Here is a 72,089-nt window from a genome sequence, read left to right as displayed (position 1 = left end):
CGATTTTCGTTGTTTTCTATCTTGAATTCGCCAAGAAGAGCACGAAATCTATAAAATCATGACTTTTTACCTAGATTCAACGGCTGAATTGCAAGAAAACAGCAGAATTCTGCACGAAATCATCAAAATTCTTACAGAAAATCGCATATTTCGATGCAAAACGACGATTTCTCGCCGATTTTCGTTGTTTTCTGGCTTGAATTTGCAAAGAAGAGCACAAAATCTACAAAATCATGACTTTTTACCAAGATTCAACGGCTGAATTGTAAGAAAACAGCAGAATTCTGCACGAAATCATCAAAATTCTTACAGAAAACCGCATATTTCGATGCAAAACGACGATTGCTCGGCGATTTTCGTTGTTTTCTGGCATGAATTTGCAAAGAAGAGCACAAAATCTACAAAATCATGACTTTTTACCAAGATTCAACTGCTGAATTGCAAGAAAACAGCAGAATTCTGCACTAAATCATCAAAATTCTTAGAGAAAACCGCAAATTTCGATGCTAAACGACGATTTCTCGCTGATTTTCGTTGTTTTCTATCTTGAATTCGCAAAGAAGAGCACGAAATCTACAAAATCATGACTTTTTACCAAGATTCAACGGCTGAATTGCAAGTAAACAGCAGAATTCTGCACGAAATCGTCAAAATTCTTAGAGAAAACCGCATATTTCGATGCAAAACGACTATTTCTCGCCGATTTTCGTTGTTTTCTGGCTTGAATTCGCAAAGAAGAGCACGAAATCTACAAAATCATGACTTTTTACCAAGATTCAACGGCTGAATTGCAAGATAACAGCAGAATTCTGCACGAAATCATCAAAATTCTTAGAGAAAACCGCATATTTCGATGCAAAACGACGATTTCTCGCCGGTTTTCATTGTTTTCTGGCTTGAATTCGCAAAGAAGAGTACGAAATCTACAAAATCATGACTTTTTACCAAGATTCAACAGCTGAATTGCAAGAAAACAGCAGAATTCTGCACGAAATCATCAAAATTCTTACAGAAAACCGCATATTTCGATGCAAAACAACGATTTCTTGCCGATTTTCGTTGTTTTCTGGCTTGAATTCGCAAAGAAGAGCACGAAATCTACAAAATCATCACTTTTTACCAAGATTCTACGGCTGAATTGCAAGAAAACAGCAGAATTCTGCACGAAATCATCAAAATTCTTAGAGAAAACTGCATATTTCGATGCAAAACAACGATTTCTCGCCGATTTTCGTTGTTTTCTATCTTGAATTCGCCAAGAAGAGCACGAAATCTACAAAACCATGACTTTTTACCTAGATTCAACAGCTGAATTGCAAGAAAACAGCTGAATTCTGCACGAAATCATCAAAATTCTTTCAGAAAACCGCACATTTCGATGCAAAACAACGATTTCTCGCCGATTTTCGTTGTTTTCTATCTTGAATTCGCCAAGAAGAGCACGAAATCTATAAAATCATGACTTTTTACCTAGATTCAACGGCTGAATTGCAAGAAAACAGCAGAATTCTGCACGAAATCATCAAAATTCTTACAGAAAATCGCATATTTCGATGCAAAACGACGATTTCTCGCCGATTTTCGTTGTTTTCTGGCTTGAATTTGCAAAGAAGAGCACATAATCTACAAAATCATGACTTTTTACCAAGATTCAACGGCTGAATTGCAAGAAAACAGCAGAATTCTGCACGAAATCATCAAAATTCTTACAGAAAACCGCATATTTCGATGCAAAACGACGATTTCTCGGCGATTTTCGTTGTTTTCTGGCATGAATTTGCAAAGAAGAGCACAAAATCTACAAAATCATGACTTTTTACCAAGATTCAACTGCTGAATTGCAAGAAAACAGCAGAATTCTGCACTAAATCATCAAAATTCTTACAGAAAACCGCATATTTCGATGCAAAACGACGATTTCTCGCTGATTTTCGTTGTTTTCTATCTTGAATTCGCAAAGAAGAGCACGAAATCTACAAAATCATGACTTTTTACCAAGATTCAACGGCTGAATTGCAAGTAAACAGCAGAATTCTGCACGAAATCGTCAAAATTCTTAGAGAAAACCGCATATTTCGATGCAAAACGACTATTTCTCGCCGATTTTCGTTGTTTTCTGGCTTGAATTCGCAAAGAAGAGCACGAAATCTACAAAATCATGACTTTTTACCAAGATTCAACGGCTGAATTGCAAGATAACAGCAGAATTCTGCACGAAATCATCAAAATTCTTACAGAAAACCGCATATTTCGATGCAAAACGACGATTTCTCGCCGATTTTCGTTGTTTTCTGGCTTGAATTCGCAAAGAAGAGCACAAAATCTACAAAATCATGACTTTTTACCAAGATTCAACAACTGAATTGCAAGAAAACAGCAGAATTCTGCACGAAATCATCAAAATTCTTAGAGAAAACTGCATATTTCGATGCAAAACAACGAGTTCTCGCCGATTTTCGTTGTTTTCTATCTTGAATTCGCCAAGAAGAGCACGAAATCTACAAAATCATGATTTTTTACCTAGATTCAACAGCTGAATTGCAAGAAAACAGCAGAATTCTGCACGAAATCATCAAAATTCTTACAGAAAACCGCATATTTCGATGCAAAACAACGATTTCTCGCCGATTTTCGTTGTTTTCTATCTTGAATTCGCCAAGAAGAGCACGAAATCTATAAAATCATGACTTTTTACCTAGATTCAACGGCTGAATTGCAAGAAAACAGCAGAATTCTGCACGAAATCATCAAAATTCTTACAGAAAATCGCATATTTCGATGCAAAACGACGATTTCTCGCCGATTTTCGTTGTTTTCTGGCTTGAATTTGCAAAGAAGAGCACAAAATCTACAAAATCATGACTTTTTACCAAGATTCAACGGCTGAATTGCAAGAAAACAGCAGAATTCTGCACGAAATCATCAAAATTCTTACAGAAAACCGCATATTTCGATGCAAAACGACGATTTCTCGGCGATTTTCGTTGTTTTCTGGCTTGAATTCGCAAAGAAGAGCACGAAATCTACAAAATCGTGACTTTTTACCAAGATTCAACGGCTGAATTGCAAGAAAACAGCAAAATTCTGCACGAAATCATCAAAATTCTTACAGAAAACCGCATATTTCGATGCAAAACGACGATTTCTCGCCGATTTTCGTTGTTTTCTGGCTTGAATTCGCAAAGAAGAGCACGAAATCTACAAAATCATCACTTTTTACCAAGATTCTACGGCTGAATTGGAAGAAAACAGCAGAATTCTGCACGAAATCATCAAAATTCTTACATAAAACCGCATATTTCGATGCAAAACGACGATTTCTCGCCGATTTTCGTTATTTTCTGGCTTGAATTCGCAAAGAAGAGCTCGAAATCTACAAAATCATGACTTTTTACCAAGATTCAACGGCTGAATTGCAAGAAAACAGCAGAATTCTGCACGAAATCATCAAAATTCTTACAGAAAACCGCATATTTCGATGCAAAACAACGATTTCTCGCCGATTTTCGTTGTTTTCTGGCTTGAATTCGCAAAGAAGAGCACGAAATCTACAAAATCATCACTTTTTACCAAGATTCTACGGCTGAATTGCAAGAAAACAGCAGAATTCTGCACGAAATCATCAAAATTCTTACAGAAAACCGCATATTTCGATGCAAAACGACGATTTCTCACCGATTTTCGTTGTTTTCTGGCTTGAATTCGCAAAGAAGAGCACAAAATCTACAAAATCATGACTTTTTACCAAGATTCAACAACTGAATTGCAAGAAAACAGCAGAATTCTGCACGAAATCATCAAAATTCTTAGAGAAAACTGCATATTTCGATGCAAAATAACGACTTCTCGCCGATTTTCGTTGTTTTCTATCTTGAATTCGCCAAGAAGAGCACGAAATCTACAAAATCATGACTTTTTACCTAGATTCAACAGCTGAATTGCAAGAAAACAGCAGAATTCTGCACGAAATCATCAAAATTCTTACAGAAAACCGCATATTTCGATGCAAAACAACGATTTCTCGCCGATTTTCGTTGTTTTCTATCTTGAATTCGCCAAGAAGAGCACGAAATCTACAAAATCATCACTTTTTACCAAGATTCTACGGCTGAATTGGAAGAAAACAGCAGAATTCTGCACGAAATCATCAAAATTCTCACAGAAAACCGCATATTTCGATGCAAAACAACGATTTCTCGCCGATTTTCGTTGTTTTTGTAGATTTCGTGCTCTTCTTTGCGAATTCAAGCCAGAAAAAAACGAAAATCGGCGAGAAATCGTCGTTTTGCATCGAAATATGCGGTTTTCTGTAAGAATTTTGATGATTTCGTGCAGAATTCTGCTGTTTTCTGGCAATTCAGCCGTAGAATCTTGATAAAAAGTGATGATTTTGTAGATTTCGTGCTCTTCTTTGCGAATTCAAGCCAAGAAAACCGCAGAATTCTGCACGAAATCATCAAAATTCTTACAGAAAACCGCATTTTTCGACGCAAATCGACGATTTCTCACCGATTTTCGTTGTTTTCTGGCTTGAATTCGCAAAGAAGAGCACGAAATCTACAAAATCATGACTTTTTACCAAGATTCAACGGCTGAATTGCAAGAAAACAGCAGAATTCTGCACCAAATCATCAAAATTCTTACAGAAAACCGCATATTTCGATGCAAAACAACGATTTCTCGCCGATTTTCGTTGTTTTCTGGCTTGAATTCGCAAAGAAGAGCACGAAATATACAAAATCATGACTTTTTACCAAGATTCAACGGCTGAATTGCAAGAAAACAGAAGAATTCTGCACGAAATCATCAAAATTCTTACAGAAAACCGCATATTTCGATGCAAAACGACGATTTCTCGCCGATTTTCGTTGTTTTCTGGCTTGAATTCGCAAAGAGGAGCACGAAATCTACAAAATCATGACTTTTTACTAAGATTCAACGGCTGAATTGCAAGAAAACCGCAGAATTCTGCACGAAATCATCAAAATTCTTACAGAAAACCGCATTTTTCGATGCAAAACAACGATTTCTCGCCGATTTTCGTTGTTTTCTGGCTTGAATTTGCAAAGAAGAGCACGAAATCTACAAAATCATCACTTTTTACCAAGATTCTACGGCTGAATTGCAAGAAAACAGCAGAATTCTGCACGAAATCATCAATATTCTTACAGAAAAACGTATATTTCGATGCAAAACGACGATTTCTCGCCGATTTTCGTTGTTTTCTGGCTTGAATTCGCAAAGAAGAGCACGAAATCTACAAAATCATAACTTTTTACCAGGATTCAACGGCTGAATTGCAAGAAAACAGCAGAATTCTGCACGAAATCATCAAAATTCTTGCAGAAAACCGCATATTTCGATGCAAAACGACGATTTCTCGCCGATTTTCGTTGTTTTCTGGCTTGAATTCGCAAAGAAGAGCACGAAATCTACAAAATCATAACTTTTTACCAAGATTCAACGGCTGAGTTGCAAGAAAACAGCAGAATTCTGCACGAAATCATCAAAATTCTTAGAGAAAACTGCATATTTCGATGCAAAACAACGATTTCTCGCCGATTTTCGTTGTTTTCTATCTTGAATTCGCCAAGAAGAGCACGAAATCTACCAAATCATCACTTTTTACCAAGATTCAACGGCTGAATTGCAAGAAAACAGCAGAATTCTGTACGAAATCATCAAAATTCTTACAGAAAACCGCATATTTCGATGCAAAACGACGATTTCTCGCCGATTTTCGTTGTTTTCTGGCTTGAATTCGCAAAGCGGAGCACGAAATCTACAAAATCATGACTTTTTACCAAGATTCAACAGCTGAATGCAAGAAAACAGCAGAATTCTGCACGAAATCATCAAAATTCTTACAGAAAACCGCATATTTCGATGCAAAACGACGATTTCTCGCCGATTTTCGTTGTTTTCTGGCTTGAATTCGCAAAGAAAAGCACGAAATCTACAAAATCATGACTTTTTACCAAGATTCAACGGCTGAATTGCAAGAAAACAGCAGAATTCTGCACGAAATCATCAAAATTCTTACAGAAACCCGCATTTTTCGATGCAAAACGACGATTTCTCGCCGATTTTCGTTGTTTTCTGGCTTGAATTCGCAAAGAAGAGCACGAAATCTACAAAATCATGACTTTTTACTAAGATTCAACGGCTGAATTGCAAGAAAACAGCAAAATTCTGCACGAAATCATCAAAATTCTTACAGAAAACCCGCATATTTCGATGCAAAACAACGATTTCTTGCCGATTTTCGTTGTTTTCTGGCTTGAATTCGCAAAGAAGAGCACGAAATCTACAAAATCATCACTTTTTGCCAAGATTCTACGGCTGAATTGCAAGAAAACAGCAGAATTCTGCACGAAATCATCAAAATTCTTACAGAAAACCGCATATTTCGATGCAAAACGACGATTTCTCGCCGATTTTCGTTGTTTTCTGGCTTGAATTCGCAAAGAAGAGCACGAAATCTACAAAATCATCACTTTTTACCAAGATTCTACGGCTGAATTGCAAGAAAACAGCAGAATTCTGCAAGAAATCATCAAAATTCTTACAGAAAACCGCATATTTCGATGCAAAACAACGATTTCTCGCCGATTTTCGTTGTTTTCTGGCTTGAATTCGCAAAGAAGAGCACGAAATCTACAAAATCATCACTTTTTACCAAGATTCTACGGCTGAATTGCAAGAAAACAGCAGAATTCTGTACGAAATCATCAAAATTCTTACAGAAAACCGCATATTTCGATGCAAAACAACGATTTCTCGCCGATTTTCGTTGTTTTCTATCTTGAATTCGCCAAGAAGAGCACGAAATCTACCAAATCATCACTTTTTACCAAGATTCAACGGCTGAATTGCAAGAAAACAGCAGAATTCTGTACGAAATCATCAAAATTCTTACAGAAAACCGCATATTTCGATGCAAAACGACGATTTCTCGCCGATTTTCGTTGTTTTCTGGCTTGAATTCGCAAAGAAGAGCACGAAATCTACAAAATCATGACTTTTTACTAAGATTCAACGGCTGAATTGCAAGAAAACAGCAAAATTCTGCACGAAATCATCAAAATTCTTACAGAAAACCGCATATTTCGATGCAAAACAACGATTTCTTGCCGATTTTCGTTGTTTTCTGGCTTGAATTCGCCAAGAAGAGCACGAAATCTACCAAATCATCACTTTTTACCAAGATTCAACGGCTGAATTGCAAGAAAACAGCAGAATTCTGTACGAAATCATCAAAATTCTTACAGAAAACCGCATATTTCGATGCAAAACGACGATTTCTCGCCGATTTTCGTTGTTTTCTGGCTTGAATTCGCCAAGAAGAGCACGAAATCTACCAAATCATCACTTTTTACCAAGATTCAACGGCTGAATTGCAAGAAAACAGCAGAATTCTGTACGAAATCATCAAAATTCTTACAGAAAACCGCATATTTCGATGCAAAACAACGATTTCTCGCCGATTTTCGTTGTTTTCTGGCTTGAATTCGCAAAGAAGAGCACGAAATCTACAAAATCATCACTTTTTACCAAGATTCTACGGCTGAATTGCAAGAAAACAGCAGAATTCTGCAAGAAATCATCAAAATTCTTACAGAAAACCGCATATTTCGATGCAAAACAACGATTTCTCGCCGATTTTCGTTGTTTTCTGGCTTGAATTCGCAAAGAAGAGCACGAAATCTACAAAATCATCACTTTTTACCAAGATTCTACGGCTGAATTGCAAGAAAACAGCAGAATTCTGCAAGAAATCATCAAAATTCTTACAGAAAACCGCATATTTCGATGCAAAACAACGATTTCTCGCCGATTTTCGTTGTTTTCTATCTTGAATTCGCCAAGAAGAGCACGAAATCTACCAAATCATCACTTTTTACCAAGATTCAACGGCTGAATTGCAAGAAAACAGCAGAATTCTGTACGAAATCATCAAAATTCTTACAGAAAACCGCATATTTCGATGCAAAACGACGATTTCTCGCCGATTTTCGTTGTTTTCTGGCTTGAATTCGCAAAGCGGAGCACGAAATCTACAAAATCATGACTTTTTACCAAGATTCAACAGCTGAATGCAAGAAAACAGCAGAATTCTGCACGAAATCATCAAAATTCTTACAGAAAACCGCATATTTCGATGCAAAACGACGATTTCTCGCCGATTTTCGTTGTTTTCTGGCTTGAATTCGCAAAGAAAAGCACGAAATCTACAAAATCATGACTTTTTACCAAGATTCAACGGCTGAATTGCAAGAAAACAGCAGAATTCTGCACGAAATCATCAAAATTCTTACAGAAACCCGCATTTTTCGATGCAAAACGACGATTTCTCGCCGATTTTCGTTGTTTTCTGGCTTGAATTCGCAAAGAAGAGCACGAAATCTACAAAATCATGACTTTTTACTAAGATTCAACGGCTGAATTGCAAGAAAACAGCAAAATTCTGCACGAAATCATCAAAATTCTTACAGAAAACCGCATATTTCGATGCAAAACAACGATTTCTTGCCGATTTTCGTTGTTTTCTGGCTTGAATTCGCAAAGAAGAGCACGAAATCTACAAAATCATCACTTTTTGCCAAGATTCTACGGCTGAATTGCAAGAAAACAGCAGAATTCTGCACGAAATCATCAAAATTCTTACAGAAAACCGCATATTTCGATGCAAAACGACGATTTCTCGCCGATTTTCGTTGTTTTCTGGCTTGAATTCGCAAAGAAGAGCACGAAATCTACAAAATCATCACTTTTTACCAAGATTCTACGGCTGAATTGCAAGAAAACAGCAGAATTCTGCAAGAAATCATCAAAATTCTTACAGAAAACCGCATATTTCGATGCAAAACAACGATTTCTCGCCGATTTTCGTTGTTTTCTGGCTTGAATTCGCAAAGAAGAGCACGAAATCTACAAAATCATCACTTTTTACCAAGATTCTACGGCTGAATTGCAAGAAAACAGCAGAATTCTGCAAGAAATCATCAAAATTCTTACAGAAAACCGAATATTTCGATGCAAAACAACGATTTCTCGCCGATTTTCGTTGTTTTCTGGCTTGAATTCGCAAAGAAGAGCACAAAATCTACAAAATCATCACTTTTTACCAAGATTCTACGGCTGAATTGCAAGAAAACAGCAGAATTCTGCACGAAATCATCAAAATTCTTACAGAAAACCGCATATTTCGATGCAAAACGACGATTTCACGCCGATTTTCGTTGTTTTCTGGCTTGAATTCGCAAAGAAGAGCACGAAATCTACAAAATCATGACTTTTTACCAAGATTCAACGGCTGAATTGCAAGAAAACAGCAAAATTCTGCACGAAATCATCAAAATTCTTAGAGAAAACTGCATATTTCGATGCAAAACAACGATTTCTCGCCGATTTTCGTTGTTTTCTATCTTGAATTCGCCAAGAAGAGCACGAAATCTACAAAATCATGACTTTTTACCAAGATTCAACGGCTGAATTGCAAGAAAACAGCAGAATTCTGCACGAAATCGTCAAAATTCTTAGAGAAAACCGCATATCTCGATGCAAAACGACGATTTCTCGCCGATTTTCGTTGTTTTCTGGCTTGAATTCGCAAAGAAGAGCACGAAATCTACAAAATCATCACTTTTTACCAAGATTCAACGGCTGAATTGCAAGAAAACAGCAGAATTCTGCACGAAATCATCAAAATTCTTAGAGAAAACCGCATATTTCGATGCAAAACGACGATTTCTCGCCGATTTTCGTTGTTTTCTGGCTTGAATTCGCAAAGGAGAGCACGAAATCTACAAAATCATGACTTTTTACCAAGATTCAACGGCTGAATTGCAAGAAAACAGCAGAATTCTGCACGAAATCATCAAAATTCTTACAGAAAACCGCATTTTTCGATGCAAAACGACGATTTCTCGCCGATTTTCGTTGTTTTCTGGCTTGAATTCGCAAAGAAGAGCACGAAATCTACAAAATCATGACTTTTTACCAAGATTCAACGGCTGAATTGCAAGAAAACAGCAAAATTCTGCACGAAATCATCAAAATTCTTACAGAAAACCGCATATATCGATGCAAAACAACGATTTCTTGCCGATTTTCGTTGTTTTCTGGCTTGAATTCGCAAAGAAGAGCACGAAATCTACAAAATCATGACTTTTTACCAAGATTCAACAGCTGAATTGCAAGAAAACAGCAGAATTCTGCACGAAATCATCAAAATTCTCACAGAAAACCGCATTTTTCGATGCAAAACGACGATTTCTCGCCGATTTTCGTTGTTTTCTGGCTTGAATTCGCAAAGAAGAGCACGAAATCTACAAAATCATGACTTTTTACCAAGATTCAACGGCTGAATTGCAAGAAAACAGCAAAATTCTGCACGAAATCATCAAAATTCTTACAGAAAACCGCATATTTCGATGCAAAACAACGATTTCTTGCCGATTTTCGTTGTTTTCTGGCTTGAATTCGCAAAGAAGAGCACGAAATCTACAAAATCATCACTTTTTACCAAGATTCTACGGCTGAGTTGCAAGAAAACAGCAGAATTCTGCACGAAATCATCAAAATTCTTACAGAAAACCGCATATTTCGATGCAAAACGACGATTTCTCGCCGATTTTCGTTGTTTTCTGGCTTGAATTCGCAAAGAAGAGCACGAAATCTACAAAATCATGACTTTTTGCCAAGCTTCAACGGCTGAATTGCAAGATAACAGCAGAATTCTGCACGAAATCATCAAAATTCTTACAGAAAACCGCATTTTTCGATGCAAATCGACGATTTCTCACCGATTTTCGTTGTTTTCTGGCTTGAATTCGCAAAGAAGAGCACGAAATCTACAAAATCATGACTTTTTACCAAGATTCAACGGCTGAATTGCAAGAAAACAGCAGAATTCTGCACAAAATCATCAAAATTCTTACAGAAAACCGCATATTTCGATGCAAAACAACGATTTCTCGCCGATTTTCGTTGTTTTCTGGCTTGAATTCGCAAAGAAGAGCACGAAATCTACAAAATCATGACTTTTTACCAAGATTCAACGGCTGAATTGCAAGAAAACAGAAGAATTCTGCACGAAATCATCAAAATTCTTACAGAAAACCGCATATTTCGATGCAAAACGACGATTTCTCGCCGATTTTCGTTGTTTTCTGGCTTGAATTCGCAAAGAAGAGCACGAAATCTACAAAATCATGACTTTTTACTAAGATTCAACGGCTGAATTGCAAGAAAACCGCAGAATTCTGCACGAAATCATCAAAATTCTTACAGAAAACCGCATTTTTCGATGCAAATCGACGATTTCTCACCGATTTTCGTTGTTTTCTGGCTTGAATTCGCAAAGAAGAGCACGAAATCTACAAAATCATGACTTTTTACCAAGATTCAACCGCTGAATTGCAAGAAAACAGCAGAATTCTGCACGAAATCATCAAAATTCTTACAGAAAACCGCATATTTCGATGCAAAACAACGATTTCTCGCCGATTTTCGTTGTTTTCTGGCTTGAATTCGCAAAGAAGAGCACGAAATCTACAAAATCATCACTTTTTACCAAGATTCTACGGCTGAATTGCAAGAAAACAGCAGAATTCTGCACGAAATCATCAATATTCTTACAGAAAAACGCATATTTCGATGCAAAACGACGATTTCTCGCCGATTTTCGTTGTTTTCTGGCTTGAATTCGCAAAGAAGAGCACGAAATCTACAAAATCATCACTTTTTACCAAGATTCAACGGCTGAATTGCAAGAAAACAGCAGAATTCTGCACGAAATCATCAAAATTCTTAGAGAAAACTGCATATTTCGATGCAAAACAACGATTTCTCGCCGATTTTCGTTGTTTTCTATCTTGAATTCGCCAAGAAGAGCACGAAATCTTCAAAATCATGACATTTTACCAAGATTCAACGGCTGAATTGCAAGAAAACAGCAGAATTCTGCACGAAATCATCAAAATTCTTAGAGAAAACCGCATATTTCGATGCAAAACGACGATTTCTCGCTGATTTTCGTTGTTTTCTATCTTGAATTTGCAAAGAAGAGCACGGAATCTACAAAATCATGATTTTTACCAAGATTCAACGGCTGAATTGCAAGAAAACAGCAGAATTCTGCACGAAATCATCAAAATTCTTACAGAAAACTGCATATTTCGATGCAAAACGACGATTTCTCGCCGATTTTCGTTGTTTTCTGGCTTGAATTCGCAAAGAAGAGCACGAAATCTACAAAATCATGACTTTTTACCAAGATTCAACGGCTGAATTGCAAGAAAACAGCAAAATTCTGCACGAAATCATCAAAATTCTTACAGAAAACCGCATATTTCGATGCAAAACAACGATTTCTTGCCGATTTTCGTTGTTTTCTGGCTTGAATTCGCAAAGAAGAGCACGAAATCTACAAAATCATCACTTTTTACCAAGATTCTACGGCTGAGTTGCAATAAAACAGCAGAATTCTGCACGAAATCATCAAAATTCTTACAGAAAACCGCATATTTCGATGCAAAACGACGATTTCTCGCCGATTTTCGTTGTTTTCTGGCTTGAATTCGCAAAGAAGAGCACGAAATCTACAAAATCATCACTATTTACTAAGATTCTACGGCTGAATTGCAAGAAAACAGCAGAATTCAGCACGAAATCATCAAAATTCTTACAGAAAACCGCATATTTCGATGCAAAACGACGATTTCTCGCCGATTTTCGTTGTTTTCTATCTTGAATTCGCAAAGAAGAGCACGGAATCTACAAAATCATGATTTTTACCAAGATTCAACGGCTGAATTGCAAGAAAATAGCAGAATTCTGCACGAAATCATCAAAATTCTTACAGAAAACCGCATATTTCGATGCAAAACGACGATTTCTCGCCGATTTTCGTTGTTTTCTGGCTTGAATTCGCAAAGAAGAGCACGAAATCTACAAAATCATCACTTTTTACCAAGATTCTACGGCTGAATTGCAAGAAAACAGCAGAATTCTGCACGAAATCATCAAAATTCTTACAGAAAACCGCATATTTCGATGCAAAACGACGATTTCTCGCCGATTTTCGTTGTTTTCTGGCTTGAATTCGCAAAGAAGAGCACGAAATCTACAAAATCATGACTTTTTGCCAAGCTTCAACTGCTGAATTGCAAGATAACAGCAGAATTCTGCACGAAATCATCAAAATTCTTTCAGAAAACCGCATATTTCGATGCAAAACGACGATTTCTCGCCGATTTTCGTTGTTTTCTGGCTTGAATTCGCAAAGAAGAGCACGAAATCTACAAAATCATGACTTTTTACCAAGATTCAACGGCTGAATTGCAAGAAAACAGCAGAATTCTGCACGAAATCATCAAAATTCTTACAGAAAACCGCATATTTCGATGCAAAACGATTATTTCTCGCCGATTTTCGTTGTTTTCTGGTTTGAATTCGCAAAGAAGAGCACGAAATCTACAAAATCATGACTTTTTACCAAGATTCAACGGCTGAATTGCAAGAAAACAGAAGAATTCTGCACGAAATCATCAAAATTCTTACAGAAAACCGCATATTTCGATGCAAAACGACGATTTCTCGCCGATTTTCGTTGTTTTCTGGCTTGAATTCGCAAAGAAGAGCACGAAATCTACAAAATCATGACTTTTTACTAAGATTCAACGGCTGAATTGCAAGAAAACCGCAGAATTCTGCACGAAATCATCAAAATTCTTACAGAAAACCGCATTTTTCGATGCAAATCGACGATTTCTCACCGATTTTCGTTGTTTTCTGGCTTGAATTCGCAAAGAAGAGCACGAAATCTACAAAATCATGACTTTTTACCAAGATTCAACCGCTGAATTGCAAGAAAACAGCAGAATTCTGCACGAAATCATCAAAATTCTTACAGAAAACCGCATATTTCGATGCAAAACAACGATTTCTCGCCGATTTTCGTTGTTTTCTGGCTTGAATTCGCAAAGAAGAGCACGAAATCTACAAAATCATCACTTTTTACCAAGATTCTACGGCTGAATTGCAAGAAAACAGCAGAATTCTGCACGAAATCATCAATATTCTTACAGAAAAACGCATATTTCGATGCAAAACGACGATTTCTCGCCGATTTTCGTTGTTTTCTGGCTTGAATTCGCAAAGAAGAGCACGAAATCTACAAAATCATCACTTTTTACCAAGATTCAACGGCTGAATTGCAAGAAAACAGCAGAATTCTGCACGAAATCATCAAAATTCTTAGAGAAAACTGCATATTTCGATGCAAAACAACGATTTCTCGCCGATTTTCGTTGTTTTCTATCTTGAATTCGCCAAGAAGAGCACGAAATCTTCAAAATCATGACATTTTACCAAGATTCAACGGCTGAATTGCAAGAAAACAGCAGAATTCTGCACGAAATCATCAAAATTCTTAGAGAAAACCGCATATTTCGATGCAAAACGACGATTTCTCGCTGATTTTCGTTGTTTTCTATCTTGAATTTGCAAAGAAGAGCACGGAATCTACAAAATCATGATTTTTACCAAGATTCAACGGCTGAATTGCAAGAAAACAGCAGAATTCTGCACGAAATCATCAAAATTCTTACAGAAAACTGCATATTTCGATGCAAAACGACGATTTCTCGCCGATTTTCGTTGTTTTCTGGCTTGAATTCGCAAAGAAGAGCACGAAATCTACAAAATCATGACTTTTTACCAAGATTCAACGGCTGAATTGCAAGAAAACAGCAAAATTCTGCACGAAATCATCAAAATTCTTACAGAAAACCGCATATTTCGATGCAAAACAACGATTTCTTGCCGATTTTCGTTGTTTTCTGGCTTGAATTCGCAAAGAAGAGCACGAAATCTACAAAATCATCACTTTTTACCAAGATTCTACGGCTGAGTTGCAATAAAACAGCAGAATTCTGCACGAAATCATCAAAATTCTTACAGAAAACCGCATATTTCGATGCAAAACGACGATTTCTCGCCGATTTTCGTTGTTTTCTGGCTTGAATTCGCAAAGAAGAGCACGAAATCTACAAAATCATCACTATTTACTAAGATTCTACGGCTGAATTGCAAGAAAACAGCAGAATTCAGCACGAAATCATCAAAATTCTTACAGAAAACCGCATATTTCGATGCAAAACGACGATTTCTCGCCGATTTTCGTTGTTTTCTATCTTGAATTCGCAAAGAAGAGCACGGAATCTACAAAATCATGATTTTTACCAAGATTCAACGGCTGAATTGCAAGAAAATAGCAGAATTCTGCACGAAATCATCAAAATTCTTACAGAAAACCGCATATTTCGATGCAAAACGACGATTTCTCGCCGATTTTCGTTGTTTTCTGGCTTGAATTCGCAAAGAAGAGCACGAAATCTACAAAATCATCACTTTTTACCAAGATTCTACGGCTGAATTGCAAGAAAACAGCAGAATTCTGCACGAAATCATCAAAATTCTTACAGAAAACCGCATATTTCGATGCAAAACGACGATTTCTCGCCGATTTTCGTTGTTTTCTGGCTTGAATTCGCAAAGAAGAGCACGAAATCTACAAAATCATGACTTTTTGCCAAGCTTCAACTGCTGAATTGCAAGATAACAGCAGAATTCTGCACGAAATCATCAAAATTCTTTCAGAAAACCGCATATTTCGATGCAAAACGACGATTTCTCGCCGATTTTCGTTGTTTTCTGGCTTGAATTCGCAAAGAAGAGCACGAAATCTACAAAATCATGACTTTTTACCAAGATTCAACGGCTGAATTGCAAGAAAACAGCAGAATTCTGCACGAAATCATCAAAATTCTTACAGAAAACCGCATATTTCGATGCAAAACGATTATTTCTCGCCGATTTTCGTTGTTTTCTGGTTTGAATTCGCAAAGAAGAGCACGAAATCTACAAAATCATGACTTTTTACCAAGATTCAACGGCTGAATTGCAAGATAACAGCAGAATTCTGTACGAAATCATCAAAATTCTTACAGAAAACCGCATATTTCGATGCAAAACGACGATTTCTCGCCGATTTTCGTTGTTTTCTGGCTTGAATTCGCAAAGCGGAGCACGAAATCTACAAAATCATGACTTTTTACCAAGATTCAACGGCTGAATGCAAGAAAACAGCAGAATTCTGCACGAAATCATCAAAATTCTTACAGAAAACCGCATATTTCGATGCAAAACGACGATTTCTCGCCGATTTTCGTTGTTTTCTGGCTTGAATTCGCAAAGAAAAGCACGAAATCTACAAAATCATGACTTTTTACCAAGATTCAACGGCTGAATTGCAAGAAAACAGCAGAATTCTGCACGAAATCATCAAAATTCTTACAGAAAACCGCATTTTTCGATGCAAAACGACGATTTCTCGCCGATTTTCGTTGTTTTCTGGCTTGAATTCGCAAAGAAGAGCACGAAATCTACAAAGTCATGACTTTTTACTAAGATTCAACGGCTGAATTGCAAGAAAACAGCAAAATTCTGCACGAAATCATCAAAATTCTTACAGAAAACCGCATATTTCGATGCAAAACAACGATTTCTTGCCGATTTTCGTTGATTTCTGGCTTGAATTCGCAAAGAAGAGCACGAAATCTACAAAATCATCACTTTTTGCCAAGATTCTACGGCTGAATTGCAAGAAAACAGCAGAATTCTGCACGAAATCATCAAAATTCTTACAGAAAACCGCATATTTCGATGCAAAACGACGATTTCTCGCCGATTTTCGTTGTTTTCTGGCTTGAATTCGCAAAGAAGAGCACGAAATCTACAAAATCATCACTTTTTACCAAGATTCTACGGCTGAATTGCAAGAAAACAGCAGAATTCTGCAAGAAATCATCAAAATTCTTACAGAAAACCGCATATTTCGATGCAAAACAACGATTTCTCGCCGATTTTCGTTGTTTTCTGGCTTGAATTCGCAAAGAAGAGCACGAAATCTACAAAATCATCACTTTTTACCAAGATTCTACGGCTGAATTGCAAGAAAACAGCAGAATTCTGCAAGAAATCATCAAAATTCTTACAGAAAACCGAATATTTCGATGCAAAACAACGATTTCTCGCCGATTTTCGTTGTTTTCTGGCTTGAATTCGCAAAGAAGAGCACAAAATCTACAAAATCATCACTTTTTACCAAGATTCTACGGCTGAATTGCAAGAAAACAGCAGAATTCTGCACGAAATCATCAAAATTCTTACAGAAAACCGCATATTTCGATGCAAAACGACGATTTCACGCCGATTTTCGTTGTTTTCTGGCTTGAATTCGCAAAGAAGAGCACGAAATCTACAAAATCATGACTTTTTACCAAGATTCAACGGCTGAATTGCAAGAAAACAGCAAAATTCTGCACGAAATCATCAAAATTCTTAGAGAAAACTGCATATTTCGATGCAAAACAACGATTTCTCGCCGATTTTCGTTGTTTTCTATCTTGAATTCGCCAAGAAGAGCACGAAATCTACAAAATCATGACTTTTTACCAAGATTCAACGGCTGAATTGCAAGAAAACAGCAGAATTCTGCACGAAATCGTCAAAATTCTTAGAGAAAACCGCATATCTCGATGCAAAACGACGATTTCTCGCCGATTTTCGTTGTTTTCTGGCTTGAATTCGCAAAGAAGAGCACGAAATCTACAAAATCATCACTTTTTACCAAGATTCAACGGCTGAATTGCAAGAAAACAGCAGAATTCTGCACGAAATCATCAAAATTCTTAGAGAAAACCGCATATTTCGATGCAAAACGACGATTTCTCGCCGATTTTCGTTGTTTTCTGGCTTGAATTCGCAAAGGAGAGCACGAAATCTACAAAATCATGACTTTTTACCAAGATTCAACGGCTGAATTGCAAGAAAACAGCAGAATTCTGCACGAAATCATCAAAATTCTTAGAGAAAACCGCATATTTCGATGCAAAACGACGATTTCTCGCTGATTTTCGTTGTTTTCTATCTTGAATTCGCAAAGAAGAGCACGAAATCTACAAAATCATGACTTTTTACCAAGATTCAACGGCTGAATTGCAAGTAAACAGCAGAATTCTGCACGAAATCGTCAAAATTCTTAGAGAAAATCGCATATTTCGATGCAAAACGACGATTTCTCGCCGATTTTCGTTGTTTTCTGGCTTGAATTCGCAAAAAAGAGCACGAAATCTACAAAATCATGACTTTTTACCAAGATTCAACGGCTGAATTGCAAGAAAACAGCAGAATTCTGCACGAAATCATCAAAATTCTTACAGAAAACCGCATATTTCGATGCAAAACGACGATTTCTCGCCGATTTTCGTTGTTTTCTGGCTTGAATTCGCAAAGAAGAGCACGAGATCTACAAAATCATGACTTTTTACCAAGATTCAACGGCTGAATTGCAAGAAAACAGCAGAATTCTGCACGAAATCATCAAAATTCTTAGAGAAAACTGCATATTTCGATGCAAAACAACGATTTCTCGCCGATTTTCTTTGTTTTCTATCTTGAATTCGCCAAGAAGAGCACGAAATCTACAAAATCATGACTTTTTACCAAGATGCAACGGCTGAATTGCAAGATAACAGCAGAATTCTGCACGAAATCATCAAAATTCTTACAGAAAACCGCATATTTCGATGCAAAACAACGATTTCTCGCCGATTTTCGTTGTTTTCTGGCTTGAATTCGCAAAGAAGAGCACGAAATCTACAAAATCATCACTTTTTACCAAGATTCTACGGCTGAATAGCAAGAAAACAGCAGAATTCTGCACGAAATCATCAAAATTCTTACAGAAAACCGCATATTTCGATGCAAAACGACGATTTCTCGCCGATTTTCGTTGTTTTCTGGCTTGAATTCGCAAAGAAGAGCACGAAATCTACAAAATCATGACTTTTTACCAAGATTCAACGGCTGAATTGCAGGAAAACAGCAGAATTCTGCACGAAATCATCAAAATTCTTAGAGAAAACTGCATATTTCGATGCAAAACAACGATTTCTCGCCGATTTTCGGTGTTTTCTATCTTGAATTCGCCAAGAAGAGCACGAAATCTACAAAATCATGACTTTTTACCAAGATTCAACTGCCGAATTGCAAGAAAACCGCAGAATTCTGCACGAAATCGTCAAAATTCTTAGAGAAAACCGCATATTTCGATGCAAAACGACGATTTCTCGCCGATTTTCGTTGTTTTCTGGCTTGAATTCGCAAAGAAGAGCACGAAATCTACAAAATCATCACTTTTTACCAAGATTCAACGGCTGAATTGCAAGAAAACAGCAGAATTCTGCACGAAATCATCAAAATTCTTAGAGAAAACCGCATATTTCGATGCAAAACGACGATTTCTCGCCGATTTTTGTGGTTTTCTGGCTTGAATTCGCAAAAATGAGCACGAAATCTACAAAATCATGACTTTTTACCAAGATTCAACGGCTGAATTGCAAGAAAACAGCAGAATTCTGCACGAAATCCTCAAAATTCTTACAGAAAACCGCATATTTCGATGCAAAACGATTATTTCTCGCCGATTTTCCTTGTTTTCTGGCTTGAATTCGCAAAGAAGAGCACGAAATCTACAAAATCATGACTTTTTACCAAGATTCAACGGCTGAATTGCAAGATAACAGCAGAATTCTTCACGAAATCATCAAAATTCTTACAGAAAACCGCATATTTCGATGCAAAACGACGATTTCTCGCCGATTTTCGTTGTTTTCTGGCTTGAATTCGCAAAGAAGAGCACGAAATCTACAAAATCATGACTTTTTACCAAGATTCAACTGCTGAATTGCAAGAAAACAGCAGAATTCTGCACGAAATCATCAAAATTCTTAGAAAAAACCGCATATTTCGATGCAAAACGACGATTTCTCGCTGATTTTCGTTGTTTTCTATCTTGAATTCGCAAAGAAGAGCACGAAATCTACAAAATCATGACTTTTTACCAAGATTCAACGGCTGAATTGCAAGTAAACAGCAGAATTCTGCACGAAATCGTCAAAATTCTTAGAGAAAATCGCATATTTCGATGCAAAACGACGATTTCTCGCCGATTTTCGTTGTTTTCTGGCTTGAATTCGCAAAGAAGAGCACGAAATCTACAAAATCATCACTTTTTACCAAGATTCAACGGCTGAATTGCAAGAAAACCGCAGAATTCTGCACGAAATCATCAAAATTCTTAGAGAAAACCGCATATTTCGATGCAAAACGACGATTTCTCGCCGATTTTTGTGGTTTTCTGGCTTGAATTCGCAAAAAAGAGCACGAAATCTACAAAATCATCACTTTTTACCAAGATTCAACGGCTGAATTGCAAGAAAACCGCAGAATTCTGCACGAAATCATCAAAATTCTTACAGAAAACCGCATATTTCGATGCAAAACGATTATTTCTCGCCGATTTTCGTTGTTTTCTGGCTTGAATTCGCAAAGAAGAGCACGAAATCTACAAAATCATGACTTTTTACCAAGATTCAACGGCTGAATTGCAAGATAACAGCAGAATTCTGCACGAAATCATCAAAATTCTTACAGATAACCGCATATTTCGATGCAAAACGACGATTTCTCGCCGATTTTCGTTGTTTTCTGGCTTGAATTCGCAAAGAAGAGCACGAAATCTACAAAATCATCACTTTTTACCAAGATTCAACGGCTGAATTGCAAGAAAACAGCAGAATTCTGCACGAAATCATCAAAATTCTTAGAGAAAACCGCATATTTCGATGCAAAACGACGATTTCTCGCCGATTTTTGTGGTTTTCTGGCTTGAATTCGCAAAAAAGAGCACGAAATCTACAAAATCATGACTTTTTACCAAGATTCAACGGCTGAATTGCAAGAAAACAGCAGAATTCTGCACGAAATCATCAAAATTCTTACAGAAAACCGCATATTTCGATGCAAAACGACGATTTTTCGCCGATTTTCGTTGTTTTCTGGCTTGAATTCGCAAAGAAGAGCACGAAATCTACAAAATCATGACTTTTTACCAAGATTCAACGGCTGAATTGCAAGAAAACAGCAGAATTCTGCACGAAATCATCAAAATTCTTAGAGAAAACTGCATATTTCGATGCAAAACAACGATTTCTCGCCGATTTTCGTTGTTTTCTATCTTGAATTCGCCAAGAAGAGCACGAAATCTACAAAATCATGACTTTTTACCAAGATTCAACGGCTGAATTGCAAGAAAACAGCAGAATTCTGCACGAAATCGTCAAAATTCTTAGAGAAAACCGCATATTTCGATGCAAAACGACGATTTCTCGCCGATTTTCGTTGTTTTCTGGCTTGAATTCGCAAAGAAGAGCACGAAATCTACAAAATCATCACTTTTTACCAAGATTCAACGGCTGAATTGCAAGAAAACAGCAGAATTCTGCACGAAATCATCAAAATTCTTAGAGAAAACCGCATATTTCGATGCAAAACGACGATTTCTCGCCGATTTTTGTGGTTTTCTGGCTTGAATTCGCAAAAAAGAGCACGAAATCTACAAAATCATGACTTTTTACCAAGATTCAACGGCTGAATTGCAAGAAAACAGCAGAATTCTGCACGAAATCATCAAAATTCTTACAGAAAACCGCATATTTCGATGCAAAACGATTATTTCTCGCCGATTTTCGTTGTTTTCTGGCTTGAATTCGCAAAGAAGAGCACGAAATCTACAAAATCATGACTTTTTACCAAGATTCAACGGCTGAATTGCAAGATAACAGCAGAATTCTGCACGAAATCATCAAAATTCTTACAGAAAACCGCATATTTCGATGCAAAACGACGATTTCTCGCCGATTTTTGTTGTTTTCTGGCTTGAATTCGCAAAGAAGAGCACGAAATCTACAAAATCATGACTTTTTACCAAGATTCAACTGCTGAATTGCAAGAAAACAGCAGAATTCTGCACGAAATCATCAAAATTCTTAGAGAAAACCGCATATTTCGATGCAAAACGACGATTTCTCGCCGATTTTCGTTGTTTTCTGGCTTGAATTCGTAAAGAAGAGCACGAAATCTACAAAATCATGACTTTTTACCAAGATTCAACGCCTGAATTGCAAGAAAACAGCAGAATTCTGCACGAAATCATCAAAATTCTTACAGAAAACCGCATATTTCGATGCAAAACGACGATTTCTCGCCGATTTTCGTTGTTTTCTGGCTTGAATTCGCAAAGAAGAGCACGAAATCTACAAAATCATGACTTATTACCAAGATTCAACGGCTGAATTGCAAGAAAACAGCAGAATTCTGCACGAAATCATCAAAATTCTTACAGAAAACCGCATATTTCGATGCAAAACGACGATTTCTCGCCGATTTTCGTTGTTTTCTGGCTTGAATTCGCAAAGAAGAGCACGAAATCTACAAAATCATCACTTTTTACCAAGATTCAACGGCTGAATTGCAAGAAAACAGCAGAATTTTGCACGAAATCATCAAAATTCTTAGAGAAAACTGCATATTTCGATGCAAAACAACGATTTCTCGCCGATTTTCGTTGTTTTCTATCTTGAATTCGCCAAGAAGAGCACGAAATCTACAAAATCATGACTTTTTACCAAGATGCAACGGCTGAATTGCAAGAAAACAGCAGAATTCTGCACGAAATCGTCAAAATTCTTAGAGAAAGCCGCATATTTCGATGCAAAACGACGATTTTTCGCCGATTTTCGTTGTTTTCTGGCTTGAATTCGCAAAGAAGAGCACGAAATCTACAAAATCATGACTTTTTACCAAGATTCAACGGCTGAATTGCAAGAAAACAGCAGAATTCTGCACGAAATCATCAAAATTCTTAGAGAAAACTGCATATTTCGATGCAAAACAACGATTTCTCGCCGATTTTCGTTGTTTTCTATCTTGAATTCGCCAAGAAGAGCACGAAATCTACAAAATCATGACTTTTTACCAAGATTCAACGGCTGAATTGCAAGAAAACAGCAGAATTCTGCACGAAATCGTCAAAATTCTTAGAGAAAACCGCATATTTCGATGCAAAACGACGATTTCTCGCCGATTTTCGTTGTTTTCTGGCTTGAATTCGCAAAGAAGAGCACGAAATCTACAAAATCATCACTTTTTACCAAGATTCAACGGCTGAATTGCAAGAAAACAGCAGAATTCTGCACGAAATCATCAAAATTCTTAGAGAAAACCGCATATTTCGATGCAAAACGACGATTTCTCGCCGATTTTTGTGGTTTTCTGGCTTGAATTCGCAAAAAAGAGCACGAAATCTACAAAATCATGACTTTTTACCAAGATTCAACGGCTGAATTGCAAGAAAACAGCAGAATTCTGCACGAAATCATCAAAATTCTTACAGAAAACCGCATATTTCGATGCAAAACGATTATTTCTCGCCGATTTTCGTTGTTTTCTGGCTTGAATTCGCAAAGAAGAGCACGAAATCTACAAAATCATGACTTTTTACCAAGATTCAACGGCTGAATTGCAAGATAACAGCAGAATTCTGCACGAAATCATCAAAATTCTTACAGCAAACCGCATATTTCGATGCAAAACGACGATTTCTCGCCGATTTTTGTTGTTTTCTGGCTTGAATTCGCAAAGAAGAGCACGAAATCTACAAAATCATGACTTTTTACCAAGATTCAACTGCTGAATTGCAAGAAAACAGCAGAATTCTGCACGAAATCATCAAAATTCTTAGAGAAAACCGCATATTTCGATGCAAAACGACGATTTCTCGCCGATTTTCGTTGTTTTCTGGCTTGAATTCGTAAAGAAGAGCACGAAATCTACAAAATCATGACTTTTTACCAAGATTCAACGCCTGAATTGCAAGAAAACAGCAGAATTCTGCACGAAATCATCAAAATTCTTACAGAAAACCGCATATTTCGATGCAAAACGACGATTTCTCGCCGATTTTCGTTGTTTTCTGGCTTGAATTCGCAAAGAAGAGCACGAAATCTACAAAATCATGACTTATTACCAAGATTCAACGGCTGAATTGCAAGAAAACAGCAGAATTCTGCACGAAATCATCAAAATTCTTACAGAAAACCGCATATTTCGATGCAAAACGACGATTTCTCGCCGATTTTCGTTGTTTTCTGGCTTGAATTCGCAAAGAAGAGCACGAAATCTACAAAATCATCACTTTTTACCAAGATTCAACGGCTGAATTGCAAGAAAACAGCAGAATTCTGCACGAAATCATCAAAATTCTTAGAGAAAACTGCATTTTTCGATGCAAAACAACGATTTCTCGCCGATTTTCGTTGTTTTCTATCTTGAATTCGCCAAGAAGAGCACAAAATCTACAAAATCATGACTTTTTACCTAGATTCAACGGCTGAATTGCAAGAAAACAGCAGAATTCTGCACGAAATTATCAAAATTCTTACAGAAAACCGCATATTTCGATGCAAAACAACGATTTCTCGCCGATTTTCGTTGTTTTCTATCTTGAATTCGCCAAGAAGAGCACGAAATCTACAAAATCATCACTTTTTACCAAGATTCAACGGCTGAATTGCAAGAAAACAGCAGAATTCTGCACGAAATCATCAAAATTCTTAGAGAAAACTGCATATTTCGATGCAAAACAACGATTTCTCGCCGATTTTCGTTGTTTTCTATCTTGAATTCGCCAAGAAGAGCACGAAATCTACAAAATCATGACTTTTTACCAAGATGCAACGGCTGAATTGCAAGAAAACAGCAGAATTCTGCACGAAATCGTCAAAATTCTTAGAGAAAGCCGCATATTTCGATGCAAAACGACGATTTTTCGCCGATTTTCGTTGTTTTCTGGCTTGAATTCGCAAAGAAGAGCACGAAATCTACAAAATCATGACTTTTTACTAAGATTCAACGGCTGAATTGCAAGAAAACAGCAGAATTCTGCACGAAATCATCAAAATTCTTAGAGAAAACCGCATATTTCGATGCAAAACGACGATTTCTCGCTGATTTTCGTTGTTTTCTATCTTGAATTCGCAAAGAAGAGCACAAAATCTACAAAATCATAACTTTTTACCAAGATTCAACGGCTGAATTGCAAGTAAACAACAGAATTCTGCACGAAATCGTCAAAATTCTTAGAGAAAACCGCATATTTCGATGCAAAACGACGATTTCTCGCCGATTTTCGTTGTTTTCTGGCTTGAATTCGCACAGAAGAGCACGAAATCTACAAAATCATCACTTTTTACAAAGATTCAACGGCTGAATGCAAGAAAACAGCAGAATTCTGCACGAAATCATAAAAATTCTTAGAGAAAACCGCATATTTCGATGCAAAACGACGATTTCTCGCCGATTTTCGTTGTTTTCTGGCTTGAATTCGCAAAGAAGAGCACGAAATCTACAAAATCATCACTTTTTACCAAGATTCAACGGCTGAATTGCAAGAAAGCAGCAGAATTCTGCACGAAATCATCAAAATTCTTAGAGAAAACCGCATATTTCGATGCAAAACGACGATTTCTCGCCGATTTTCGTTGTTTTCTGGCTTGAATTCGCAAAGAAGAGCACGAAATCTACAAAATCATCACTTTTTACCAAGATTCAACTGCTGAATTGCAAGTAAACAGCAGAATTCTGCACGAAATCGTCAAAATTCTTAGAAAAAACCGCATATTTCGATGCAAAACGACGATTTCTCGCCGATTTTCGTTGTTTTCTGGCTTGAATTCGCACAGAAGAGCACGAAATCTACAAAATCATCAGTTTTTACAAAGATTCAACGGCTGAATGCAAGAAAACAGCAGAATTCTGCACGAAATCATAAAAATTCTTAGAGAAAACCGCATATTTCGATGCAAAACGACGATTTCTCGCCGATTTTCGTTGTTTTCTGGCTTGAATTCGCAAAGAAGAGCACGAAATCTACAAAATCATCACTTTTTACCAAGATTCAACGGCTGAATTGCAAGAAAGCAGCAGAATTCTGCACGAAATCATCAAAATTCTTAGAGAAAACCGCATATTTCGATGCAAAACGACGATTTCTCGCCGATTTTCGTTGTTTTCTGGCTTGAATTCGCAAAGAAGAGCACGAAATCTACAAAATCATCACTTTTTACCAAGATTCAACTGCTGAATTGCAAGAAAACCGCAGAATTCTGCACGAAATCATCAAAATTCTTAGAGAAAACCGCATATTTCGATGCAAAACGACGATTTCTCGCCGATTTTCGTTGTTTTCTGGCTTGAATTCGCAAAGAAGAGCACGAAATCTACAAAATCATCACTTTTTACCAAGATTCAACATCTGAGTCGCAAGAAAACAGCAGAATTCTGCACGAAATCATCAAAATTCTTACAGAAAACCGCATATTTCGATGCAAAACGACGATTTCTCGCCGATTTTCGTTGTTTTCTCGCTTGAATTCGCAAAGAAGAGCACGAAATGATAAAAATTCTTAGAGAAAACCGCATATTTCGATGCAAAACGACGATTTCTCGCCGATTTTCGTTGTTTTCTGGCTTGAATTCGCAAAGAAGAGCACGAAATCTACAAAATCATCACTTTTTACCAAGATTCAACGGCTGAATTGCAAGAAAACAGCAGAATTCTGCACGAAATCATCAAAATTCTTAGAGAAAACCGCATATTTCGATGCAAAACGACGATTTCTCGCCGATTTTCGTTGTTTTCTGGCTTGAATTCGCAAAGAAGAGCACGAAATCCACTAAATCATCACTTTTTACCAAGATTCAACGGCTGAATTGCAAGAAAACAGCAGAATTCTGCACGAAATCATCAAAATTCTTAGAGAAAACCGCATATTTCGATGCAAAACGACGATTTCTCGCCGAATTTCGTTGTTTTCTGGCTTGAATTCGCAAAGAAGAGCACGAAATCTACAAAATCATCACTTTTTACCAAGATTCAACATCTGAATTGCAAGAAAACAGCAGAATTCTGCTCGAAATCATCAAAATTCTTACAGAAAACCGCATATTTCGATGCAAAACGACGATTTCTCGCCGATTTTCGTTGTTTTCTGGCATGAATTTGCAAAGAAGAGCACGAAATCTACAAAATCATGACTTTTTACCAAGATTCAACGGCTGAATTGCAAGTAAACAGCAGAATTCTGTACGAAATCGTCAAAATTCTTAGAGAAAACCGCATATTTCGATGCAAAACGACGATTTCTCGCCGATTTTCGTTGTTTTCTGGCTTGAATTCGCAAAGAAGAGCACGAAATCTACAAAATCATAACTTTTTACCAAGATTCAACGGCTGAATTTCAAGAAAACAGCAGAATTCTGCACGAAATCATCAAAATTCTTACAGAAAACCGCATATTTCGATGCAAAACAACGATTTCTCGCCGATTTTCGTTGTTTTCTGGCTTGAATTCGCAAAGAAGAGCACGAAATCTACAAAATCATCACTTTTTACCAAGATTCTACGGCTGAATTGCAAGAAAACAGCAGAATTCTGCACGAAATCATCAAAATTCTTACAGAAAACCGCATATTTCGATGCAAAACGACAATTTCTCAACGATTTTCGTTGTTTTCTGGCTTGAATTTGCAAAGAAGAGCACGAAATCTACAAAATCATCACTTTTTACCAAGATTCAACATCTGAATTGCAAGAAAACAGCAGAATTCTGCACGAAATCATCAAAATTCTTACAGAAAACCGCATATTTCGATGCAAAACGACGATTTCTCGCCGATTTTCGTTGTTTTCTCGCTTGAATTCGCAAAGAAGAGCACGAAATGATAAAAATTCTTAGAGAAAACCGCATATTTCGATGCAAAACGACGATTTCTCGCCGATTTTCGTTGTTTTCTGGCTTGAATTCGCAAAGAAGAGCACGAAATCTACAAAATCATCACTTTTTACCAAGATTCAACGGCTGAATTGCAAGAAAACAGCAGAATTCTGCACGAAATCATCAAAATTCTTAGAGAAAACCGCATATTTCGATGCAAAACGACGATTTCTCGCCGATTTTCGTTGTTTTCTGGCTTGAATTCGCAAAGAAGAGCACGAAATCTACTAAATCATCACTTTTTACCAAGATTCAACGGCTGAATTGCACGAAAACAGCAGAATTCTGCACGAAATCATCAAAATTCTTAGAGAAAACCGCATATTTCGATTCAAAACGACGATTTCTCGCCGAATTTCGTTGTTTTCTGGCTTGAAATCGCAAAGAAGAGCACGAAATCTACAAAATCATCACTTTTTACCAAGATTCAACATCTGAATTGCAAGAAAACAGCTGAATTCTGCTCGAAATCATCAAAATTCTTACAGAAAACCGCATATTTCGATGCAAAACGACGATTTCTCGCCGATTTTCGTTGTTTTCTGGCATGAATTTGCAAAGAAGAGCACGAAATCTACAAAATCATGACTTTTTACCAAGATTCAACGGCTGAATTGCAAGTAAACAGCAGAATTCTGTACGAAATCGTCAAAATTCTTAGAGAAAACCGCATATTTCGATGCAAAACGACGATTTCTCGCCGATTTTCGTTGTTTTCTGGCTTGAATTCGCAAAGAAGAGCACGAAATCTACAAAATCATAACTTTTTACCAAGATTCAACGGCTGAATTTCAAGAAAACAGCAGAATTCTGCACGAAATCATCAAAATTCTTACAGAAAACCGCATATTTCGATGCAAAACAACGATTTCTCGCCGATTTTCGTTGTTTTCTGGCTTGAATTCGCAAAGAAGAGCACGAAATCTACAAAATCATCACTTTTTACCAAGATTCTACGGCTGAATTGCAAGAAAACAGCAGAATTCTGCACGAAATCATCAAAATTCTTACAGAAAACCGCATATTTCGATGCAAAACGACAATTTCTCAACGATTTTCGTTGTTTTCTGGCTTGAATTTGCAAAGAAGAGCACGAAATCTACAAAATCATCACTTTTTACCAAGATTCTACGGCTGAATTGCAAGAAAACAGCAGAATTCTGCACGAAATCATTAAAATTCTTACAGAAAACCGCATATTTCGACGCATAACAACGATTTCTCGCCGATTTTCGTTGTTTTCTGGCTTGAATTCGCAAAGAAGAGCACGAAATCTACAAAATCATCACTTTTTACCAAGATTCTACGGCTGAATTGCAAGAAAACAGCAGAATTCTGCACGAAATCGTCAAAATTCTTACAAGAAACCGCATTTTTCGATGCAAAACGACGATTTCTCGCCGATTTTCGTTGTTTTCTGGCATGAATTTGCAAAGAAGAGCACAAAATCTACAAAATCATGACTTTTTACCAAGATTCAACGGCTGAATTGCAAGAAAACAGCAGAATTCTGCACGAAATCATCAAAATTCTTAGAGAAAACCGCATATTTCGATGCAAAACGACGATTTCTAGCCGATTTTCGTTGTTTTCTGGCTTGAATTCGCAAAGAAGAGCACGAAATCTACAAAATCATCACTTTTTACCAAGATCCAACGGCTGAATTGCAAGAAAACAGCAGAATTCTGCACGAAATCATCAAAATTCTTAGAGAAAACCACATATTTCGATGCAAAACGACGATATCTCGCCGATTTTCGTTGTTTTCTGGCTTGAATTTGCAAAGAAGAGCACGAAATCTACAAAATCATCACTTTTTACCAAGATTCAACGGCTGAATTGCAAGAAAACAGCAGAATTCTGCACGAAATCATCAAAATTCTTAGAGAAAACCGCATATTTCGATGCAAAACGACGATTTCTCGCCGATTTTCGTTGTTTTCTGGCTTGAATTCGCAAAGAAGAGCACGAAATATACAAAATCATGACTTTTTACCAAGATTCAACGGCTGAATTGCAAGAAAACAGCAGAATTCTGCACGAAATCATCAAAATTCTTACAGAAAACCGCATTTTTCGATGCAAAACAACGATTTCTCGCCGATTTTCGTTGTTTTCAGGCTTGAATTCGCAAAGAAGAGCACGAAATCTACAAAATCATCACTTTTTACCAAGATTCTACGGCTGAACTGCAAGAAAACAGCAGAATTCTGCACGAAATCATCAAAATTCTTACAGAAAACCGCATATTTCGATGCAAAACGACAATTTCTCAACGATTTTCGTTGTTTTCTGGCTTGAATTTGCAAAGAAGAGCACGAAATCTACAAAATCATCACTTTTTACCAAGATTCTACGGCTGAATTGCAAGAAAACAGCAGAATTCTGCACGAAATCATTAAAATTCTTACAGAAAACCGCATATTTCGACGCATAACAACGATTTCTCGCCGATTTTCGTTGTTTTCTGGCTTGAATTCGCAAAGAAGAGCCCGAAATCTACAAAATCATCACTTTTTACGAAGATTCTACGGCTGAATTGCAAGAAAACAGCAGAATTCTGCACGAAATCATCAAAATTCTTACAGAAAACCGCATTTTTCGATGCAAAACGACGATTTCTCGCCGATTTTCGTTGTTTTCTGGCATGAATTTGCAAAGAAGAGCACGAAATCTACAAAGTCATGACTTTTTACCAAGATTCAACGGCTGAATTGCAAGAAAACAGCAGAATTCTGCACGAAATCATCAAAATTCTTAGAGAAAACTGCATATTTCGAAGCAAAACAACGATTTCTCGCCGATTTTCGTTGTTTTCTATCTTGAATTCGCCAAGAAGAGCACGAAATCTACAAAATCATGACTTGTTACCAAGATTCAACAGCTGAATTGCAAGAAAACAGCAGAATTCTGCACGAAATCGTCAAAATTCTTAGAAAAAACCGCATATTTCGATGCAAAACGACGATTTCTCGCCGATTTTCGTTGTTTTCTGGCTTGAATTCGCAAAGAAGAGCCCGAAATCTACAAAATCATCACTTTTTACCAAGATTCAACGGCTGAATTGCAAGAAAACAGCAGAATTCTGCACGAAATTATCAAATTTCTTAGAGAAAACCGCATATTTCGATGCAAAACGACGATTTCTCGCCGATTTTCGTGGTTTTCTGACTTGAATTCGCAAATAAGAGCACGAAATCTACAAAATCATGACTTTTTTCCAAGATTCAACGGCTGAATTGCAAGAAAACAGCAGAATTTTGCACGAAATCATCAAAATTCTTACAGAAAACCGCATATTTCGATGCAAAACGATTATTTCTCGCCGATCTTCGTTGTTTTCTGGCTTGAATTCGCAAAGAAGAACACGAAATCTACAAAATCATGACTTTTTACCAAGATTCAACGGCTGAATTGCAAGAAAACAGCAGAATTCTGCACGAAATCATCAAAATTCTTACAGAAAACCGCATTTTTCGATGCAAAACGACGATTTCTCGCCGATTTTCGTTGTTTTCTGACTTGAATTCGCAAAGAAGAGCACGAAATCTACAAAATCATAACTTTTTACCAAGATTCAACGGCTGAATTGCAAGAAAACAGCAGAATTCTGCACGAAATCATCAAAATTCTTACAGAAAACCGCATATTTCGATGCAAAACAACGATTTCTCGCCGATTTTCGTTGTTTTCTGGCTTGAATTCGCAAAGAAGAGCACGAAATCTACAAAATCATCACTTTTTACCAAGATTCTACGGCTGAATTGCAAGAAAACAGCAGAATTCTGCACGAAATCATCAAAATTCTTACAGAAAACCGCATATTTCGATGCAAAACGACGATTTCTCGCCGATTTTCGTTGTTTTCTGGCTTGAATTCGCAAAGAAGAGCACGAAATCTACAAAATCATCACTTTTTACCAAGATTCTACGGCTGAATTGCAAGAAAACAGCAGAATTCTACACGAAATCATCAAAATTCTTACAGAAAACCGCATATTTCGATGCAAAACGACGATTTCTCGCCGATTTTCGTTGTTTTCTGGCTTGAATTCGCAAAGAAGAGCACGAAATCTACAAAATCATGACTTTTTACCAAGATTCAACGGCTGAATTGCAAGAAAACAGCAGAATTCTGCACGAAATCATCAAAATTCTTAGAGAAAACTGCATATTTCGATGCAAAACAACGATTTCTCGCCGATTTTCGTTGTTTTCTATCTTGAATTTGCCAAGAAGAGCACGAAATCTACAAAATCATGACTTTTTACCAAGATTCAACGGCTGAATTGCAAGAAAACAGCAGAATTCTGCACGAAATCGTCAAAATTCTTAGAGAAAACCGCATATTTCGATGCAAAACGACGATTTCTCGCCGATTTTCGTTGTTTTCTGGCTTGAATTCGCAAAGAAGAGCACGAAATCTACAAAATCATCACTTTTTACCAAGATTCAACGGCTGAATTGCAAGAAAACAGCAGAATTCTGCACGAAATCATCAAAATTCTTAGAGAAAACCGCATATTTCGATGCAAAACGACGATTTCTCGCCGATTTTCGTGGTTTTCTGGCTTGAATTCGCAAAGAAGAGCATAAAATCTACAAAATCATGACTTTTTTTCCAAGATTCAACGGCTGAATTGCAAGAAAACAGCAGAATTTTGCACGAAATCATCAAAATTCTTACAGAAAACCGCATATTTCGATGCAAAACGATTATTTCTCGCCGATTTTCGTTGTTTTCTGGCTTGAATTTGAAAAGAAGAGCACGAAATCTACAAAATCATGACTTTTTACCAAGATTCAACGGCTGAATTGCAAGAAAACAGCAGAATTCTGCACGAAATCATCAAAATTCTTACAGAAAACCGCATATTTCGATGCAAAACGACGATTTCTCGCCGATTTTCGTTGTTTTCTGGCTTGAATTCGCAAAGAAGAGCACGAAATCTACAAAATCATGAATTTTTACCAAGATTCAACGTCTGAATTGCAGGAAAACCGCAGAATTCTGCACGAAATCATCAAAATTCTTACAGAAAACCGCATTTTTCGATGCAAATCGACGATTTCTCGCCGATTTTCGTTGTTTTCTGGCTTGAATTCGCAAAGAAGAGCACGAAATCTACAAAATCATGACTTTTTACCAAGATTCAACTGCTGAATTGCAAGAAAACAGCAGAATTTTGTAGATTTCGTGCTCTTCTTTGCGAATTCAAGCCAGAAAACAACGAAAATCGGAGAGAAATCGTCGATTTGCATCGAAAAATGCGGTTTTCTGTAAGAATTTTGATGATTTCGTGCAGAATTCTGCGGTTTTCCTGCAATTCAGCCGTTGAATCTTGGTAAAAAGTCATGATTTTGTAGATTTCGAGCTCTTCTTTGCGAATTCAAGCCAGAAAACAACGAAAATCGGCGAGAAATCGTCGTTTTGCATCGAAATATGCGGTTTTCTGTAAGAATTTTGATGATTTCGTGCAGAATTCTGCTGTTTTCTTGCAATTCATCAGTTGCATCTTGGTAAAAAGTCATGATTTTGTAGATTTCGTGCTCTTCTTTGCGAATTCAAGCCAGAAAACAACGAAAATCGGCGAGAAATCGTCGTTTTGCATCGAAATATGCGGTTTTCTGTAAGAATTTTGATGATTTCGTGAAGAATTCTGCTGTTATCTTGCAATTCAGCCGTTGAATCTTGGTAAAAAGTCATGATTTTGTAGATTTCGTGCTCTTCTTTGCGAATTCAAGCCAGAAAACAACGAAAATCGGCGAGAAATAATCGTTTTGCATCGAAATATGCGGTTTTCTGTAAGAATTTTGAGGATTTCGTGCAGAATTCTGCTGTTTTCTTGCAATTCAGCCGTTGAATCTTGGTAAGAAGTCATGATTTTGTAGATTTCGTGCTCTTCTTTGCGAATTCAAGCCAGAAAACAACGAAAATCGGCGAGAAATCGTCGTTTTGCATCGAAATATGCGGTTTTCTGTAAGAATTTTGATGATTTCGTGCAGAATTCTGCTGTTTTCCTGCTATTCAGCCGTAGAATCTTGGTAAAAAGTGATGATTTTGTAGATTTCGTGCTCTTCTTTGCGAATTCAAGCCAGAAAACAACGAAAATCGGCGAGAAATCGTCGTTTTGCATCGAAATATGCGGTTTTCTGTAAGAATTTTGATGATTTCGAGCAGAATTCTGCTGTTTTCTTGCAATTCAGCCGTAGAATCTTGGTAAAAAGTGATGATTTTGTAGATTTCGTGCTCTTCTTTGCGAATTCAAGCCAGAAAACAACGAAAATCGGCGAGAAATCGTCGTTTTGCATCGAAATATGCGGTTTTCTGTAAGAATTTTGATGATTTCGTGCAGAATTCTGCTGTTTTCCTGCTATTCAGCCGTAGAATCTTGGTAAAAAGTGATGATTTTGTAGATTTCGTGCTCTTCTTTGCGAATTCAAGCCAGAAAACAACGAAAATCGGCGAGAAATCGTTGTTTTGCATCGAAATATGCGGTTTTCTGTAAGAATTTTGATGATTTCGTGCAGAATTCTGCTGTTTTCTTGCAATTCAGCCGTAGAATTTTGGTAAAAAGTGATGATTTTGTAGATTTCGTGCTCTTCTTTGCGAATTCAAGCCAGAAAACAACGAAAATCGGCGAGAAATCGTCGTTTTGCATCGAAATATGCGGTTTTCTGTAAGAATTTTGATGATTTCGAGCAGAATTCTGCTGTTTTCTTGCAATTCAGCCGTAGAATCTTGGTAAAAAGTGATGATTTTGTAGATTTCGTGCTCTTCTTTGCGAATTCAAGCCTGAAAACAACGAAAATCGGCAAGAAATCGTTGTTTTGCTTCGATATATGCGGTTTTCTGTAAGAATTTTGATGATTTCGTGCAGAATTTTGCTGTTTTCTTGCAATTCAGCCGTTGAATCTTGGTAAAAAGTCATGATTTTGTAGATTTCGTGCTCTTCTTTGCGAATTCAAGCCAGAAAACAACGAAAATCGGCGAGAAATCGTCGTTTTGCATCGAAAAATGCGGTTTTCTGTAAGAATTTTGATGATTTCGTGCAGAATTCTGCTGTTTTCTTGCAATTCAGCCGTTGAATCTTGGTAAAAAGTCATGATTTTGTAGATTTCGTGCTCTTCTTTGCGAATTCAAGCCAGAAAACAACGAAAATCGGCGAGAAATCGTCGTTTTGCATCGAAATATGCGGTTTTCTCTAAGAATTTTGACGATTTCGTGCAGAATTCTGCTGTTTTCTTGCAATTCAGCCGTTGAATCTTGGTAAAAAGTCATGATTTTGTAGATTTCGTGCTCTTCTTTGCGAATTCAAGCCAGAAAACAACGAAAATCGGCGAGAAATAATCGTTTTGCATCGAAATATGCGGTTTTCTGTAAGAATTTTGAGGATTTCGTGCAGAATTCTGCTGTTTTCTTGCAATTCAGCCGTTGAATCTTGGTAAGAAGTCATGATTTTGTAGATTTCGTGCTCTTTTTTGCGAATTCAAGCCAGAAAACCACAAAAATCGGCGAGAAATCGTCGTTTTGCATCGAAATATGCGGTTTTCTCTAAGAATTTTGATGATTTCGTGCAGAATTCTGCTGTTTTCTTGCAATTCAGCCGTTGAATCTTGGTAAAAAGTGATGATTTTGTAGATTTCGTGCTCTTCTTTGCGAATTCAAGCCAGAAAACAACGAAAATCGGCGAGAAATCGTCGTTTTGCATCGAAATATGCGGTTTTCTCTAAGAATTTTGACGATTTCGTGCAGAATTCTGCTGTTTTCTTGCAATTCAGCCGTTGAATCTTGGTAAAAAGTCATGATTTTGTAGATTTCGTGCTCTTCTTGGCGAATTCAAGATAGAAAACACCGAAAATCGGCGAGAAATCGTTGTTTTGCATCGAAATATGCAGTTTTCTCTAAGAATTTTGATGATTTCATGCAGAATTCTGCTGTTTTCTTGCAATTCAGCCGTTGAATCTTGGTAAAAAGTCATGATTTTTCAGATTTCGTGCTCTTCTTTGCGAATTCAAGCCAGAAAACAACGAAAATCGGCGAGAAATCGTCGTTTTGCATCGAAATATGCGGTTTTCTGTAAGAATTTTGATGATTTCGTGCAGAATTCTGCTGTTTTCTTGCTATTCAGCCGTAGAATCTTGGTAAAAAGTGATGATTTTGTAGATTTCGTGCTCTTCTTTGCGAATTCAAGCCAGAAAACAACGAAAATCGGCGAGAAATCGTTGTTTTGCATCGAAATATGCGGTTTTCTGTAAGAATTTTGATGATTTCGTGCAGAATTCTGCTGTTTTCTTGCAAATCAGCCGTAGAATTTTGGTAAAAAGTGATGATTTTGTAGATTTCGTGCTCTTCTTTGCGAATTCAAGCCAGAAAACAACGAAAATCGGCGAGAAATCGTCGTTTTGCATCGAAATATGCGGTTTTCTGTAAGAATTTTGATGATTTCGAGCAGAATTCTGCTGTTTTCTTGCAATTCAGCCGTAGAATCTTGGTAAAAAGTGATGATTTTGTAGATTTCGTGCTCTTCTTTGCGAATTCAAGCCTGAAAACAACGAAAATCGGCAAGAAATCGTTGTTTTGCATCGAAATATGCGGTTTTCTGTTAGAATTTTGATGATTTCGTGCAGAATTCTGCTGTTTTCTTGCAATTCAGCCGTAGAATTTTGGTAAAAAGTGATGATTTTGTAGATTTCGTGCTCTTCTTTGCGAATTCAAGCCAGAAAACAACGAAAATCGGCGAGAAATCGTCGTTTTGCATCGAAATATGCGGTTTTCTGTTAGAATTTTGATGATTTCGAGCAGAATTCTGCTGTTTTCTTGCAATTCAGCCGTAGAATCTTGGTAAAAAGTGATGATTTTGTAGATTTCGTGCTCTTCTTTGCGAATTCAAGCCTGAAAACAACGAAAATCGGCAAGAAATCGTTGTTTTGCTTCGATATATGCGGTTTTCTGTAAGAATTTTGATGATTTCGTGCAGAATTTTGCTGTTTTCTTGCAATTCAGCCGTTGAATCTTGGTAAAAAGTCATGATTTTGTAGATTTCGTGCTCTTCTTTGCGAATTTAAGCCAGAAAACAACGAAAATCGGCGAGAAATCGTCGTTTTGCATCGAAAAATGAGGTTTTCTGTAAGAATTTTGATGATTTCGTGCAGAATTCTGCTGTTTTCTTGCAATTCAGCCGTTGAATCTTGGTAAAAAGTCATGATTTTGTAGATTTCGTGCTCTTCTTTGCGAATTCAAGCCAGAAAACAACGAAAATCGGCGAGAAATCGTCGTTTTGCATCGAAATATGCGGTTTTCTCTAAGAATTTTGACGATTTCGTGCAGAATTCTGCTGTTTTCTTGCAATTTAGCCGTTGAATCTTGGTAAAAAGTCATGATTTTGTAGATTTCGTGCTCTTCTTTGCGAATTCAAGCCAGAAAACAACGAAAATCGGCGAGAAATAATCGTTTTGCATCGAAATATGCGGTTTTCTGTAAGAATTTTGAGGATTTCGTGCAGAATTCTGCTGTTTTCTTGCAATTCAGCCGTTGAATCTTGGTAAGAAGTCATGATTTTGTAGATTTCGTGCTCTTTTTTGCGAATTCAAGCCAGAAAACCACAAAAATCGGCGAGAAATCGTCGTTTTGCATCGAAATATGCGGTTTTCTCTAAGAATTTTGATGATTTCGTGCAGAATTCTGCTGTTTTCTTGCAATTCAGCCGTTGAATCTTGGTAAAAAGTGATGATTTTGTAGATTTCGTGCTCTTCTTTGCGAATTCAAGCCAGAAAACAACGAAAATCGGCGAGAAATCGTCGTTTTGCATCGAAATATGCGGTTTTCTCTAAGAATTTTGACGATTTCGTGCAGAATTCTGCTGTTTTCTTGCAATTCAGCCGTTGAATCTTGGTAAAAAGTCATGATTTTGTAGATTTCGTGCTCTTCTTGGCGAATTCAAGATAGAAAACACCGAAAATCGGCGAGAAATCGTTGTTTTGCATCGAAATATGCAGTTTTCTCTAAGAATTTTGATGATTTCATGCAGAATTCTGCTGTTTTCTTGCAATTCAGCCGTTGAATCTTGGTAAAAAGTCATGATTTTGTAGATTTCGTGCTCTTCTTTGCGAATTCAAGCCAGAAAACAACGAAAATCGGCGAGAAATCGTCGTTTTGCATCGAAATATGCGGTTTTCTGTAAGAATTTTGATGATTTCGTGCAGAATTCTGCTGTTTTCTTGCTATTCAGCCGTAGAATCTTGGTAAAAAGTGATGATTTTGTAGATTTCGTGCTCTTCTTTGCGAATTCAAGCCAGAAAACAACGAAAATCGGCGAGAAATCGTTGTTTTGCATCGAAATATGCGGTTTTCTGTAAGAATTTTGATGATTTCGTGCAGAATTCTGCTGTTTTCTTGCAAATCAGCCGTAGAATTTTGGTAAAAAGTGATGATTTTGTAGATTTCGTGCTCTTCTTTGCGAATTCAAGCCAGAAAACAACGAAAATCGGCGAGAAATCGTCGTTTTGCATCGAAATATGCGGTTTTCTGTAAGAATTTTGATGATTTCGAGCAGAATTCTGCTGTTTTCTTGCAATTCAGCCGTAGAATCTTGGTAAAAAGTGATGATTTTGTAGATTTCGTGCTCTTCTTTGCGAATTCAAGCCTGAAAACAACGAAAATCGGCAAGAAATCGTTGTTTTGCTTCGATATATGCGGTTTTCTGTAAGAATTTTGATGATTTCGTGCAGAATTTTGCTGTTTTCTTGCAATTCAGCCGTTGAATCTTGGTAAAAAGTCATGATTTTGTAGATTTCGTGCTCTTCTTTGCGAATTCAAGCCAGAAAACAACGAAAATCGGCGAGAAATCGTCGTTTTGCATCGAAAAATGCGGTTTTCTGTAAGAATTTTGATGATTTCGTGCAGAATTCTGCTGTTTTCTTGCAATTCAGCCGTTGAATCTTGGTAAAAAGTCATGATTTTGTAGATTTCGTGCTCTTCTTTGCGAATTCAAGCCAGAAAACAACGAAAATCGGCGAGAAATCGTCGTTTTGCATCGAAATATGCGGTTTTCTCTAAGAATTTTGACGATTTCGTGCAGAATTCTGCTGTTTTCTTGCAATTCAGCCGTTGAATCTTGGTAAAAAGTCATGATTTTGTAGATTTCGTGCTCTTCTTGGCGAATTCAAGATAGAAAACAACGAAAATCGGCGAGAAATCGTTGTTTTGCATCGAAATATGCAGTTTTCTCTAAGAATTTTGATGATTTCGTGCAGAATTCTGCTGTTTTCTTGCAATTCAGCCGTTGAATCTTGGTAAAAAGTCATGATTTTGTAGATTTCGTGCTCTTCTGTGCGAATTCAAGCCAGAAAACAACGAAAATCGGCGAAAAATCGTCGTTTTGCATCGAAATATGCGGTTTTCTGTTAGAGTTTTGATGATTTCGTGCAGAATTCTGCTGTTTTCTTGCAATTCAGCCGTTGAATCTTGGTAAAAAGTCATGATTTTGTAGATTTCGTGCTCTTTTTTGCGAATTCAAGCCAGAAAACCACAAAAATCGGCGAGAAATCGTCGTTTTGCATCGAAATATGCGGTTTTCTCTAAGAATTTTGATGATTTCGTGCAGAATTCTGCTGTTTTCTTGCAATTCAGCCGTTGAATCTTGGTAAAAAGTGATGATTTTGTAGATTTCGTGCTCTTCTTTGCGAATTCAAGCCAGAAAACAACGAAAATCGGCGAGAAATCGTCGTTTTGCATCGAAATATGCGATTTTCTCTAAGAATTTTGACGATTTCGTGCAGAATTCTGCTGTTTACTTGCAATTCAGCCGTTGAATCTTGGTAAAAAGTCATGATTTTGTAGATTTCGTGCTCTTCTTTGCGAATTCAAGATAGAAAACAACGAAAATCAGCGAGAAATCGTCGTTTTGCATCGAAATATGCGGTTTTCTCTAAGAATTTTGATGATTTCGTGCAGAATTCTGCTGTTTTCTTGCAATTTAGCAGTTGAATCTTGGTAAAAAGTCATGATTTTGTAGATTTCGTGCTCTTCTTTGCGAATTCAAGCCAGAAAACAACGAAAATCGGCGAGAAATCGTCGTTTTGCATCGAAATATGCGGTTTTCTGTAAGAATTTTGATGATTTCGTGAAGAATTCTGCTGTTATCTTGCAATTCAGCCGTTGAATCTTGGTAAAAAGTCATGATTTTGTAGATTTCGTGCTCTTCTTTGCGAATTCAAGCCAGAAAACAACGAAAATCGGCGAGAAAAAATCGTTTTGCTTCGAAATATGCGGTTTTCTGTAAGAATTTTGAGGATTTCGTGCAGAATTCTGCTGTTTTCTTGCAATTCAGCCGTTGAATATTGGTAAAAAGTCATGATTTTGTAGATTTCGTGCTCTTTTTTGCGAATTCAAGCCAGAAAACCACAAAAATCGGCGAGAAATCGTCGTTTTGCATCGAAATATGCGGTTTTCTCTAAGAATTTTGATGATTTCGTGCAGAATTCTGCTGTTTTCTTGCAATTCAGCCGTTGAATCTTGGTAAAAAGTGATGATTTTGTAGATTTCGTGCTCTTCTTTGCGAATTCAAGCCAGAAAACAACGAAAATCGGCGAGAAATCGTCGTTTTGCATCGAAATATGCGGTTTTCTCTAAGAATTTTGACGATTTCGTGCAGAATTCTGCTGTTTTCTTGCAATTCAGCCGTTGAATCTTGGTAAAAAGTCAAGATTTTGTAGATTTCGTGCTCTCCTTGGCGAATTCAAGATAGAAAACACCGAAAATCGGCGAGAAATCGTTGTTTTGCATCGAAATATGCAGTTTTCTCTAAGAATTTTGATGATTTCGTGCAGAATTCTGCTGTTTTCTTGCAATTCAGCCGTTGAATCTTGGTAAAAAGTCATGATTTTGTAGATTTCGTGCTCTTCTTTGCGAATTCAAGCCAGAAAACAACGAAAATCGGCGAGAAATCGTCTTTTTGCATCGAAAAATGCGGTTTTCTGTAAGAATTTTGATGATTTCGTGCAGAATTCTGCTGTTTTCCTTGCAATTCAGCCGTTGAATCTTGGTAAAAAGTCATGATTTTGTAGATTTCGTGCTCTTCTTTGCGAATTCAAGCCAGAAAACAACGAAAATCGGCGAGAAATCGTCGTTTTGCATCGAAATATGCGGTTTTCTGTAAGAATTTTGATGATTTCGTGCAGAATTCTGCTGTTTTCTTGCAATTCAGCCGTTAAATCTTGGTAAAAAGTCATGATTTTGTAGATTTCGTGCTCTTCTTTGCGAATTCAAGCCAGAAAACAACGAAAATCGGCGAGAAATCGTCGTTTTGCATCGAAATATGCGGTTTTCTGTAAGAATTTTGATGATTTCGTGCAGAATTCTGCTGTTATCTTGCAATTCAGCCGTAGAATCTTGGTAAAAAGTGATGATTTTGTAGATTTCGTGCTCTTCTTTGCGAATTCAAGCCAGAAAACAACGAAAATCGGCGAGAAATCGTCGTTTTGCATCGAAATATGCGGTTTTCTGTAAGAATTTTGATGATTTCGTGCAGAATTCTGCTGTTTTCTTGCAATTCAGCCGTAGAATCTTGGTAAAAAGTGATGATTTTGTAGATTTCGTGCTCTTCTTTGCGAATTCAAGCCAGAAAACAACGAAAATCGGCAAGAAATCGTTGTTTGGCATCGATATATGCGGTTTTCTGTAAGAATTTTGATGATTTCGTGCAGAATTTTGCTGTTTTCTTGCAATTCAGCTGTTGAATCTTGGTAAAAAGTCATGATTTTGTAGATTTCGTGCTCTTCTTTGCGAATTCAAGCCAGAAAACAACGAAAATCGGCGAGAAATCGTCGTTTTGCATCGAAAAATGCGGTTTTCTGTAAGAATTTTGATGATTTCGTGCAGAATTCTGCTGTTTTCTTGCAATTCAGCCGTTGAATCTTGGTAAAAAGTCATGATTTTGTAGATTTCGTGCTCTTCTTTGCGAATTCAAGCCAGAAAACGACGAAAATCGGCGAGAAATCGTCGTTTTGCATCAAAAAATTCGGTTTTCTGTAAGAATTTTGATGATTTCGTGCAGAATTCTGCTGTTTTCTTGCAATTCAGCCGTTGAATCTTGGTAAAAAGTCATGATTTTGTAGATTTCGTGCTCTTCTTTGCGAATTCAAGCCAGAAAACAACGAAAATCGGCGAGAAATAATCGTTTTGCATCGAAATATGCGGTTTTCTGTAAGAATTTTGCTGATTTCGTGCAGAATTCTGCTGTTTTCTTGCAATTCAGCCGTTGAATCTTGGTAAAAAGTCATGATTTTGTAGATTTCGTGCTCTTCTTTGCGAATTCAAGCCAGAAAACAACGAAAATCGGCGAGAAATCGTCGCTTTGCATCGAAATATGCGGTTTTCTGTAAGAATTTTGATGATTTCGTGCAGAATTCTGCTGTTATCTTGCAATTCAGCCGTTGAAGCTTGGCAAAAAGTCATGATTTTGTAGATTTCGTGCTCTTCTTTGCGAATTCAAGCCAGAAAACAACGAAAATCGGCGAGAAATCGTCGTTTTGCATCGAAATATGCGGTTTTCTGTAAGAATTTTGATGATTTCGTGCAGAATTCTGCTGTTTTCTTGCAATTCAGCTGTAGAATCTTGGTAAAAAGTGATGATTTTCTAGATTTCGTGCTCTTCTTTGCGAATTCAAGCCAGAAAACAACGAAAATCGGCGAGAAATCGTCGTTTTGCATCGAAATATGCGGTTTTCTGTAAGAATTTTGATGATTTCGTGCAGAATTCTGCTGTTTTCTTGCATTCAGCCGTTGAATCTTGGTAAAAAGTTATGATTTTGTAGATTTCGTGCTCCTCTTTGCGAATTCAAGCCAGAAAACAACGAAAATCGGCGAAAAATCGTCGTTTTGCATCGAAATATGCGGTTTTCTGTAAGAATTTTGATGATTTCGTGCAGAATTCTGCTGTTATCTTGGAATTCAGCCGTTGAATCTTGGTAAAAAGTCATGATTTTGTAGATTTCGTGCTCTTCTTTGCGAATTCAAGCCAGGAAACAACGAAAATCGGCGAGAAATCGTTGTTTTGCATCGAAATATGCGGTTTTCTATAAGAATTTTGATGATTTCGTGCAGAATTCTGCTGTTTTCTTGCAATTCAGCCGTAGAATCTTGGTAAAAAGTGATGATTTTGTAGATTTCGTGCTCTTCTTTGCGAATTCAAGCCAGAAAACAACGAAAATCGGCGAGAAATCGTCGTTTTGCATCGAAATATGCGGTTTTCTGTAAGAATTTTGATGATTTCGTGCAGAATTCTGCTGTTTTCTTGCAATTCAGCCGTAGAATCTTGGTAAAAAGTGATGATTTTGTAGATTTCGTGCTCTTCTTTGCGAATTCAAGCCAGAAAACAACGAAAATCGGCGAGAAATCGTCGTTTTGCATCGAAATATGCGGTTTTCTGTAAGAATTTTGATGATTTCGTGCAGAATTCTGCTGTTTTCTTGCATTCAGCCATTGAATCTTGGTAAAAAGTTATGATTTTGTAGATTTCGTGCTCCTCTTTGCGAATTCAAGCCAGAAAACAACGAAAATCGGCGAGAAATCGTCGTTTTGCATCGAAATATGCGGTTTTCTGTAAGAATTTTGATGATTTCGTGCAGAATTCTGCTGTTATCTTGCAATTCAGCCGTTGAATCTTGGTAAAAAGTCATGATTTTGTAGATTTCGTGCTCTTCTTTGCGAATTCAAACCAGAAAACAACGAAAATCGGCGAGAAATCGTTGTTTTGCAACGAAATATGCGGTTTTCTGTGAGAATTTTGATGATTTCGTGCAGAATTCTGCTGTTTTCTTGCAATTCAGCCGTAGAATCTTGGTAAAAAGTGATGATTTTGTAGATTTCGTGCTCTTCTTTGCGAATTCAAGCCAGAAAACAACGAAAATCGGCGAGAAATCGTCGTTTTGCATCGAAATATGCGGTTTTCTGTAAGAATTTTGATGATTTCGTGCAGAATTCTGCTGTTTTCTTGCAATTCAGCCGTTGAATCTTGGTAAAAAGTCATGATTTTGTAGATTTCGTGCTCTTCTTTGCGAATTCAAGCCAGAAAACAACGAAAATCGGCGAGAAATCGTTGTTTTGCATCGAAATATGCGGTTTTCTATAAGAATTTTGATGATTTCGTGCAGAATTCTGCTGTTTTCTTGCAATTCAGCCGTAGAATCTTGGTAAAAAGTGATGATTTTGTAGATTTCGTGCTCTTCTTTGCGAATTCAAGCCAGAAAACAACGAAAATCGGCGAGAAATCGTCGTTTTGCATCGAAATATGCGGTTTTCTGTAAGAATTTTGATGATTTCGTGCAGAATTCTGCTGTTTTCTTGCAATTCAGCCGTAGAATCTTGGTAAAAAGTGATGATTTTGTAGATTTCGTGCTCTTCTTTGCGAATTCAAGCCAGAAAACAACGAAAATCGGCGAGAAATCGTCGTTTTGCATCGAAATATGCGGTTTTCTGTAAGAATTTTGATGATTTCGTGCAGAATTCTGCTGTTTTCTTGCATTCAGCCGTTGAATCTTGGTAAAAAGTCATGATTTTGTAGATTTCGTGCTCTTCTTTGCGAATTCAAACCAGAAAACAACGAAAATCGGCGAGAAATCGTTGTTTTGCAACGAAATATGCGGTTTTCTGTGAGAATTTTGATGATTTCGTGCAGAATTCTGCTGTTTTCTTGCAATTCAGCCGTAGAATCTTGGTAAAAAGTGATGATTTTGTAGATTTCGTGCTCTTCTTTGCGAATTCAAGCCAGAAAACAACGAAAATCGGCGAGAAATCGTCGTTTTGCATCGAAATATGCGGTTTTCTGTAAGAATTTTGATGATTTCGTGCAGAATTCTGCTGTTTTCTTGCAATTCAGCCGTTGAATCTTGGTAAAAAGTCATGATTTTGTAGATTTCGTGCTCTTCTTTGCGAATTCAAGCCAGAAAACAACGAAAATCGGCGAGAAATAATCGTTTTGCATCGAAATATGCGGTTTTCTGTAAGAATTTTGATGATTTCGTGCAGAATTCTGCTGTTTTCTTGCAATTCAGCCGTTGAATCTTGGTAAAAAGTCATGATTTTGTAGATTTCGTGCTCTTCTTTGCGAATTCAAGCCAGAAAACAACGAAAATCGGCGAGAAATCGTCGCTTTGCATCGAAATATGCGGTTTTCTGTAAGAATTTTGATGATTTCGTGCAGAATTCTGCTGTTATCTTGCAATTCAGCCGTTGAAGCTTGGCAAAAAGTCATGATTTTGTAGATTTCGTGCTCTTCTTTGCGAATTCAAGCCAGAAAACAACGAAAATCGTCGAGAAATCGTCGTTTTGCATCGAAATATGCGGTTTTCTGTAAGAATTTTGATGATTTCGTGCAGAATTCTGCTGTTTTCTTGCATTCAGCCGTTGAATATTGGTAAAAAGTTATGATTTTGTAGATTTCGTGCTCCTCTTTGCGAATTCAAGCCAGAAAACAACGAAAATCGGCGAGAAATCGTCGTTTTGCATCGAAATATGCGATTTTCTGTAAGAATTTTGATGATTTCGTGCAGAATTCTGCTGTTATCTTGCAATTCAGCCGTTGAATCTTGGTAAAAAGTCATGATTTTGTAGATTTCGTGCTCTTCTTTGCGAATTCAAGGCAGAAAACAACGAAAATCGGCGAGAAATAATCGTTTTGCATCGAAATATGGTTTTCTGTAAGAATTTTGATGATTTCGTGCAGAATTCTGCTGTTTTCTTGCAATTCAGCCGTTGAATCTTGGTAAAAAGTCATGATTTTGTAGATTTCGTGCTCTTCTTTGCGAATTCAAGCCAGAAAACAACGAAAATCGGCGAGAAATCGTCGTTTTGCATCGAAATATGCGGTTTTCTGTAAGCATTTTGATGATTTCGTGCAGAATTCTGCTGTTATCTTGCAATTCAGCCGTTGAAGCTTGGCAAAAAGTCATGATTTTGTAGATTTCGTGCTCTTCTTTGCGAATTCAAGCCAGAAAACAACGAAAATCGGCGAGAAATCGTTGTTTTGCATCGAAATATGCGGTTTTCTGTAAGAATTTTGATGATTTCGTGCAGAATTCTGCTGTTTTCTTGCAATTCAGCCGTTGAATCTTGGTAAAAAGTGATGATTTTGTAGATTTCGTGCTCTTCTTTGTGAATTCAAGCCAGAAAACAACGAAAATCGGCAAGAAATCGTTGTTTTGCATCGAAATATGCGGTTTTCTGTAAGAATTTTGATGATTTCGTGCAGAATTTTGCTGTTTTCTTGCAATTCAGCCGTTGAATCTTGGTAAAAAGTCATGATTTTGTAGATTTCGTGCTCTTCTTTGCGAATTCAAGCCAGAAAACAACGAAAATCGGCGAGAAATCGTCGTTTTGCATCGAAAAATGCGGTTTTCTGTAAGAATTTTGATGATTTCGTGCAGAATTCTGCTGTTTTCTTGCAATTCAGCCGTAGAATCTTGGTAAAAAGTGATGATTTTGTAGATTTCGTGCTCTTCTTTGCGAATTCAAGCCAGAAAACAACGAAAATCGGCAAGAAATCGTTGTTTTGCATCGATATATGCGGTTTTCTGTAAGAATTTTGATGATTTCGTGCAGAATTTTGCTGTTTTCTTGCAATTCAGCCGTTGAATCTTGGTAAAAAGTCATGATTTTGTAGATTTCGTGCTGTTCTTTGCGAATTCAAGCCAGAAAACAACGAAAATCGGCGAGAAATCGTCGTTTTGCATCGAAAAATGCGGTTTTCTGTAAGAATTTTGATGATTTCGTGCAGAATTCTGCTGTTTTCTTGCAATTCAGCCGTTGAATCTTGGTAAAAAGTCATGATTTTGTAGATTTCGTGCTCTTCTTTGTGAATTCAAGCCAGAAAACAACGAAAATCGGCGAGAAATCGTCGTTTTGCATCGAAAAATGCGGTTTTCTGTAAGAATTTTGATGATTTCGTGCAGAATTCTGCTGTTTTCTTGCAATTCAGCCGTTGAATCTTGGTAAAAAGTCATGATTTTGTAGATTTCGTGCTCTTCTTTGCGAATTCAAGCCAGAAAACAACGAAAATCGGCGAGAAATAATCGTTTTGCATCGAAATATGCGGTTTTCTGTAAGAATTTTGATGATTTCGTGCAGAATTCTGCTGTTTTCTTGCAATTCAGCCGTTGAATCTTGGTAAAAAGTCATGATTTTGTAGATTTCGTGCTCTTCTTTGCGAATTCAAGCCAGAAAACAACGAAAATCGGCGAGAAATCGTCGCTTTGCATCGAAATATGCGGTTTTCTGTAAGAATTTTGATGATTTCGTGCAGAATTCTGCTGTTATCTTGCAATTCAGCCGTTGAAGCTTGGCAAAAAGTCATGATTTTGTAGATTTCGTGCTCTTCTTTGCGAATTCAAGCCAGAAAACAGCGAAAATCGGCGAGAAATCGTCGTTTTGCATCGAAATATGCGGTTTTCTGTAAGAATTTTGATGATTTCGTGCAGAATTCTGCTGTTTTCTTGCAATTCAGCTGTAGAATCTTGGTAAAAAGTGATGATTTTCTAGATTTCGTGCTCTTCTTTGCGAATTCAAGCCAGAAAACAACGAAAATCGGCGAGAAATCGTCGTTTTGCATCGAAATATGCGGTTTTCTGTAAGAATTTTGATGATTTCGTGCAGAATTCTGCTGTTTTCTTGCATTCAGCCGTTGAATCTTGGTAAAAAGTTATGATTTTGTAGATTTCGTGCTCCTCTTTGCGAATTCAAGCCAGAAAACAACGAAAATCGGCGAAAAATCGTCGTTTTGCATCGAAATATGCGGTTTTCTGTAAGAATTTTGATGATTTCGTGCAGAATTCTGCTGTTATCTTGCAATTCAGCCGTTGAATCTTGGTAAAAAGTCATGATTTTGTAGATTTCGTGCTCTTCTTTGCGAATTCAAGCCAGAAAACAACGAAAATCGGCGAGAAATCGTTGTTTTGCATCGAAATATGCGGTTTTCTATAAGAATTTTGATGATTTCGTGCAGAATTCTGCTGTTTTCTTGCAATTCAGCCGTAGAATCTTGGTAAAAAGTGATGATTTTGTAGATTTCGTGCTCTTCTTTGCGAATTCAAGCCAGAAAACAACGAAAATCGGCGAGAAATCGTCGTTTTGCATCGAAATATGCGGTTTTCTGTAAGAATTTTGATGATTTCGTGCAGAATTCTGCTGTTTTCTTGCAATTCAGCCGTAGAATCTTGGTAAAAAGTGATGATTTTGTAGATTTCGTGCTCTTCTTTGCGAATTCAAGCCAGAAAACAACGAAAATCGGCGAGAAATCGTCGTTTTGCATCGAAATATGCGGTTTTCTGTAAGAATTTTGATGATTTCGTGCAGAATTCTGCTGTTTTCTTGCATTCAGCCGTTGAATCTTGGTAAAAAGTTATGATTTTGTAGATTTCGTGCTCCTCTTTGCGAATTCAAGCCAGAAAACAACGAAAATCGGCGAGAAATCGTCGTTTTGCATCGAAATATGCGGTTTTCTGTAAGAATTTTGATGATTTCGTGCAGAATTCTGCTGTTATCTTGCAATTCAGCCGTTGAATCTTGGTAAAAAGTCATGATTTTGTAGATTTCGTGCTCTTCTTTGCGAATTCAAACCAGAAAACAACGAAAATCGGCGAGAAATCGTTGTTTTGCAACGAAATATGCGGTTTTCTGTGAGAATTTTGATGATTTCGTGCAGAATTCTGCTGTTTTCTTGCAATTCAGCCGTAGAATCTTGGTAAAAAGTGATGATTTTGTAGATTTCGTGCTCTTCTTTGCGAATTCAAGCCAGAAAACAACGAAAATCGGCGAGAAATCGTCGTTTTGCATCGAAATATGCGGTTTTCTGTAAGAATTTTGATGATTTCGTGCAGAATTCTGCTGTTTTCTTGCAATTCAGCCGTAGAATCTTGGTAAAAAGTGATGATTTTGTAGATTTCGTGCTCTTCTTTGCGAATTCAAGCCAGAAAACAACGAAAATCGGCAAGAAATCGTTGTTTTGCATCGAAATATGCGGTTTTCTGTAAGAATTTTGATGATTTCGTGCAGAATTTTGCTGTTTTCTTGCAATTCAGCCGTTGAATCTTAGTAAAAAGTCATGATTTTGTAGATTTCGTGCTCTTCTTTGCGAATTCAAGCCAAAAAACAACGAAAATCGGCGAGAAATCGTCGTTTTGCATCGAAAAATGCGGTTTTCTGTAAGAATTTTGATGATTTCGTGCAGAATTCAGCTGTTTTCTTGCAATTCAGCCGTTGAATCTTGGTAAAAAGTCATGATTTTGTAGATTTCGTGCTCTTCTTTGCGAATTCAAGCCAGAAAACAACGAAAATCGGCGAGAAATAATCGTTTTGCATCGAAATATGCGGTTTTCTGTAAGAATTTTGATGATTTCGTGCAGAATTCTGCTGTTTTCTTGCAATTCAGCCGTTGAATCTTGGTAAAAAGTCATGATTTTGTAGATTTCGTGCTCTTCTTTGCGAATTCAAGCCAGAAAACAACGAAAATCGGCGAGAAATCGTCGCTTTGCATCGAAATATGCGGTTTTCTGTAAGAATTTTGATGATTTCGTGCAGAATTCTGCTGTTATCTTGCAATTCAGCCGTTGAAGCTTGGCAAAAAGTCATGATTTTGTAGATTTCGTGCTCTTCTTTGCGAATTCAAGCCAGAAAACAACGAAAATCGGCGAGAAATCGTCGTTTTGCATCGAAATATGCGGTTTTCTGTAAGAATTTTGATGATTTCGTGCAGAATTCTGCTGTTTTCTTGCAATTCAGCCGTAGAATCTTGGTAAAAAGTGATGATTTTGTAGATTTCGTGCTCTTCTTTGCGAATTCAAGCCAGAAAACAACGAAAATCGTCGAGAAATCGTCGTTTTGCATCGAAATATGCGGTTTTCTGTAAGAATTTTGATGATTTCGTGCAGAATTTTGCTGTTTTCTTGCATTCAGCCGTTGAATATTGGTAAAAAGTTATGATTTTGTAGATTTCGTGCTCCTCTTTGCGAATTCAAGCCAGAAAACAACGAAAATCGGCGAGAAATCGTCGTTTTGCATCGAAATATGCGGTTTTCTGTAAGAATTTTGATGATTTCGTGCAGAATTCTGCTGTTATCTTGCAATTCAGCCGTTGAATCTTGGTAAAAAGTCATGATTTTGTAGATTTCGTGCTCTTCTTTGCGAATTCAAGGCAGAAAACAACGAAAATCGGCGAGAAATAATCGTTTTGCATCGAAATATGGTTTTCTGTAAGAATTTTGATGATTTCGTGCAGAATTCTGCTGTTTTCTTGCAATTCAGCCGTTGAATCTTGGTAAAAAGTCATGATTTTGTAGATTTCGTGCTCTTCTTTGCGAATTCAAGCCAGAAAACAACGAAAATCGGCGAGAAATCGTCGTTTTGCATCGAAATATGCGGTTTTCTGTAAGCATTTTGATGATTTCGTGCAGAATTCTGCTGTTATCTTGCAATTCAGCCGTTGAAGCTTGGCAAAAAGTCATGATTTTGTAGATTTCGTGCTCTTCTTTACGAATTCAAGCCAGAAAACAACGAAAATCGGCGAGAAATCGTCGTTTTGCATCGAAATATGCGGTTTTCTGTAAGAATTTTGATGATTTCGTGCAGAATTCTGCTGTTTTCTTGCAATTCAGCCGTAGAATCTTGGTAAAAAGTGATGATTTTGTAGATTTCGTGCTCTTCTTTGCGAATTCAAGCCAGAAAACAACGAAAATCGGCAAGAAATCGTTGTTTTGCATCGAAATATGCGGTTTTCTGTAAGAATTTTGATGATTTCGTGCAGAATTTTGCTGTTTTCTTGCAATTCAGCCGTTGAATCTTAGTAAAAAGTCATGATTTTGTAGATTTCGTGCTCTTCTTTGCGAATTCAAGCCAAAAAACAACGAAAATCGGCGAGAAATCGTCGTTTTGCATCGAAAAATGCGGTTTTCTGTAAGAATTTTGATGATTTCGTGCAGAATTCAGCTGTTTTCTTGCAATTCAGCCGTTGAATCTTGGTAAAAAGTCATGATTTTGTAGATTTCGTGCTCTTCTTTGCGAATTCAAGCCAGAAAACAACGAAAATCGGCGAGAAATAATCGTTTTGCATCGAAATATGCGGTTTTCTGTAAGAATTTTGATGATTTCGTGCAGAATTCTGCTGTTTTCTTGCAATTCAGCCGTTGAATCTTGGTAAAAAGTCATGATTTTGTAGATTTCGTGCTCTTCTTTGCGAATTCAAGCCAGAAAACAACGAAAATCGGCGAGAAATCGTCGCTTTGCATCGAAATATGCGGTTTTCTGTAAGAATTTTGATGATTTCGTGCAGAATTCTGCTGTTATCTTGCAATTCAGCCGTTGAAGCTTGGCAAAAAGTCATGATTTTGTAGATTTCGTGCTCTTCTTTGCGAATTCAAGCCAGAAAACAACGAAAATCGGCGAGAAATCGTCGTTTTGCATCGAAATATGCGGTTTTCTGTAAGAATTTTGATGATTTCGTGCAGAATTCTGCTGTTTTCTTGCAATTCAGCCGTAGAATCTTGGTAAAAAGTGATGATTTTGTAGATTTCGTGCTCTTCTTTGCGAATTCAAGCCAGAAAACAACGAAAATCGTCGAGAAATCGTCGTTTTGCATCGAAATATGCGGTTTTCTGTAAGAATTTTGATGATTTCGTGCAGAATTCTGCTGTTTTCTTGCATTCAGCCGTTGAATATTGGTAAAAAGTTATGATTTTGTAGATTTCGTGCTCCTCTTTGCGAATTCAAGCCAGAAAACAACGAAAATCGGCGAGAAATCGTCGTTTTGCATCGAAATATGCGGTTTTCTGTAAGAATTTTGATGATTTCGTGCAGAATTCTGCTGTTATCTTGCAATTCAGCCGTTGAATCTTGGTAAAAAGTCATGATTTTGTAGATTTCGTGCTCTTCTTTGCGAATTCAAGGCAGAAAACAACGAAAATCGGCGAGAAATAATCGTTTTGCATCGAAATATGGTTTTCTGTAAGAATTTTGATGATTTCGTGCAGAATTCTGCTGTTTTCTTGCAATTCAGCCGTTGAATCTTGGTAAAAAGTCATGATTTTGTAGATTTCGTGCTCTTCTTTGCGAATTCAAGCCAGAAAACAACGAAAATCGGCGAGAAATCGTCGTTTTGCATCGAAATATGCGGTTTTCTGTAAGCATTTTGATGATTTCGTGCAGAATTCTGCTGTTATCTTGCAATTCAGCCGTTGAAGCTTGGCAAAAAGTCATGATTTTGTAGATTTCGTGCTCTTCTTTACGAATTCAAGCCAGAAAACAACGAAAATCGGCGAGAAATCGTCGTTTTGCATCGAAATATGCGGTTTTCTGTAAGAATTTTGATGATTTCGTGCAGAATTCTGCTGTTTTCTTGCAATTCAGCCGTTGAATCTTGGTAAAAAGTGATGATTTTGTAGATTTCGTGCTCTTCTTTGTGAATTCAAGCCAGAAAACAACGAAAATCGGCAAGAAATCGTTGTTTTGCATCGAAATATGCGGTTTTCTGTAAGAATTTTGATGATTTCGTGCAGAATTTTGCTGTTTTCTTGCAATTCAGCCGTTGAATCTTGGTAAAAAGTCATGATTTTGTGGATTTCGTGCTCTTCTTTGCGAATTCAAGCCAGAAAACAACGAAAATCGGCGAGAAATCGTCGTTTTGCATCGAAAAATGCGGTTTTCTGTAAGAATTTTGATAATTTCGTGCAGAATTCTGCTGTTTTCTTGCAATTCAGCCGTTGAATCTTGGTAAAAAGTCATGATTTTGTAGATTTCGTGTTCTTCTTTGCGAATTCAAGCCAGAAAACAACGAAAATCGGCGAGAAATCGTCGTTTTGCATCGAAATATGCGGTTTTCTGTAAGAATTTTGATGATTTCGTGCAGAATTCTGCTGTTTTCTTGGAATTCAGCCGTTGAATCTTGGTAAAAATCATGATTTTGTAGATTCCGTGCTCTTCTTTGCGAATTCAAGATAGAAAACAACGAAAATCAGCGAGAAATCGTCGTTTTGCATCGAAATATGCGGTTTTCTCTAAGAATTTTGATGATTTCGTGCAGAATTCTGCTGTTTTCTTGCAATTCAGCCGTTGAATCTTGGTAAAAAGTGATGATTTTGTAGATTTCGTGCTCTTCTTTGCGAATTCAAGCCAGAAAACAACGAAAATCGGCGAGAAATCGTCGTTTTGCATCGAAATATGCGGTTTTCTGTAAGAATTTTGATGATTTCGTGCAGAATTCTGCTGTTTTCTTGCAATTCAGCCGTAGAATCTTGGTAAAAAGTGATGATTTTGTAGATTTCGTGCTCTTCTTTGCGAATTCAAGCCAGAAAACAACGAAAATCGGCGAGAAATCGTCGTTTTGCATCGAAATATACGGTTTTCTGTAAGAATTTTGATGATTTCGTGCAGAATTCTGCTGTTATCTTGCAATTCAGCCGTTGAAGCTTGGCAAAAAGTCATGATTTTGTAGATTTTGTGCTCTTCTTTGCGAATTCAAGCCAGAAAACAACGAAAATCGGCGAGAAATCGTCGTTTTGCATCGAAATATGCGGTTTTCTGTAAGAATTTTGATGATTTCGTGCAGAATTCTGCTGTTTTCTTGCAATTCAGCCGTAGAATCTTGGTAAAAAGTGATGATTTTGTAGATTTCGTGCTCTTCTTTGCGAATTCAAGCCAGAAAACAACGAAAATCGGCGAGAAATCGTTGTTTTGCATCGAAATATGCGGTTTTCTGTAAGAATTTTGATGATTTCGTGCAGAATTCTGCTGTTTTCTTGCAATTCAGCCGTAGAATCTTGGTAAAAAGTGATGATTTTGTAGATTTCGTGCTCTTCTTTGCGAATTCAAGCCAGAAAACAACGAAAATCGGCGAGAAATCGTCGTTTTGCATCGAAATATGCGGTTTTCTGTAAGAATTTTGATGATTTCGTGCAGAATTCTGCTGTTTTCTTGCAATTCAGCCGCAGAATCTTGGTAAAAAGTGATGATTTTGTAGATTTCGTGTTCTTCTTTGCGAATTCAAGCCAGAAAACAACGAAAATCGGCAAGAAATCGTTGTTTTGCATCGAAATATGCGGTTTTCTGTAAGAATTTTGATGATTTCGTGCAGAATTTTGCTGTTTTCTTGCAATTCAGCCGTTGAATCTTGGTAAAAAGTCATGATTTTGTAGATTTCGTGCTCTTCTTTGCGAATTCAAGCCAGAAAACAACGAAAATCGGCGAGAAATCGTCGTTTTGCATCGAAATATGCGGTTTTCTGTAAGAATTTTGATGATTTCGTGCAGAATTCTGCTGTTTTCTTGCAATTCAGCCGTTAAATCTTGATAAAAAGTCATGATTTTGTAGATTTCGTGCTCTTCTTTGCGAATTCAAGCCAGAAAACAACGAAAATCGGCGAGAAATCGTCGTTTTGCATCGAAATATGCGGTTTTCTGTAAGAATTTTGATGATTTCGTGCAGAATTCTGCTGTTATCTTGCAATTCAGCCGTTGAAGCTTGGCAAAAAGTCATGATTTTGTAGATTTCGTGCTCTTCTTTGCGAATTCAAGCCAGAAAACAACGAAAATCGGCGAGAAATCGTCGTTTTGCATCGAAATATGCGGTTTTCTGTAAGAATTTTGATGATTTCGTGCAGAATTCTGCTGTTTTCTTGCAATTTAGCCGTAGAATCTTGGTAAAAAGTGGTGATTTTGTAGATTTCGTGCTCTTCTTTGCGAATTCAAGCCAGAAAACAACGAAAATCGGCGAGAAATCGTTGTTTTGCATCGAAATATGCGGTTTTCTGTAAGAATTTTGATGATTTCGTGCAGAATTCTGCTGTTTTCTTGCAATTCAGCCGTAGAATCTTGGTAAAAAGTGATGATTTTGTAGATTTCGTGCTCTTCTTTGCGAATTCAAGCCAGAAAACAACGAAAATCGGCAAGAAATCGTTGTTTTGCATCGAAATATGCGGTTTTCTGTAAGAATTTTGATGATTTCGTGCAGAATTTTGCTGTTTTCTCGCAATTCAGCCGTTGAATCTTGGTAAAAAGTCATGATTTTGTAGATTTCGTGCTCTTCTTTGCGAATTCAAGCCAGAAAACAACGAAAATCGGCGAGAAATCGGCCTTTTGCATCGAAAAATGCGGTTTTCTGTAAGAATTTTGATGATTTCGTGCAAAATTCTGCTGTTTTCTTGCAATTCAGCCGTTGAATCTTGGTAAAAAGTCATGATTTTGTAGATTTCGTGCTCTTCTTTGCGAATTCAAGCCAGAAAACAACGAAAATCGGCGAGAAATCGTCGTTTTGCATCGAAATATGCGGTTTTCTGTAAGAATTTTGATGATTTCGTGCAGAATTCTGCTGTTTTCTTGCATTCAGCCGTTGAATCTTGGTAAAAAGTCATGATTTTGTAGATTTCGTGCTCCTCTTTGCGAATTCAAGCTAGAAAACAACGAAAATCGGCGAGAAATCGTCGTTTTGCATCGAAATATGCGGTTTTCTGTAAGAATTTTGATGATTTCGTGCAGAATTCTGCTGTTATCTTGCAATTCAGCCGTTGAATCTTGGTAAAAAGTCATGATTTTGTAGATTTCGTGCTCTTCTTTGCGAATTCAAGCCAGAAAACAACGAAAATCGGCGAGAAATAATCGTTTTGCATCGAAATATGCGGTTTTCTGTAAGAATTTTGATGATTTCGTGCAGAATTCTGCTGTTTTCTTGCAATTCAGCCGTTGAATCTTGGTGAAAAGTCATGATTTTGTAGATTTCGTGCTCTTCTTTGCGAATTCAAGCCAGAAAACAACGAAAATCGGCGAGAAATCGTCGTTTTGCATCGAAATATGATGATTTCGTGCAGAATTCTGCTGTTATCTTGCAATTCAGCCGTTGAAGCTTGGCAAAAAGTCATGATTTTGTAGATTTCGTGCTCTTCTTTGCGAATTCAAGCCAGAAAACAACGAAAATCGGCGAGAAATCGTTGTTTTGCATCGAAATATGCAGATTTCTCTAAGAATTTTGATGATTTCGTGCAGAATTCTGCTGTTTTCTTGCAATTCAGCCGTTGAATCTTGGTAAAAAGTCACGATTTTGTAGATTTCGTGCTCTTCTTTGCGAATTCAAGCCAGAAAACAACGAAAATCGGCGAGAAATCGTCGTTTTGCAACGAAATATGCGGTTTTCTGTAAGAATTTTGATGATTTCGTGCAGAATTCTGCTGTTTTCTTGCAATTCAGCCGTTGAATCTTGGTAAAAAGTGATGATTTTGTAGATTTCGTGCTCTTCTTTGCGAATTCAAGCCAGAAAACAACGAAAATCGGCGAGAAATAGTCGTTTTGCATCGAAATATGCGGTATTCTCTAAGAATTTTGACGATTTCGTGCAGAATTCTGCTGTTTACTTGCAATTCAGCCGTTGAATCTTGGTAAAAAGTCATGATTTTGTAGATTTCGTGCTCTTCTTTGCGAATTCAAGTTAGAAAACAACGAAAATCAGCAAGAAATCGTCGTTTTGCATCGAAATATGCGGTTTTCTCTAAGAATTTTGATGATTTAGTGCAGAATTCTGCTGTTTTCTTGCAATTCAGCAGTTGAATCTTGGTAAAAAGTCATGATTTTGTAGATTTTGTGCTCTTCTTTGCAAATTCAAGCCAGAAAACAACGAAAATCGGCGAGAAATCGTCGTTTTGCATCGAAATATGCGATTTTCTGTAAGAATTTTGATGATTTCGTGCAGAATTCTGCTGTTTTCTTGCAATTCAGCCGTTGAATCTAGGTAAAAAGTCATGATTTTATAGATATCGTGCTCTTCTTGGCGAATTCAAGATAGAAAACAACGAAAATCGGCGAGAAATCGTTGTTTTGCATCGAAATATGCGGTTTTCTGTAAGAATTTTGATGATTTCGTGCAGAATTCTGCTGTTTTCTTGCAATTCAGCCGTTGAATCTAGGTAAAAAGTCATGATTTTGTAGATTTCGTGCTCTTCTTGGCAAATTCAAGATAGAAAACAACGAAAATCGGCGAGAAATCGTTGTTTTGCATCGAAATATGCAGTTTTCTCTAAGAATTTTGATGATTTCGTGCAGAATTCTGCTGTTTTCTTGCAATTCAGTTGTTGAATCTTGGTAAAAAGTCATGATTTTGTAGATTTTGTGCTCTTCTTTGCGAATTCAAGACAGAAAACAACGAAAATCGGCGAGAAATCGTTGTTTTGCATCGAAATATGCGGTTTTCTGTAAGAATTTTGATGATTTCGTGCAGAATTCTGCTGTTTTCTTGCAATTCAGCCGTTGAATCTTGGTAAAAAGTCATGATTTTGTAGATTTTGTGCTCTTCTTTGCAAATTCAAGCCAGAAAACAACGAAAATCGGCGAGAAATCGTCGTTTTGCATCGAAATATGCGATTTTCTGTTAGAATTTTGACGATTTCGTGCAGAATTCTGCTGTTTTCTTGCAATTCAGCCGTTGAATCTAGGTAAAAAGTCATGATTTTATAGATTTCGTGCTCTTCTTGGCGAATTCAAGATAGAAAACAACGAAAATCGGCGAGAAATCGTTGTTTTGCATCGAAATATGCGGTTTTCTCTAAGAATTTTGATGATTTCGTGCAGAATTCTGCCGTTTTCTTGCAATTCAGCCGTTGAATCTAGGTAAAAAGTCATGATTTTGTAGATTTCGTGCTCTTCTTGGCGAATTCAAGATAGAAAACAACGAAAATCGGCGAGAAATCGTTGTTTTGCATCGAAATATGCAGTTTTCTCTAAGAATTTTGATGATTTCGTGCAGAATTCTGCTGTTTTCTTGCAATTCAGTTGTTGAATCTTGGTAAAAAGTCATGATTTTGTAGATTTTGTGCTCTTCTTTGCGAATTCAAGCCAGAAAACAACGAAAATCGGCGAGAAATCGTCGCTTTGCATCGAAATATGCGGTTTTCTGTGAGAATTTTGATGATTTCGTGCAGAATTCTGCTGTTTTCTTGCAATTCAGCCGTAGAATCTTGGTAAAAAGTGATGATTTTGTAGATTTCGTGCTCTTCTTTGCGAATTCAAGCCAGAAAACAACGAAAATCGGCGAGAAATAATCGTTTTGCATCGAAATATGCGGTTTTCTGTAAGAATTTTGATGATTTCGTGCAGAATTCTGCTGTTTTCTTGCAATTCAGCCGTTGAATCTTGGTGAAAAGTCATGATTTTGTAGATTTCGTGCTCTTCTTTGCGAATTCAAGCCAGAAAACAACGAAAATCGGCGAGAAATCGTCGTTTTGCATCGAAATATGCGGTTTTCTGTAAGAATTTTGATGATTTCGTGCAGAATTCTGCTGTTATCTTGCAATTCAGCCGTTGAAGCTTGGCAAAAAGTCATGATTTTGTAGATTTCGTGCTCTTCTTTGCGAATTCAAGCCAGAAAACAACGAAAATCGGCGAGAAATCGTCGTTTTACATCGAAATATGCGGTTTTCTGTAAGAATTTTGATGATTTCGTGCAGAATTCTGCTGTTTTCTTGCAACTCAGCCGTAGAATCTTGGTAAAAAGTGATGATTTTGTAGATTTCGTGCTCTTCTTTGCGAATTCAAGCCAGAAAACAACGAAAATCGGCAAGAAATCGTTGTTTTGCATCGAAATATGCGGTTTTCTGTAAGAATTTTGATGATTTCGTGCAGAATTTTGCTGTTTTCTTGCAATTCAGCCGTTGAATCTTGGTAAAAAGTCATGATTTTGTAGATTTCGTGCTCTTCTTTGCGAATTCAAGCCAGAAAACAACGAAAATCGGCGAGAAATCGTCGTTTTGCATCGAAATATGCAGTTTTCTGTAAGAATTTTGATGATTTCGTGCAGAATTCTGCTGTTTTCTTGCAATTCAGCCGTTGAATCTTGGTAAAAGTCATGATTTTGTAGATTCCGTGCTCTTCTTTGCAAATTCAAGATAGAAAACAACGAAAATCGGCGAGAAATCGTCGTTTTGCATCGAAATATGCGGTTTTCTTTAAGAATTTTGATGATTTCGTGCAGAATTCTGCTGTTTTCTTGCAATTCAGCCGTTGAATCTTGGTAAAAAGTGATGATTTTGTAGATTTCGTGCTCTTCTTTGCGAATTCAAGCCAGAAAACAACGAAAATCGGCGAGAAATCGTCGTTTTGCATCGAAATATGCGGTTTTCTCTAAGAATTTTGACGATTTCGTGCAGAATTCTGCTGTTTTCTTGCAATTCAGCCGTTGAATCTTGGTAAAAAGTCATGATTTTGTAGATTTCGTGCTCTTCTTGGCGAATTCAAGATAGAAAACAACGAAAATCGGCGAGAAATCGTTGTTTTGCATCGAAATATGCAGATTTCTCTAAGAATTTTGATGATTTCGTGCAGAATTCTGCTGTTTTCTTGCAATTCAGCCGTTGAATCTTGGTAAAAAGTCATGATTTTGTAGATTTCGTGCTCTTCTTTGCGAATTCAAGCCAGAAAATAACGAAAATCGGCGAGAAATCGTCGTTTTGCATCGAAATATGCGTTTTTCTGTAAGAATATTGATGATTTCGTGCAGAATTCTGCTGTTTTCTTGCAATTCAGCCGTAGAATCTTGGTAAAAAGTGATGATTTTGTAGATTTCGTGCTCTTCTTTGCGAATTCAAGCCAGAAAACAACGAAAATCGGCGAGAAATCGTTGTTTTGCATCGAAATATGCGGTTTTCTGTAAGAATTTTGATGATTTCGTGCAGAATTCTGCTGTTTTCTTGCAATTCAGCGGTTGAATCTTGGTAAAAAGTCATGATTTTGTAGATTTCGTGCTCTTCTTTGCGAATTCAAGCCAGAAAACAACGAAAATCGGTGAGAAATCGTCGATTTGCATCGAAAAATGCGGTTTTCTGTAAGAATTTTGATGATTTCGTGCAGAATTCTGCGGTTTTCTTGCAATTCAGCCGTTGAATCTTAGTAAAAAGTCATGATTTTGTAGATTTCGTGCTCTTCTATGCGAATTCAAGCCAGAAAACAACGAAAATCGGCGAGAAATCGTCGTTTTGCATCGAAATATGCGGTTTTCTGTAAGAATTTTGATGATTTCGTGCAGAATTCTTCTGTTTTCTTGCAATTCAGCCGTTGAATCTTGGTAAAAAGTGATGATTTTGTAGATTTCGTGCTCTTCTTTGCGAATTCAAGCCAGAAAACAACGAAAATCGGCGAGAAATCGTCGTTTTGCATCGAAATATGCGGTTTTCTGTAAGAATTTTGATGATTTCGTGCAGAATTCTGATGTTTTCTTGCAATTCAGCCGTTGAATCTTGGTAAAAAGTCATGATTTTGTAGATTTTGTGCTCTTCTTTGCAAATTCAAGCCAGAAAACAACGAAAATCGGCGAGAAATCGTCGTTTTGCATCGAAATATGCGATTTTCTGTAAGAATTTTGACGATTTCGTGCAGAATTCTGCTGTTTTCTTGCAATTCAGCCGTTGAATCTAGGTAAAAAGTCATGATTTTATAGATTTCGTGCTCTTCTTGGCGAATTCAAGATAGAAAACAACGAAAATCGGCGAGAAATCGTTGTTTTGCATCGAAATATGCGGTTTTCTGTAAGAATTTTGATGATTTCGTGCAGAATTCTGCCGTTTTCTTGCAATTCAGCCGTTGAATCTAGGTAAAAAGTCATGATTTTGTAGATTTCGTGCTCTTCTTGGCGAATTCAAGATAGAAAACAACGAAAATCGGCGAGAAATCGTTGTTTTGCATCGAAATATGCAGTTTTCTCTAAGAATTTTGATGATTTCGTGCAGAATTCTGCTGTTTTCTTGCAATTCAGTTGTTGAATCTTGGTAAAAAGTCATGATTTTGTAGATTTTGTGCTCTTCTTTGCGAATTCAAGCCAGAAAACAACGAAAATCGGCGAGAAATCGTCGCTTTGCATCGAAATATGCGGTTTTCTGTGAGAATTTTGATGATTTCGTGCAGAATTCTGCTGTTTTCTTGCAATTCAGCCGTAGAATCTTGGTAAAAAGTGATGATTTTGTAGATTTCGTGCTCTTCTTTGCGAATTCAAGCCAGAAAACAACGAAAATCGGCGAGAAATAATCGTTTTGCATCGAAATATGCGGTTTTCTGTAAGAATTTTGATGATTTCGTGCAGAATTCTGCTGTTTTCTTGCAATTCAGCCGTTGAATCTTGGTGAAAAGTCATGATTTTGTAGATTTCGTGCTCTTCTTTGCGAATTCAAGCCAGAAAACAACGAAAATCGGCGAGAAATCGTCGTTTTGCATCGAAATATGCGGTTTTCTGTAAGAATTTTGATGATTTCGTGCAGAATTCTGCTGTTATCTTGCAATTCAGCCGTTGAAGCTTGGCAAAAAGTCATGATTTTGTAGATTTCGTGCTCTTCTTTGCGAATTCAAGCCAGAAAACAACGAAAATCGGCGAGAAATCGTCGTTTTACATCGAAATATGCGGTTTTCTGTAAGAATTTTGATGATTTCGTGCAGAATTCTGCTGTTTTCTTGCAACTCAGCCGTAGAATCTTGGTAAAAAGTGATGATTTTGTAGATTTCGTGCTCTTCTTTGCGAATTCAAGCCAGAAAACAACGAAAATCGGCAAGAAATCGTTGTTTTGCATCGAAATATGCGGTTTTCTGTAAGAATTTTGATGATTTCGTGCAGAATTTTGCTGTTTTCTTGCAATTCAGCCGTTGAATCTTGGTAAAAAGTCATGATTTTGTAGATTTCGTGCTCTTCTTTGCGAATTCAAGCCAGAAAACAACGAAAATCGGCGAGAAATCGTCGTTTTGCATCGAAATATGCAGTTTTCTGTAAGAATTTTGATGATTTCGTGCAGAATTCTGCTGTTTTCTTGCAATTCAGCCGTTGAATCTTGGTAAAAATCATGATTTTGTAGATTCCGTGCTCTTCTTTGCAAATTCAAGATAGAAAACAACGAAAATCGGCGAGAAATCGTCGTTTTGCATCGAAATATGCGGTTTTCTTTAAGAATTTTGATGATTTCGTGCAGAATTCTGCTGTTTTCTTGCAATTCAGCCGTTGAATCTTGGTAAAAAGTGATGATTTTGTAGATTTCGTGCTCTTCTTTGCGAATTCAAGCCAGAAAACAACGAAAATCGGCGAGAAATCGTCGTTTTGCATCGAAATATGCGGTTTTCTCTAAGAATTTTGACGATTTCGTGCAGAATTCTGCTGTTTTCTTGCAATTCAGCCGTTGAATCTTGGTAAAAAGTCATGATTTTGTAGATTTCGTGCTCTTCTTGGCGAATTCAAGATAGAAAACAACGAAAATCGGCGAGAAATCGTTGTTTTGCAACGAAATATGCAGATTTCTCTAAGAATTTTGATGATTTCGTGCAGAATTCTGCTGTTTTCTTGCAATTCAGCCGTTGAATCTTGGTAAAAAGTCATGATTTTGTAGATTTCGTGCTCTTCTTTGCGAATTCAAGCCAGAAAACAACGAAAATCGGCGAGAAATCGTCGTTTTGCATCGAAATATGCGTTTTTCTGTAAGAATATTGATGATTTCGTGCAGAATTCTGCTGTTTTCTTGCAATTCAGCCGTAGAATCTTGGTAAAAAGTGATGATTTTGTAGATTTCGTGCTCTTCTTTGCGAATTCAAGCCAGAAAACAACGAAAATCGGCGAGAAATCGTTGTTTTGCATCGAAATATGCGGTTTTCTGTAAGAATTTTGATGATTTCGTGCAGAATTCTGCTGTTTTCTTGCAATTCAGGGGTTGAATCTTGGTAAAAAGTCATGATTTTGTAGATTTCGTGCTCTTCTTTGCGAATTCAAGCCAGAAAACAACGAAAATCGGTGAGAAATCGTCGATTTGCATCGAAAAATGCGGTTTTCTGTAAGAATTTTGATGATTTCGTGCAGAATTCTGCGGTTTTCTTGCAATTCAGCCGTTGAATCTTAGTAAAAAGTCATGATTTTGTAGATTTCGTGCTCTTCTATGCGAATTCAAGCCAGAAAACAACGAAAATCGGCGAGAAATCGTCGTTTTGCATCGAAATATGCGGTTTTCTGTAAGAATTTTGATGATTTCGTGCAGAATTCTTCTGTTTTCTTGCAATTCAGCCGTTGAATCTTGGTAAAAAGTGATGATTTTGTAGATTTCGTGCTCTTCTTTGCGAATTCAAGCCAGAAAACAACGAAAATCGGCGAGAAATCGTCGTTTTGCATCGAAATATGCGGTTTTCTGTAAGAATTTTGATGATTTCGTGCAGAATTCTGATGTTTTCTTGCAATTTAGCCGTTGAATCTTGGTAAAAAGTCATGATTTTGTAGATTTCGTGCTCTTCTTTGCGAATTCAAGCCAGAAAACAATGAAAACCGGCGAGAAATCGTCGTTTTGCATCGAAATATGCGGTATTCTCTAAGAATTTTGACGATTTCGTGCAGAATTCTGCTGTTTACTTGCAATTCAGCCGTTGAATCTTGGTAAAAAGTCATGATTTTGTAGATTTGGTGCTCTTCTTTGCGAATTCAAGATAGAAAACAACGAAAATCAGCAAGAAATCGTCGTTTTGCATCGAAATATGCGGTTTTCTCTAAGAATTTTGATGATTTAGTGCAGAATTCTGCTGTTTTCTTGCAATTCAGCAGTTGAATCTTGGTAAAAAGTCATGATTTTGTAGATTTTGTGCTCTTCTTTGCAAATTCAAGCCAGAAAACAACGAAAATCGGCGAGAAATCGTCGTTTTGCATCGAAATATGCGATTTTCTGTAAGAATTTTGATGATTTCGTGCAGAATTCTGTTGTTTTCTTGCAATTCAGCCGTTGAATCTAGGTAAAAAGTCATGATTTTATAGATATCGTGCTCTTCTTGGCGAATTCAAGATAGAAAACAACGAAAATCGGCGAGAAATCGTTGTTTTGCATCGAAATATGCGGTTTTCTGTAAGAATTTTGATGATTTCGTGCAGAATTCTGCTGTTTTCTTGCAATTCAGCCGTTGAATCTAGGTAAAAAGTCATGATTTTGTAGATTTCGTGCTCTTCTTGGCGAATTCAAGATAGAAAACAACGAAAATCGGCGAGAAATCGTTGTTTTGCATCGAAATATGCAGTTTTCTCTAAGAATTTTGATGATTTCGTGCAGAATTCTGCTGTTTTCTTGCAATTCAGTTGTTGAATCTTGGTAAAAAGTCATGATTTTGTAGATTTTGTGCTCTTCTTTGCGAATTCAAGCCAGAAAACAACGAAAATCGGCGAGAAATCGTTGTTTTGCATCGAAATATGCGGTTTTCTGTAAGAATTTTGACGATTTCGTGCAGAATTCTGCTGTTTTCTTGCAATTCAGCCGTTGACTCTTGGTAAAAAGTCATGATTTTGTAGATTTTGTGCTCTTCTTTGCAAATTCAAGCCAGAAAACAACGAAAATCGGCGAGAAATCGTCGTTTTGCATCGAAATATGCGATTTTCTGTAAGAATTTTGACGATTTCGTGCAGAATTCTGCTGTTTTCTTGCAATTCAGCCGTTGAATCTAGGTAAAAAGTCATGATTTTATAGATTTCGTGCTCTTCTTGGCGAATTCAAGATAGAAAACAACGAAAATCGGCGAGAAATCGTTGTTTTGCATCGAAATATGCGGTTTTCTGTAAGAATTTTGATGATTTCGTGCAGAATTCTGCCGTTTTCTTGCAATTCAGCTGTTGAATCTAGGTAAAAAGTCATGATTTTGTAGATTTCGTGCTCTTCTTGGCAAATTCAAGATAGAAAACAACGAAAATCGGCGAGAAATCGTTGTTTTGCATCGAAATATGCAGTTTTCTCTAAGAATTTTGATGATTTCGTGCAGAATTCTGCTGTTTTCTTGCAATTCAGTTGTTGAATCTTGGTAAAAAGTCATGATTTTGTAGATTTTGTGCTCTTCTTTGCGAATTCAAGCCAGAAAACAACGAAAATCGGCGAGAAATCGTCGCTTTGCATCGAAATATGCGGTTTTCTGTGAGAATTTTGATGATTTCGTGCAGAATTCTGCTGTTTTCTTGCAATTCAGCCGTAGAATCTTGGTAAAAAGTGATGATTTTGTAGATTTCGTGCTCTTCTTTGCGAATTCAAGCCAGAAAACAACGAAAATCGGCGAGAAATCGTTGTTTTGCATCGAAATATGCGGTTTTCTGTAAGAATTTTGATGATTTCGTGCAGAATTCTGCTGTTTTCTTGCAATTCAGCCGTTGAATCTTGGTAAAAAGTCATGATTTTGTAGATTTCGAGCTCTTCTTTGCGAATTCAAGCCAGAAAACAACGAAAATCGGCGAGAAATCGTCGTTTTGCATCGAAATATGCGGGCGGTTTCATGTAAGAATTTTGATGATTTCGTGCAGAATTCTGCTGTTATCTTGCAATTCAGCCGTTGAATCTTGGTAAAAAGTCATGATTTTGTAGATTTCGTGCTCTCCTTTGCGAACTCAAGCCAGAAAACAACGAAAATCGGCGAGAAATAATCGTTTTGCATCGAAATATGCGGTTTTCTGTAAGAATTTTGATGATTTCGTGCAGAATTCTGCTGTTTTCTTGCAATTCAGCCGTTGAATCTTGGTAAAAAGTCATGATTTTGTAGATTTCGTGCTCTTCTTTGCGAATTCAAGCCAGAAAACAACGAAAATCGGCGAGAAATCGTCGTTTTGCATCGAAATATGCGGTTTTCTGTAAGAATTTTGATGATTTCGTGCAGAATTCTGCTGTTATCTTGCAATTCAGCCGTTGAATCTTGGTAAAAAGTCATGATTTTGTAGATTTCGTGCTCTTCTTTGCGAATTCAAGCCAGAAAACAACGAAAATCGGCGAGAAATAATCGTTTTGCATCGAAATATGCGGTTTTCTGTGAGAATTTTGATGATTTCGTGCAGAATTCTGCTGTTTTCTTGCAATTCAGCCGTTGAATCTTGGTAAAAAGTCATGATTTTGTAGATTTCGTGCTCTTTTTTGCAAATTCAAGCCAGAAAACCACAAAAATCGGCGAGAAATCGTCGTTTTGCATCGAAATATGCGGTTTTCTCTAAGAATTTTGATGATTTCGTGCAGAATTCTGCTGTTTTCTTGCAATTCAGCCGTTGAATCTTGGTAAAAAGTGATGATTTTGTAGATTTCGTGCTCTTCTTTGCGAATTCAAGCCAGAAAACAACGAAAATCGGCGAGAAATCGTCGTTTTGCATCGAAATATGCGGTTTTCTCTAAGAATTTTGACGATTTCGTGCAGAATTCTGCTGTTTTCTTGCAATTCAGCCGTTGAATCTTGGTAAAAAGTCATGATTTTGTAGATCTCGTGCTCTTCTTGGCGAATTCAAGATAGAAAACAACGAAAATCGGCGAGAAATCGTTGTTTTGCATCGAAATATGCAGTTTTCTCTGAGCATTTTGATGATTTCGTGCAGAATTCTGCTGTTTTCTTGCAATTCAGCCGTTGAATCTTGGTAAAAAGTCATGATTTTGTAGATTTCGTGCTCTTCTTTGCGAATTCAAGCCAGAAAACAACGAAAATCGGCGAGAAATCGTCGTTTTGCATCGAAATATGCGGTTTTCTGTAAGAATTTTGATGATTTCGTGCAGAATTCTGCTGTTATCTTGCAATTCAGCCGTTGAATCTTGGTAAAAAGTCATGATTTTGTAGATTTCGTGCTCTTCTTTGCGAATTCAAGCCAGAAAACAACGAAAATCGGCGAGAAATAGTCGTTTTGCATCGAAATATGCGGTTTTCTCTAAGAATTTTGACGATTTCGTGCAGAATTCTGCTGTTTACTTGCAATTCAGCCGTTGAATCTTGGTAAAAAGTCATGATTTTGTAGATTTCGTGCTCTTCTTTGCGAATTCAAGATAGAAAACAACGAAAATCAGCGAGAAATCGTCGTTTTGCATCGAAATATGCGGTTTTCTCTAAGAATTTTGATGATTTAGTGCAGAATTCTGCTGTTTTCTTGCAATTCAGCAGTTGAATCTTGGTAAAAAGTCATGATTTTGTAGATTTTGTGCTCTTCTTTGCAAATTCATGCCAGAAAACAACGAAAATCGCCGAGAAATCGTCGTTTTGCATCGAAATATGCGGTTTTCTGTAAGAATTTTGATGATTTCGTGCAGAATTCTGCTGTTTTCTTGCAATTCAGCCGTTGAATCTTGGTAAAAAGTCATGATTTTGTAGATTTTGTGCTCTTCTTTGCAAATTCAAGCCAGAAAACAACGAAAATCGGCGAGAAATCGTCGTTTTGCATCGAAATATGCGATTTTCTGTAAGAATTTTGATGATTTCGTGCAGAATTCTGCTGTTTTCTTGCAATTCAGCCGTTGAATCTAGGTAAAAAGTCATGATTTTATAGATTTCGTGCTCTTCTTGGCGAATTCAAGATAGAAAACAACGAAAATCGGCGAGAAATCGTTGTTTTGCATCGAAATATGCGGTTTTCTGTAAGAATTTTGATGATTTCGTGCAGACTTCTGCTGTTTTCTTGCAATTCAGCCGTTGAATCTAGGTAAAAAGTCATGATTTTGTAGATTTCGTGCTCTTCTTGGCGAATTCAAGATAGAAAACAACGAAAATCGGCGAGAAATCGTTGTTTTGCATCGAAATATGCAGTTTTCTCTAAGAATTTTGATGATTTCGTGCAGAATTCTGCTGTTTTCTTGCAATTCAGTTGTTGAATCTTGGTAAAAAGTCATGATTTTGTAGATTTTGTGCTCTTCTTTGCGAATTCAAGCCAGAAAACAACGAAAATCGGCGAGAAATCGTCGTTTTGCATCGAAATATGCGGTTTTCTGCAAGAAATTTGATGATTTCGTGCGGAATTCTGCTGTTTTCTTGCAATTCAGCCGTTGAATCTTGGTAAAAAGTCATGATTTTGTAGATTTCGTGCTCTTCTTTGCGAATTCAAGCCAGAAAACAACGAAAATCGGCGAGAAATCCTCGTTTTGCATCGAAATATGCGGTTTTCTGTAAGAATTTTGATGATTTCCTGCAGAATTCTGCTGTTTTCTTGCAATTCAGCCGTTGAATCTTGGTAAAAAGTCATGATTTAGTAGATTTCGTGCTCTTCTTTGCGAATTCAAGCCAGAAAACAACGAAAATCGGCGAGAAATCGTCGTTTTGCATCGAAATATGCGGTTTTCTGTAAGAATTTTGATGATTTCGTGCAGAATTCTGCTGTTATCTTGCAATTCAGCCGTTGAATCTTGGTAAAAAGTCATGATTTTGTAGATTTCGTGCTCTTCTTTGCGAATTCAAGCCAGAAAACAACGAAAATCGGCGAGAAATAGTCGTTTTGCATCGAAATATGCGGTTTTCTGTAAGAATTTTGATGATTTCGTGCAGAATTCTGCTGTTATCTTGCAATTCAGCCGTTGAATCTTGGTAAAAAGTCATGATTTTGTAGATTTCGTGCTCTTCTTTGCGAATTCAAGCCAGAAAACAACGAAAATCGGCGAGAAATAGTCGTTTTGCATCGAAATATGCGGTTTTCTCTAAGAATTTTGACGATTTCGTGCAGAATTCTGCTGTTTACTTGCAATTCAGCCGTTGAATCTTGGTAAAAAGTCATGATTTTGTAGATTTCGTGCTCTTCTTTGCGAATTCAAGATAGAAAACAACGAAAATCAGCGAGAAATCGTCGTTTTGCATCGAAATATGCGGTTTTCTCTAAGAATTTTGATGATTTAGTGCAGAATTCTGCTGTTTTCTTGCAATTCAGCTGTTGAATCTTGGTAAAAAGTCATGTTTTTGTAGATTTTGTGCTCTTCTTTGCAAATTCATGCCAGAAAACAACGAAAATCGCCGAGAAATCGTCGTTTTGCATCGAAATATGCGGTTTTCTGTAAGAATTTTGATGATTTCGTGCAGAATTCTGCTGTTTTCTTGCAATTCAGCCGTTGAATCTTGGTAAAAAGTCATGATTTTGTAGATTTTGTGCTCTTCTTTGCAAATTCAAGCCAGAAAACAACGAAAATCGGCGAGAAATCGTCGTTTTGCATCGAAATATGCGATTTTCTGTAAAAATTTTGATGATTTCGTGCAGAATTCTGCTGTTTTCTTGCAATTCAGCCGTTGAATCTAGGTAAAAAGTCATGATTTTATAGATTTCGTGCTCTTCTTGGCGAATTCAAGATAGAAAACAACGAAAATCGGCGAGAAATCGTTGTTTTGCATCGAAATATGCGGTTTTCTGTAAGAATTTTGATGATTTCGTGCAGAATTCTGCTGTTTTCTTGCAATTCAGCCGTTGAATCTAGGTAAAAAGTCATGATTTTGTAGATTTCGTGCTCTTCTTGGCGAATTCAAGATAGAAAACAACGAAAATCGGCGAGAAATCGTTGTTTTGCATCGAAATATGCAGTTTTCTCTAAGAATTTTGATGATTTCGTGCAGAATTCTGCTGTTTTCTTGCAATTCAGTTGTTGAATCTTGGTAAAAAGTCATGATTTTGTAGATTTTGTGCTCTTCTTTGCGAATTCAAGCCAGAAAACAACGAAAATCGGCGAGAAATCGTCGTTTTGCATCGAAATATGCGGTTTTCTGCAAGAAATTTGATGATTTCGTGCAGAATTCTGCTGTTTTCTTGCAATTCAGCCGTAGAATCTTGGTAAAAAGTGATGATTTTGTAGATTTCGTGCTCTTCTTTGCGAATTTAAGCCAGAAAACAACGAAAATCGGCGAGAAATCGTTGTTTTGCATCGAAATATGCGGTTTTCTGTAAGAATTTTGATGATTTCGTGCAGAATTCTGCTGTTTTCTTGCAATTCAGCCGTTGAATCTTGGTAAAAAGTCATGATTTTGTAGATTTCGTGCTCTTCTTTGCGAATTCAAGATAGAAAACAACGAAAATCAGCGAGAAATCGTCGTTTTGCATCGAAATATGCGGTTTTCTCTAAGAATTTTGATGATTTAGTGCAGAATTCTGCTGTTTTCTTGCAATTCAGCAGTTGAATCTTGGTAAAAAGTCATGATTTTGTAGATTTTGTGCTCTTCTTTGCAAATTCATGCCAGAAAACAACGAAAATCGCCGAGAAATCGTCGTTTTGCATCGAAATATGCGGTTTTCTGTAAGAATTTTGATGATTTCGTGCAGAATTCTGCTGTTTTCTTGCAATTCAGCCGTTGAATCTTGGTAAAAAGTTATGATTTTGTAGATTTTGTGCTCTTCTTTGCAAATTCAAGCCAGAAAACAACGAAAATCGGCGAGAAATCGTCGTTTTGCATCGAAATATGCGATTTTCTGTAAGAATTTTGATGATTTAGTGCAGAATTCTGCTGTTTTCTTGCAATTCAGCAGTTGAATCTTGGTAAAAAGTCATGTTTTTGTAGATTTTGTGCTCTTCTTTGCAAATTCATGCCAGAAAACAACGAAAATCGCCGAGAAATCGTCGTTTTGCATCGAAATATGCGGTTTTCTGTAAGAATTTTGATGATTTCGTGCAGAATTCTGCTGTTTTCTTGCAATTCAGCCGTTGAATCTTGGTAAAAAGTCATGATTTTGTAGATTTTGTGCTCTTCTTTGCAAATTCAAGCCAGAAAACAACGAAAATCGGCGAGAAATCGTCGTTTTGCATCGAAATATGCGATTTTCTGTAAAAATTTTGATGATTTCGTGCAGAATTCTGCTGTTTTCTTGCAATTCAGCCGTTGAATCTAGGTAAAAAGTCATGATTTTATAGATTTCGTGCTCTTCTTGGCGAATTCAAAATAGAAAACAACGAAAATCGGCGAGAAATCGTTGTTTTGCATCGAAAGATGCGGTTTTCTGTAAGAATTTTGACGATTTCGTGCAGAATTCTGCTGTTTACTTGCAATTCAGCCGTTGAATCTTGGTAAAAAGTCATGATTTTGTAGATTTCGTGCTCTTCTTTGCGAATTCAAGATAGAAAACAACGAAAATCAGCGAGAAATCGTCGTTTTGCATCGAAATATGCGGTTTTCTCTAAGAATTTTGATGATTTAGTGCAGAATTCTGCTGTTTTCTTGCAATTCAGTTGTTGAATCTTGGTAAAAAGTCATGATTTTGTAGATTTTGTGCTCTTCTTTGCGAATTCAAGCCAGAAAACAACGAAAATCGGCGAGAAATCGTCGCTTTGCATCGAAATATGCGGTTTTCTGTGAGAATTTTGATGATTTCGTGCAGAATTCTGCTGTTTTCTTGCAATTCAGCCGTAGAATCTTGGTAAAAAGTGATGATTTTGTAGATTTCGTGCTCTTCTTTGCGAATTCAAGCCAGAAAACAACGAAAATCGGCGAGAAATCGTTGTTTTGCATCGAAATATGCGGTTTTCTGTAAGAATTTTGATGATTTCGTGCAGAATTCTGCTGTTTTCTTGCAATTCAGCCGTTGAATCTTGGTAAAAAGTCATGATTTTGTAGATTTCGAGCTCTTCTTTGCGAATTCAAGCCAGAAAACAACGAAAATCAGCGAGAAATCGTCGTTTTGCATCGAAATATGCGGGCGGTTTTATGTAAGAATTTTGATGATTTCGTGCAGAATTCTGCTGTTATCTTGCAATTCAGCCGTTGAATCTTGGTAAAAAGTCATGATTTTGTAGATTTCGTGCTCTCCTTTGCGAACTCAAGCCAGAAAACAACGAAAATCGGCGAGAAATAATCGTTTTGCATCGAAATATGCGGTTTTCTGTAAGAATTTTGATGATTTCGTGCAGAATTCTGCTGTTTTCTTGCAATTCAGCCGTTGAATCTTGGTAAAAAGTCATGATTTTGTAGATTTCGTGCTCTTCTTTGCGAATTCAAGCCAGAAAACAACGAAAATCGGCGAGAAATCGTCGTTTTGCATCGAAATATGCGGTTTTCTGTAAGAATTTTGATGATTTCGTGCAGAATTCTGCTGTTATCTTGCAATTCAGCCGTTGAATCTTGGTAAAAAGTCATGATTTTGTAGATTTCGTGCTCTTCTTTGCGAATTCAAGCCAGAAAACAACGAAAATCGGCGAGAAATAATCGTTTTGCATCGAAATATGCGGTTTTCTGTGAGAATTTTGATGATTTCGTGCAGAATTCTGCTGTTTTCTTGCAATTCAGCCGTTGAATCTTGGTAAAAAGTCATGATTTTGTAGATTTCGTGCTCTTTTTTGCAAATTCAAGCCAGAAAACCACAAAAATCGGCGAGAAATCGTCGTTTTGCATCGAAATATGCGGTTTTCTCTAAGAATTTTGATGATTTCGTGCAGAATTCTGCTGTTTTCTTGCAATTCAGCCGTTGAATCTTGGTAAAAAGTGATGATTTTGTAGATTTCGTGCTCTTCTTTGCGAATTCAAGCCAGAAAGCAACGAAAATCGGCGAGAAATCGTCGTTTTGCATCGAAATATGCGGTTTTCTCTAAGAAT

The sequence above is a fragment of the Gnatocerus cornutus genome, chromosome 1, assembly GCF_029298725.1.
Source record: "Gnatocerus cornutus isolate USDA-ARS CGAHR chromosome 1, icGnaCorn1.1, whole genome shotgun sequence".
Classification (NCBI taxonomy): Eukaryota; Metazoa; Arthropoda; class Insecta; order Coleoptera; family Tenebrionidae; genus Gnatocerus; species Gnatocerus cornutus.
Note: the sequence above shows the minus strand (reverse complement) of the source record.